Source organism: Alligator mississippiensis, chromosome 5, assembly GCF_030867095.1.
Source record: "Alligator mississippiensis isolate rAllMis1 chromosome 5, rAllMis1, whole genome shotgun sequence".
NCBI classification, from domain to species: Eukaryota; Metazoa; Chordata; order Crocodylia; family Alligatoridae; genus Alligator; species Alligator mississippiensis.
The window spans coordinates 75726183-75797696 of record NC_081828.1 but is presented as its reverse complement, the minus strand read 5'-3'; the positions used below and the strand labels follow the sequence as shown (position 1 = coordinate 75797696).

Sequence of the window (71514 nt, the reverse complement as noted above, 5' to 3'; positions counted from 1 at the left end):
CACTTGAATACACTGTTGCCACTAAACTGAGTGTCACAGCTCTTTCCATGACCACTGCCCTTAAGATTACCTGGGGCAGGGTTGTACCTCTTGGAAATATGAGGGTTGGAGGCAGTGTGTTCTCATTTTTTTGGAGCCTAAGTCATTTGTGTTTGGGAAGATGGGGTGGTCTTTTAAGGGCAAGATGAGTGAAAATAGATTCCAGTAGGGTTTGGGGTTACAAAGCAAGGAATGTTTAGCTACCTGTCACACCTTCCCATGCTCCAGGTCCTTTTCCCAGCAAAAGGAACTGACAGGGAGCTGGCCAGCCCCTTCACATCTACCTTCTACTTTCTCCATTCACACATCTGCTCCCTTGGAAGGGCACTGGACACGCCCATGAGCTGTGGAGCTGGAGGGGATCACAAGCACTGAATGTACAAATGAGAAGAATCCAAACATGGCTCATGGGTGCTCATTGGAGCAAAGCCAGTCTTTCTAGTCCAGTCTCTGGCAAGTATCGGGGCTCGGTAGTCAGTAAAATGCTGCTTCATCCTATGTCTCTTGTGTGTTCTTGCTCAGGTCTTGACCATGTGTTGAAGGTGATTTTTGTTTTTAACCAGTGATTTTTTTTTTTAATCTGTATAAAACCTTGTAGGGATTTCATGGATCAAAAGTCTGCCCTGGGCCTTAATAACCCATCAGGCTAGCATGGTTAAGACTCCAGTTTCTGTAACCAAAAGCTCACAAGGAAGGAATATGGTTGTCATCATATCCAACTGAGTTTAACTCTCCAGCTGAAATGACTGGATACTTGTTCACAGGGTGGTTGAAAGGGCCAGCCTTTAGCACAAGTCTAGTGCTGAATACTGGTATATGGTTCTGGCCAAATGCCTTCACTGCTTGTCCACCAAACCCTCAAGGACAGAGGGCAAAATTTTCATGAATGCTTATGAAACTTCTAAGTAGATCATGTTATTACAATTTACTGAATGTTCTAATCACTCCCCCCGCAATATTGTTTCATGTTAACATACAATTTTTTTTTGGTCAAATTGCAAAGGCAAAGAAAAAAATGGGATTTTGGGAATCAAACAAAATATTTTCTTTGACCTGAACTAAAAAAGCTTTTGTCTCTCTCTACCTAGAGAAATTGTGGACTCTCCATCTTTGGAAATTTTGAGCAGATTGGACATACATTAGTTAGGGATCTTGCCTTGAGCAGGGGGCTGGACTAAATGACCTCATGGGCCGCATCCAGAGGAACGTGGCTGTGTGGTATGTGGTGCCACAAACATGACTGTGGTGCCACATACCACGCATTCAGATGTTCTCCACGCTGCAAAGTGCTGCCTGTACATGTGCTGCTCCACATTTTTTTTCCATGGGTTTTTTTTTTACCCCTGGGGTCAAAAAAACCCAAGAAAAAAAAAAGCGGAGCAGTGCATACAGAAGCAGCACACGCTGCTCAAAAGCAGAGCTGGGCTGCCCAGAGCTGCGCTGTGGCTACTGGCCAGGCTCCACACAGCAGAATCACTACTGCTGCAGCCCCAGGAGGCCTCCAGGACCCCAGGTAATGCTACTAGGGCCAGCCCCGCAGTGGCACCAGCCTCCCCTACCCCACCCAGAGTAACCTGCCATGTGCCAAAGCGCGTATCGCACAGGCATCCCCGGGGAACCAACCATCCACACCACGTGTGGATGAAGCCATGAGGTCCTTTCCAGCCCTACTTCCCTATGATTCCCACCATCCCACGTTTACAATTTGATCCTTTTTTTTTTAATTAGTTAAATTTCAAAAGAATAAACTGTTTTGAATCAGAAATAGAAACATTTCATTAGAAAATGTCTGGCATGAAATGTTTTGATTTTTGATCTTTTTTTATTAAAATCTGCCAAAATCACAAGGAATTTGTGAACTATTTTAAAGGAGTTTTTTAATTACTTTTTTTTAGTTAAGCAAGATGTTAGACAAGTTTTGGGGTACAAAATGTCCTTCCTCGGGTCACTGGACCATCCCTGGACCATCCAAGCAATCTCAGCGCTACAACAGCACTTCAAGTCAATCCAAATCTTTTAATATGAAAAAAGTTTCAGCTGAAAAATGTTACCCAGCTCCATTATGTGCATATAAAAGTTGAAAATGCCACTTTAACTATTCCAACAAGAATGGAGTTTAAGGGAGATTGATATAAGGAACCATTATCATTGCTTACAGATGTGGAAAAAAAAAAGTGCTTTGCTTTCAGCTTGGTGCACCCTGTGTGGGCCGGGAGCGATCCGGGGCCCTTTTTTCGCGCCGTGGGCTGTGGCCAGCAGCCCAGACACGCTGGGTTGGAGAAAGCAGGCAACACGCTAGAATTAGGCACAGACACGTAATGGTTGATTCAAGATTGTTTACTTACACCGTAGATGGTCGCGGTGTAGGCTGGAAAGTTTCCCAGGTAAAGCTCCGCTTAAATCCCTATGTTAAGGACTCGGACAAAACTCTGACTCACACGCAGTTGTTGAGGCTCCGTGGAACTTTTGCGTGCAGGGAAAGGGTACGTCGAGGATTGCGCTCAGCGACGGGGAGAGGCTAGAGGCTGATCAGACCCCTGTTGCCTTCTTGATATTCACGCTGGGTTCAATAGGCTCCGCAGCGCTTAGAGATCTTCATGAGACGTGAAGTCTCCTCCTCCTGATGTTCATGGAGTCCTCCAACTTGGGCAGAAACCACCCAAGCCTCTTATACGGCCAGCAAGCCAATCACTAGCCACCACATGGGAATAATTTAGAAACAACCAATAGTGGGGGGTCGAATTTGAATACAAATGGTGGAAACTCCTTGCAACGTGCATTTCTATGCTGCAAAGAAGAAATGCACCCTGCAAAGAAAGCTTCAAACTGCAGGAAAATAATTCAGTAGTGCCAAAGCGCGCACAAACAAAAATCACACCCTTGGGTTGTGACACACCCCTGTGCTGAGCACAGGGCATACATAAGAACTTCCTCCCAGCCTCCTCACTTTTTGGGTTGTTTGTTCCCCTCTTCTCTCTCTGCCCACGTGTCTATCAATTGGTTGCTACACAACCACCTGGTTGCCTAAGGGATCCCCTAGGGTGGGGGGATTCCCCTCTCCCTGTGGCCAGGTCTATTGTTAAACTTCCAGCCTTTGGCCTGGGAGTGTGGTCAGTGGTCCTTCTTCAACATGAGAGCTGATGTTACTGAAACCCACTGGTCAGCATCAGTGATGTTGAGAAAATACCTGATGTTGGTTGAGTCCAGGTGGTGAGGTCAAGAGGGCTATTTAAGAGGATCCCTCCAGAAAGAAGGCAAGCAAACATTTTTAAGACACACACGCAAAAGCATGGACCTCTGCAGCTCTCTCATCCGGATGCAGAAGTGAGTAACTTACCAGAAACCTCACTAGGAACTTAGTTTTATGTATTCTAGTTACGTATCAAAAGACTACCAAGCCACTTTTGTTTGCTCAGGGTTAGTCTTTTGCTAATTCTCTGACTTGTACCCCTCCCCATGCCTACCCTCTCTACCCAATAAAGCTGTCTGTTATAGCCAGCCTTGTTGTACATGCTTGAGAGGAGTTGGGAAGGCCTTCTTGCTCCCTTTACTTAGCTGACTAAGGGAGGCTACTTTCTATGCTTCAGGCTATAAGAAGCACCCAGATATATCCTTCTAAGCAACCCCTAAGTCTACAGGATCTGTGTATCCCAGGCAGCACAGGGCCCAGACAAAGACCTGAGTCTGGATGGTGGCAGCGGTATCCCAGGCCTGCAGGCATGCTCCAGGAAGGGGATCGGCCAGAAATAGGCACCCCAAGGGAGGCACTCGAGCTTGGTTTTTGGTGGGGTGCAGCAAGGTAAGTGATTCAACACAGGAGCACCGCCTACTGGCCCTTCACAGTGCATGCCCAGAAGAGGCAACCCATCAGTTTGACCTTGCTCGTCCACAGACTATATAGCTCACATGCTTCAGTGGGATTTTTTGGTGCTTTTACCAAATAGCTGATTGAATCAGCGTTTGACAAAAGCACCAAAACGCCCCACTAAAGGGTGAAAGTTGTACAGACACTAGGGAGCTAGGTCACTAGGTCAACCTGATACAATTCCTCTTCTGAGAAAGTGCTGGGGGGGGGTGGGGGGGTTCTCCACATCTGTCAGCATCCTATATAAATAACACTGGATCCGTGCGATGGCTGGAACTGGTATTGCTATTTCAGTGAAAAAAACACATCTGTAGGAGGGGTGTATGAAACGGGCCCTATTCGATTCAGGTTCAGATTCGGCCTGAATCAGGGACAGTAATTCAATTAATTGATTTGGATCACTGCCCAATTCAATTCAGCCAAATCCAAATCTGAAGATTTGATGCTGATTTGGAGAATCAGCAATTCAGACATAGACACAGCTTTAAAAGTTTTTTCTACATACCTTGAGGTAGCATGTGCAGCTCATGATTGCTGTGATGCTGGGGTGGATGGAGTGTCCCACAAGAGTGCGGGGGACCCCTCCATGTGCTCGGCAGTGAACCTGGAAGTAGACCAGCAGTAGTTCTGGTCCATTTCTGGGTCTGCCAGGAAGCGTGCTGGGGGGGGGGCCCCCATGCCTCTCCACCTTGGCGATCAGCTGCAGGGGGACCCTGGGTGCCCCCCAGACCCAGGAGGCACCAATTGCTGAACCGGAGAGGTGCAGGGGGTGCCCCCAGTGTGCTCCCCAGCGGACCCAGAAGTGACCAGAAGTACTTCTGGTCTACTTCCAGGTTCACTGCCGAGCACATGGAGGGCTCCCCCGCACTCTTGTGGGACACTCCATCCACCCCAGCATCGCAGCAATCATGAGCCGCACATGCTACCTCAAGGTATGTAGAAAAAACTTTTAAAGTTGTGTCTATGTCTGAATTGCTGATTCTCCAAATCAGCATCAAATCTTCAGGGTCTGCTGCCAAGCAGGCTGGAGAACTCCCTGTGCTTCTATGGGACGCTCCATGCGCCCCAGCATCGCAGCATTCATGAGCCACCTGCTACCTAGAGGTATGTAGAAAAAACATTTAAAGCTGTGTCTATGTCCAAATCTCCAAATCTTTCCGAATCTCTCTAAACCAATTTGGAGGGTTTCGATTTGATTCAGAGAGATTAAAGGGTCCTCTTATTTGATTCAGATTCAGAGATTCAGCCACCAAATCGGGCCGAATCTCCACCAAATTGAATCGGACTGAAGCTTCACACAGCCCTAGTCCCTAGCTGACCTAGTCACAATAATGATACAAAATGGGCCCAGAGAATAGGCCCAACCCACATAAACATGTGAAAATATTGTTCCTTAGTGGCTATTGAAAACTCAAATTTAGAATTTTGACAACACAATGAAACTATCCTGCACAAGTGGAACAAACTGTCACAGTAAAAGCTCCATGTTATCAGTGTTACTGGGCACTTCTACATGTTTTAATGTGCCATGGTTACGGTGCATTAAATTTAGTACCAAATTGCAGCAAGAGGGGTTTAGGTTAGACATTAGGAAAAACTCTCACTAGGAGGGCAGTAAAACACTACAGCAGGTTACCCATAGAGTTGTCCCCAGGATTCCTTTTACCAGAGACCCCCAAGGATTGACATGGCCCCTTATCCAATTTGGTATCAAGTGAACTTTATTAGTAACCCCTAGGCTTATTACAAGACAATTATCCTTGCAATATGACCTGGTAAGCGGTTTCTTCAGGCATTACAGCAGAAACCTTGAGTGGTACCAGCCTCAGATCCTCTGCTGGGTGTGTAGGATGTTAGTTTCTGGATTCCTCATTGTTCAAACAAGAATTTCAAGGTTGCTCCTGTCTCCCCAGGGTGGCAACACAAACCCACACTGTCTCTTTGTCCACTACTTTGGTAACTTTCTCATCTCAAACTGTCCAATCCTCAAGTTTCTTACCTCATCTTTTTAGATAAAGTACTCCAATCCTATTCCATTTTTGGTTTCCTTTCCTTTTAGGGAAACTACTGTACCTGGTTAGCCCACCATACCAATCACGGCACTCATTCTTCCCAATGCCTTATAAGGCACACCGTACAGTTTAATTGCTTAGTTCTGGGGAGGCCTAAAGTTATGCTAAGAGCTTGAGCATAACTCAGTTTGCCCGCTACAAGAGGTTGTGGAATCTCCATCCTTGGAGGTTTTTAAGACCCAGCTAGACAAAGCCTTGGCTGGGATGATATAGTTGGGGGCAGGGAGTTGGACTAGATGACCTCCTAACGTCCCTTTCAACCTTAATTTTCTATAATTCTATGAGTTGGAGTTTAGACTGCACCACACTAGACTGAAATCCTTTTAAAGATTTGTAACTGGTATTCAGTATGGATCCTGAATGAGCTAAGTGAAGCTGATCTGAAAACATACTCTTTTGCCTATGCACAAAGGGGTCTGTTCCTTTCAGTCCCTTAGCAGATAAAAGTCTTGACAGGCCGCTGAATCTGAGAGTATAGTGTCATGTTTGAAAAAGGGAGGACTGAGACTCAAGTTTCCTGGCTTCTCCCTCGAGCATGCCAAGCTGCAGCCCCTCTACTGCCCCCTCAAGAACCATTTATTGAGGTTATGGCTGCACTTTTCCCCATACTATTTATTTTATGCACACCCCATAAGCAGCCCCACTAAGTCCCAGGACCTTCTAGTGAACCACTTCCTGATCTTGGCCAAGCTGTCCATCTATCAGACCAAGAAGAAGGAGCTGGCCAGGGGGAACCCAGGGGACTGTGGAGCTGTCTTCCTCTCACTCACCTGTGCATGTTTCCAGGCAACATTTCAGTTCCTTAGATGCCAAACATTAGAGGGTCAGTGGGCACTAGCCAGTGTTTTCTGTTCAGTGTCCCCCCCCTCCTTGGAATCCTAGAAATTAATCTTTGACCTGCAATCCTGTTCCTGTTTTTTCTATGATTTGTGCCAAGGATTTAGTTGTTAGGTAGTTAATGGCCTCCCTCTAACCACTGAGTGGGGCTTGTAGTTTGCTGGTGGTCCTAGGCCCACTATTATTCTAATATAATAAAAGCCTTAGTCTGTCTGTCTGGCCATAACACTTTATTTGCACTCTGATTCATTGTCTCAGCAGCCAATCACAATGCTGACTGAAACAATCAATCAGAGTGCTCCAAGAGCGTTCCAGACAGGAGTTGGTGGTGGCGGAGTGCCGCCAGGACGGAGGGGACGGAGGGAATGGAGGGGACAGAGCGGTGGGGTGAGGCCAGCAGCAATGGCCTCGCACACACACCCCCAGCCCTGCTCCCTGGAGGCGCATGCTGCCCAAGGGGGATGGAGGAGATGGCAGGGCAAGCTTCCCCCAGCTTCCCTGCCCCTGCTCCTGGGAAGCAACGGGTGGCACAGGGTGGTGGGTGGCAACCAAGGTAAGCAATAAGCAGGTAAGCAATAAGGGGCCCTTTGGGAATCGGAGCTGGGGGGCAAAAAAGGCACCAGTCACAGGGCTCAAGTGCCTATATACTAATGCTAGGAGCATGGGGAACAAGCAGGATAAACTAGCACTTCTGCTTGCAGAAAACACCTACGACTTAGTAGGGCTATCTGAAACCTGGTGGGATTCTTCCCACAACTGGGCGGTACACATTGAGGGTTATAGGCTGTACAAAAAGGACAGGGTGGGGAAGAAAGGGGGAGGGGTTGCGCTCTATGTCAATGAGCAATATACATCGACCCTTATCAAGACAGAATCGAAGGAGGAGAAAGTAGAAGGATTGTGGGTTAGGTTACATGGGGGGCAAGGAGAAAGGGATTTGGTGGTAGGGGTCTGCTATAGACCCCCACACCAAGGGGAAGAACTAGACTCGGGGCTCCTGAGGCAGCTTTCAGAGACCATAAAAACTAAGAAGGCGGTAGTCATGGGGGACCTAAACTACCCAGACATCTGCTGGGAGACACAGACAGCAAAGTCCCACCGTTCACGCACGTTCCTATCCTGCATACAGGACCTCCACCTGACGCAGGAGGTACATGGTCCCACTAGGGGGAATGCCTTACTGGACCTGGTATTGGCAACGTGGGATGATATGGTAGGGGACCTACAGATTGGTAGTCACCTGGGGGACAGTGATCACCAAATAATAGAATTCACCATAAGACGTCGAGTGGGTAAGGTAACTAGTAGGGTGAAAGTGCTAGACTTTAGGAAAGCTGATTTCAATGAATTCAGGCGATTAGTCAAGGACGCACTGCAGAGTAGGAGTTTTGAAGAGATGGGAGCCCAGGAAGGGTGGCTGTGCCTTAAGGAAATGATCCTTTGGGCACAGAGGGAGACAATCCCGATGCGAGGAAAAAGAGGGAAAGGGGCCAAGAGGCTTCCTTGGCTGACCAGAGAAATCCAGGGCAGCCTGCGGACTAAAAGGGGAGCATATAAAAAGTGGAAATGGGGAGAGATTACCAAAGAGGAGTATACCTCCTCTGCTCGCACTTGTAGGGAGGCAGTTAGACGGGCCAAAGCTACCATGGAGCTGAGGATGGCATCCCAAGTAAAAGATAACAAAAAATTGTTTTTTTAGATATATAGGGAGTAAAAGGAAGGCCCAGGGTGGAATAGGACCCCTACTAAATGGGCAGAAGCAATTGATGACGGATGGGGGGACAAGGCTGAACTCCTCAATGAGTTCTTTGCCTCAGTGTTCCTAAGTGAGGGGCAAGACAAGTCTCTCACTGGGATTGTAGAGAGGCAGCAGCATGGCGCCAGACTACCATGTGTAGACCCTGAGATGGTGCAGAGTCACTTGGAGGAACTGGATGCCTTTAAGTCGGCAGGCCCGGATGAGCTCCATCCGAGGGTACTGAAGGCACCAGCTGATGTCATTGCACAGCCACTGGCGGGAATATTTGAATGCTCGTGGTGCACAGGCCAGGTCCCGGAGGACTGGAAAAGGGCCAATGTGGTCCCCATTTTCAAGAAGGGGAGGAAGGAGGACCCGGGCAACTATAGGCCAGTCAGTCTCACCTCCATCCTAGGCAAAGTCTTCAAAAAAATTATCAAGGCTCACATTTGTGAGAGCCCGGCAGGACAAATTATTCTGAGGGGAAACCAGCATGGGTTCGTAGCAGGTAGACCATGCCTGACTAATCTAGTCTCTTTTTATGACCAGGTTACAAAACTCCTGGATGCAGGAGTAGGGGTTGACGTCATTTACTTAGACTTCAGGAAGACCTTCGATACGGTATCCCACACCATACTGGTAAACAAGTTAAGAGGCTGTGACTTGAATGACTACACAGTCCGGTGGGTGGCGAATTGGCTAGAGGGTCGCACCCAGAGAGTCATAGTGGATGGGTCGGTATCGACCTGGAAGGGTGTGGGCAGTGGGGTCCCGCAGGGCTCGGTCCTTGGACCTATACTCTTCAGTGTCTTCATCAGCGACTTGGACAAGGGAGTGAAGTGTACTCTGTCCAAGTTTGCGGATGACACAAAACTGTGGGGAGAAGTGGACACACCAGAGGGCAGGGAACAACTACAAGCAGACCTGGACAGGTTGGACATATGGGCGGAAAACAACAGAATGCAGTTCAACAAGCAGAAATGCAAAGTGTTGCACCTAGGGAGGAAAAATGTCCAGCACACCTACTGCCTAGGGAATGACCTGCTTGGTGGAACGGAAGCAGAAAGGGTGGGCTCCAAGATGAACATGAGTCGGCAGTGTGACGAAGCCATCAGAAAAGCTAATGGCACTTTGTCGTGCATCAGCAGATGCATGACGAACATAACCAAGGAGGTGATACTTCCCCTCTATCGGGCACTGGTCAGACCACAGTTGGAATACTGTGTGCAGTTTTGGGTGCCACACTTCAAGAGGGATGTGGATAACCTGGAGAGGGTCCAGAGAAGGGCCACTCGTATGGTTAAGGGCTTGCATGCTAAGCCCTATGAGGAGAGACTGGGGCACCTGGACCTCTTCAGCCTCCGCAAGAGAAGGTTGAGAGGCGACCTTGTGGCTGCCTATAAGTTCATCACGGGGGCACAGAAGGGAATTGGTGAGGTTTTATTCACCAAGGCGCCCCTGGGGGTTACAAGAAATAATGGCCACAAGCTAGCAGAGAGCAGATTTAGACTAGACATTAGGAAGAACTTCTTCACAGTTAGAGTGGCCAAGGTCTGGAACGGGCTCCCAAGGGAGGTGGTGCTCTCCCCTACCCTGGGGGTCTTCAAGAGGAGGTTAGATAGGCATCTAGCTGGGGTCATCTAAACCCAGCACTCTTTCCTGCCTATGCAGGGGGTCGGACTCGATGATCTATTGAGGTCCCTTCTGACCCTAACATCTATGAATCTATGAACACTCTGTCCCTGCGTCGTCATTCCTGATGGGCAATTGGCTAGTGTCTGCATAATAAGCAGACCTGTTTCAGGACAGGAGTGCAACCTAGTGCTTAGAGCAGGTGGGCTGGAAGTTCGGGATCCTGGATTTTGTTTCTTTCTCTACCATTAACTAGTGGTAGGATCTTTGAAACACTGAAGCCCTATAAACAGCAGTCAGGGTGATTCACTACTGTACCAAACTCCCCATGGATGTGGCAGATTCTCTATCTCTTGGAGTCTTCAAGTCTAGGTTAAATGCCTTTTCTGGAAAAGATGTTTCAATCAAACAAAAGTTCTTGCAAGTTCAGTACAAGGGGAGATGAGTGAAATTCTCTAGTCCATGTGACACAAGTGGTCAGATTTGATTTTGTGGCCTTCAAATCCAAGAATCCTGGTGTTCCCTGCACTCAGGTTCTGGCCTTTGAGCATTTGCTTCTGTGAAATATGCTGCACATATTTCAATAAATGATGTGCAGCTGGGCTGCCACAAGCCAAATTACTGTTTATTAATTTTATACCCATAATGCCTAGCAGACCCAGTCAGGAATCAGAGCTCTGCTGTACTATGTGCTATAGCAAAATGACAGCCCTTGCCCAATGGAACTCACCATCCATGGGACAGGAGTACAGAACAGGGTAAGCTGAGAGGATAAAGTAATGAAATGGATGGATCAGAAAACCCCATCTCTCTTGCTTACTCTTTGCCCACTTAATAGGAGTGGGTACTTGACGGCAGCAGGATTTGCACACAAAGCAAATGTTGCAGAGCTTTCAGGGACAGTAAATATTGATTTCATAATTATGTACAACCCACCAAGGATGGTGGGTTGCACCTGCTTTATCAGGGATAACCTTCACTCTCAGTCAGACTGCTAGCATGCTGATCTGGAAATGCTCCAAGCTGGGGAACTCCAAACTGAGTTATTACCAGCAACAGCCACTAATTCCAAATCTAGGGGAGAAAACCCAGCACATGTTTGTGGACAACTGGCAAGCAGAAGAGGCAGCACTTTATTCACTGTATTCCCTGCTGCCAATCCTTTGTTTGACTCTTTTCTTGGGTGGGCTGGAGAACACCTCATCCCTGAAAGCCCCATGCTGAAGCAGATTTTAGCAAATTTGAGAACCAGACCAATATAACTTAGAAGTAAGGTACATGGAGGCTTGGCTAGGATTTTTCAGCTTATAGAAAAGACAACTATGGAATGATACAAATAAATCTAAGGAGAACACCAGGACTTAGGGGAACAATTGTTCAGAAAAGCACCCCCTGGGAAGACAAGGCCCAATGGACACAAGCTAGTCGAGGAAAAGTTTCGGCTAGACATAAGGAAAAATTTATTTTCTTTACGGGTAACTAGAATCTGGAACACACTTCCAGCAGAGGTGGTGCAGTCGCCTTCCTTGGCAGTTTTCCCTGGCTGCCAGACTCTTCCTTGGTGTTCGGGCCCCCAGATCTGCATGCAGGATGACAGCAGACTGCCACTGCCGGCAAGTGATATGAGTTTTGTTTTCAACTATTTGAGGTGCAGTTTCACAAAAACCTCTGCACCTATCTCCTTGAAACTTGGTAAGCTTTGTGCCCTCAGAAGGGCCTACCATCTCTGTAATTTTTGTCCAAATCAGGCAAGAAACAACAAAGTTATAGGTATTTGCATGATTCCCCATTATAGCCTATGGGCAAAACATCAAAACGCAAAACAATTTCGACAAAATGAAACGGAACAGCGCTTTGAAACAGAACAAAATGATGAAATGAAACACTGTCCCTTTGAAACAGCGAAATGGAAGTCGAAATGAAATGCTGCTGTTTCACACAGCCCTAGTTAACACTACCACCATTCATCTGCCCCGAAATTTCCAGAGCAGTGGGGAGGGAGCCCTGCAGGTCAGATGACATGGCCCCATGCACCAGATTGTGCAGGCGCATGGGGTCACTCCATGGACAGAACCAGCACACTGGGTTGCACTGTGGCCAGATCCAGTGTACAGGGCCAGGACAGCATGCCAGACCATACCTGCAGACTGACCCCACACAATGATCCCATGCTGGATCCAGCCCATAGACCAGCCCCGCATCACTCATCCAGCCCACAGGGCCGGAAAGTTAAGCACCACTGAATTAAACAAATTCACACAAGATAGGTCCATCAGTAGGTATTAAACACAATGGTAGGATTGCAACCTTCAAATTAGGACATCTTAGCCTCTAAATGCTGGAAGCTGTGAGGGAAGAGAAACAGGGGTAAATATTTTTCCCCTCATCATCCACAGTGCCACACAGCTAGCCACATCTGTACCTTCCACTCTGAGATACAGAATACTGGGCTAGATGGGCCTGCGGTCTGACCCAGAACGGAAGCTCTTATGTTCTTCTTTTAAACAGCAAGGATTAAACTTTCTTAAAGATGTGGTGGATTTTCTAAATCTGCATGCATGTTCAATTGAGGGTTAACTGGCTAAAATGTTCAGACCTGTCTTATGCAGGAGGTCACAAACTAGGTGATCTAATGGCCTAGTCTAGCCTTAAAAAGATCAGGGAATCAGAAAATAGGGCAAGAAGGGACTTTACCAGATCTAACCCCTCTGCTCTCTGACTCAGTGAATCTTTTGCATGCATGTTCCTCAGTCCAAAATTGACATACAACCTCTAGTCATTTAGATTGGAAAACAATTTTGGACTCAGTTTGCCCAAGACAAAATATAGTAACAAGGAATTGGCCCCATGGCATCCAATAACTATGAAAACACCCTCCTGGCTCCAAGGACCATTCTAATTGTCCCTCCACAGTGCAGCTGCAATTTAAGACTGGAAACTTTTAATGGCCCCAGCATAACTACTTTGCAAGTGGCTTTCCTGAGGCTTCCCTAAGCACTCATTCTTCCCCTTCTCCCCCAGAGCTTATTATGCCCTCTACCATGAAGCACCTGGAGATGACTCACTTTGTAATTAACCCCAGAGCAAGTTGCTTTAATTATTAACAGTTACTCCTGTCTCACTGGTGAGTGATTCTCCTGTGGGGGAACACATCTGCACAGATGGAGGCATGCCAAAGAAACGACATTTATCTGAATACTCACCATTCCCAGCACGTGCTCTCAGAGCCCAGTGCAATGATTAGGACCACAGTGGATTCAGATATGCTAATGCAAATCAAAGGGGTTTCCTAAAGGACTGTGTGAGACCTGGTAGAAAGGGAAGGACTTAGTGGTAACAGTACAGACTTGGTAAGCCTGTCTTCAGTTGATGTAAATTGATATTGCTGCATTGGTTTCAGTGGGGCAGTGCACATCCTGGCCCAATTACTCCAATGAAGTACTGCTGATTTACACCAACTGGGAATCTAGCCCATAAACTCTGACAGAGCATAGCCAGTTTACCTCAACTGGGGGCCTGGCTCCCTGATGCCAGCAAAGTTGGGCTGAGTTGTACCAGCTGGGAATCTGCCCCTTAATGTTTACAGTAAAGAGCACATTTGGGTCACATAATCAGAGAAGGAACCATGTCACACTACAGCCAGAATATGCCCTGCAGCGCTGTGACCCCCATGAGTGGGACTCACCGTGACCCCCAACAGTGCCCCACTCCATCATGGCAACATCCCTTTCCCTGATGGTGAGGAAGCTGAGCTGAGGTTACTCTCACATTTATCAGAAACCAGATGAGTTTGCCTTTCTGGATGGGTCCAAGCATCTGGCTGTTGGAGCCCTTCAGGCTCATGAATGCCTTTATCCTTGCCACTGCGCCTTAGCAAAGTGTTATCCCTGTTTACAGATGATGGAACTGAGGCACACAGAGAGGGAGCAACATGCCCAAGGTCACACAGAATGGTTGTTTAAAAGCTGGAACTTGAACCATCATCTCTAACTGAAGTGTACTCTGTCCAAGTTTGCGGATGATACAAAACTGTGGGGAGAAGTGAACACACTGGAGGGCAGGGAACAACTACAGGCAGACCTGGACAGGTTGGACAAATGGGCAGAAAACAATAGAATGCAATTTAACAAGGAGAAATGCAAAGTGCTGCACCTAGGGAGGAAAAATGTCCAGCACACCTACTGCCTAGGGAATGACCTGCTTGGTAGCACGGAAGCGGAAAGGGATCTCGGAGTCCTAGTGGAGTCATCAGTGTAATGAAGTCATCAGGAAAGCTAACTGCACTTTATCGTGCATCAGCAGATGCATGACAAACAGAACCAAGGAGGTGATACTTCCCCTCTATCGGGCTCTGGTCAGACCACAGTTGGAATACTGCATGCAGTTTTGGGTGCCACACTTCAAGAGGGATGTGGATAACCTGGAGAGGGTCCAGAGAAGGGCCACTCGTATGGTTAAGGGCTTGCACGCTAAGCCCTATGAGGAGAGACTGGGACACCTGGACCTCTTCAGCCTCCGCAAGAGAAGGTTGAGAGGCGACCTTGTGGCTGCCTATAAGTTCATCACGGGGGCACAGAAGGGAATTGGTGAGGTTTTATTCACCAAGGCGCCCCCGGGGGTTACAAGAAATAATGGCCACAAGCTAGCAGAGAGCAGATTTAGACTAGACATTAGGAAGAACTTCTTCACAGTTCGAGTGGCCAAGGTCTGGAATGGACTCCCAAGGGAGGTGGTGCTCTCCCCTACCCTGGGGGTCTTCAAGAGGAGGTTAGATAGGCATTTCGCTGGGGTCATCTAAACCCAGCACTCTTTCCTGCCTATGCAGGGGGTCGGACTCGATGATCTATTGAGGTCTCTTCCGACCCTAACATCTATGAATCTATGAACTATAGTGCCTAAACCAGAAAGCTGCCTCTGGGGTGAGTCACACAGAAGGATCTTCATGCTGCTCACACTCCATGCAGTATCTTCCCCAGCCTGCATTACACTAAGAAGGTTTTCAGTAGAGCTGTACAGAGAGGGGAGTTTTCATTGTATGGGAAAATGCAAAATTTCAAGTACTTCTTTTTCCCCATTTGTTATAAAAAAAACAAAGCCGCAAGTTTAAAATTAAGCTGTGCTGGATTGATCTGCTGGACTTTTGCTCATAAATGATCTAACAGTCAACAAATTTCCAAATAACATCACCTGCCACCATCACAGAACTAGAATTCTGAATAATTTTAATCAGGAAACATTTTTAATTTTGATTTATATTAAAATAATAAATGTAATACATTAAAAATATATTCAAATGTAAAAATGTTACAAATACTTTCATATAAAAGTAAAAAAAAAAACTATTTCTACTTTACTGAAGAATCTCCATGTTACTGAAAAAAAACAAGAAAGTAAAAGATGTGGAAGATGACATGCTTCCATGAAATGTTCTAATTTCAGTTAAATACTTCTTTTTGATGGAAAACCATTACACTGAAGAATACATAGCCACTCTTTTTCCTAAAATTATCTCCCATTTCTACAATACTCTGTCCTTACAAACAGTAGTCCTATAAGGCTCATTTTCTGAGGAGCAAAAGCAACAGCTACATGTTCAGCCATACAGTAGGGCAGGGTCAGAAATCTCAGTCAAGGACATGCAGTTAAATAAATCCCTGAATTTTCAAGAAAGGTTGTTTAATCTCCATGCTGAGCAATTGGGACCTGTCAACTTGAAGTCTCACCCAGTGTACTTCCAAAAAAGCCTCTCCTTTTCATGGTTTCTGTGGGCCAGGCTGTCTAAACAGATGAAGGGAGGCCTTCTTGCACTGCTCCATGTGATCCCCTCTACAGGTTTCCTGCGCTTTATACGGGTTCCATTTGTGCAAATTCGCTCTTATGCGAGGCCCCTTTTTATACCAAAAATTTGTTACATGCAAGGCAAATTCACTCTTATGCAATCGGTGTGGTGGAAGCCTGCAGTCATCTGCTTTGTGCGGTGCATTGTGGGAGTGATGCGTGCACCAAAATGTAGTCTCCTGTGTGGAGACTGTGCTCCTCGCTTGTTGTCTGCGACACGCTTCTGTAGTTGCCATCCCCTTTATGGCAACATTCACCACCACCTTGTGCTCGTGTGTACTGTCTGCTGTCAGTGAGTACCAAAACTGTCTTGTAAAAATGGGTCTGGTGGTCAGTACAGTCAAGGTCTTGGAACGTATCCCTATTTGTTACATTATAAAGTGGGTTCCCTTTATGCAAATTCGAGTTATGCACAGTTTTCCAGGAACGCATGTACAGCATAAAGCATGGGAAACCTGTACTCCATTGCCTAGGCAGCCAAGCCCAGCCTGCTATCCAGCTTTTTAAGCATAGATGGGTTTCGAGAATTTTTTTGGAAAAACAGAACACCTTTGGTGCATCTGTGGATTCTATTAATTAAATATACTGACCTCTAGCATTGCCACCCGGTACTGCCTCTAATTCTGAATTGACTGGTGACACCATCTAAGCCACTCGTCATTTCATCACTGCTTTGACACTTTCCCATTTCTGTATGTTTCACACCCGTTTAGAATTCAGATCTGATCCCCTCCAGTTATGGGACCATGGAAGGAGCATGTTTGTACTGCTCCAGCCTTGCAGATGATAACAGAGGATTCTGTCCTGTTTTTAGCATGATCTAGGCCAGAGGTGCTTACCCCCTGGCCTGCAGACCAGATGTGGCCCATCCGGCCATATCATCTAACCCGTGGGGCTCTCCAAGGGTCCAGAAACTGGGGAAGCAGTAGCAGTGTTAATTGCTGCTTCCCTGTTGCCAAATGTCCAGATCCATGGGGGGGGTCCCATGAGCCAGGTAACATGGCACTGCATGCCAGACTGTGCCAACCAGTTCCTGTAGGTGGGTGCTGTGGGACCAAATTGGGGAAGGGAGCAACACATGGCTGGATCAGGGGGGCATGGAGCTGGATTAGGGTGGTGGGTAGTGCATGGATAGATTGGGACAGCATGTGGCCAGACTGGGGCAGCAAATGCCGCAAGATCAGGCCCCATGGACTGACCTCCCCTTTGTGAACCAGCTTACTGCCTGACCCCACACCACTCACCCAGCCTGCAGGGCCAGAAGATTGGGCACTGTTGTAGGCAGTGAACTGTAACATTCAGCTCTGCAACACATTATAATGAAGTAGGTTCTTGCTTTCAACACACCTAGGTCCCTAGAAAGGAGTAATGAACACCCTAAGCCTGAGAGGGTGAATCTTCTCTACTTTCTGCCCTGCCAGGAGCTATCTGCCCCTTGCTCACACCCCCTACCTCCTACCACGCACAAGTATGGGCCCCTTTTATCTCCCCACCATCCAGGATTTCTCTGTCTCTCTCCTTTTTTTTTTCCATACCACCCTCCAAAGGACCTTTCTCTGCTGGAATTAGAAGAGACAGGTAGGTTGGCCATGCTCTCTCTCCCCTACTCCATGATGTGCAAAATGTAGGGAGAAGCCTGTTAGAAAGGAGACAAGTTGAAGCCTCTTCCCACTCTTCTTTCTCTCCTTTCCAATGAGGAGATTACAGTGCAGGCCTGAGAACACCCCTAGAAAGTCCTGCCTTGGACCCCCTGGCTGCAGCTCTGCTAAAGTGTGGCCTGGAAAATACGCCAGCCAAACCTAAACCTAAAGATACTGTGAAACAGAGTAGGCACTAGCCAACCAACCGATGTCCTTCTGGCCTCAGTGAATCAAGGGATAGCAAATCCACAGCGGCCCATAGGATATCACCTTTGCGGCCTCATAATCAACTTCAGCTTCCAGCCATTCAAACACAGATTAAATGCCTCAATCCAGACTAGGCCCCTACTGTGCCAGGCACTGCACAAACACTCAGACCCTTCACAGAAGAGCTCAAAGTTTCAGTAGGTGGGATAGGCTCAGGAAGGGATAAAAGAAGGTGGTTTTCCATTCCAAGCTCCTTGGAGTCAAGTTTCTTTCTGGAGCTTATGCAGCACCAGGCACATTGGTAACCCTGTAATAAACCACTGCTGAGTCAGCCCTGCAGGGACCTGTGGTCCCGGGAAGCCCAGACACTTCAAAGTTACTTGTGCTAACTACAGTGGGTAGCATGCTGCTGTGATGTGAACAGCAGGCCTGGGAGGCTGAGAGGCCCCAGTTCCATCTCTTCAGGGTGATTAGCATACTCTCGTTGTACCACTGTTTCCAAGGCCACCCACTTTCCTGCACATTATCTTCCATAGGCTGGGCTCTCTGCTCTGATTACATTTCCCCTAGCACTCCATGGCCTAACCTCTCAATACAGCAGGGGTGGGCAAAAAACCAGCATGCCAAATGATTCTATCTGGCCCACAATTGCGCTTCTGAAGGAGAACTGTATCCAGCCCACAGCTGCCCTGACTTTCTGCATCTCTAGCCCTTCTCTCTTCCCTGCGCTGTAGCTGGCTGCAGCAGCAGCTCTGGCTTCAGTGGCCAGGCAGCCACTCCCCTCCCCGGCCTGGCCCACCCTTCCTAGGGTTACCATATTTCCAGTTTCAAAAAACAGAACACCTGTTGTGGGGGTATATATAATTGTGGGGAGCAGTGATATAACAGTGCCCTGCCCCTCACTCCCAAGCCACAGCCCCCACCAGCCCTGCTGCTGTCCCTCACTCCTGACCCACAGTACCCTGCCCCCCCATCTTTGTTGGTGCCCCACACTCCTGAACCATAGCCCCCAGCACTGCAAGTGCCCTGCGCTCCCAACCCGCAGTCCCCCACCACCCTGGTGCCTCTCACTCCCAAGCCACAGCCCACCAGCCCTGCCAGTGCCCCCCCATAGATTCATAGATGTTAGGGTCGGAAGGGACCTCAATAGATCATCGAGTCTGACCCCCTGCATAGGCAGGAAAGAGTGCTGGGTTTAGATGACCCCAGCGAAATGCCTATCTAACCTCCTCTTGAAGACCCCCAGGGTAGGGGAGAGCACCACCTCCCTTGGGAGCCCATTCCAGACCTTGGCCACTCTAACTGTGAAGAAGTTCTTCCTAATGTCTAGTCTAAATCTGCTCTCTGCTAGCTTGTGGCCATTATTTCTTGTAAAATTTCATGTGCCCCACAACCCCCCGGACAGTCCACAAGCCCTGGCCCTCCAACCCCCACTTCCCATAGACTTACCTGTATCCAGCTGCTGGGGCTGCTCATACCAACCAGCCTGGCTGCATATTGGTCATGTGCGAGTGCATGCCCAGATGCATGTGGTTACCTCCTGACTCCAATCACCCTCCCCCCACTCCTCCCAGCCCCAAGCAGCTCCTTGGTAGAGGAAGCCAAGAAGTGCTGGGAAAAACTTTGCAACTGAGCAGAGCAAAATCCTGGATATTTGTTCAAAAAAAACAACACCTGGACAGAGATCAGAAGACCCAAAAAGAGGACATGTGCAGGAAAACCCAGACATATGGTAACCCTAACCCTGCCCCGCCCTTCAGCACCGGTGTAGGCTCCAAAGCAGGGGCACTGAGCTTCTGGCCAGGCTTCTCCCTGGTAAGGCTATCTGCATGCAACTCCGACCTTGTGGCCTTTCGCAGACTACACAGTCTAGCCCACGGCGAGAGTCCAAGCGTAGGTATGGTTTTCCCTGCTGGTGGGAGATGGGGTGCAGGGAGAAGAGGACCAGGAGGTACAAATTATCTGAGGCCAGGTAGGGGCCTGGCCTGCTGTGGCATGGGCACTGCTAACGCGATGCCGCACAGTGTTCCCACATACCACCTTGGGCCTTGCCATGTGGGCACAGCTGGAGCAGCTCCTCCGCAACCCCGAATCCCTGCATGTGGCCGAATCAGGCAGGAGCCATTCCAGCCACTCCAGCTGCACCCACATGGCCCAAAGTGGTGTGCGGGAACACCCCTGACCCAGCCACATAGCTGGGACTCGGAGTAAAGGGGGTGCAGGAAGAAGGGAGGAACACAGTGCAGCACTAGCCTGGCTGGGTCTGCATTACCCTTGGTGCCAGGCCCCCTTCTCCCTGCACCCCCTTTCTCACCCCAAATCCCCGGCCCATGGCCAGGCTGGGCTGATGCCACGCTGTGTTCCTTCATGTCACTTCACACCACATGGCCACAGCTGGCGCAGCTCCTGCCCAACCTGGCTGCATGCTGGGAACTCGACACGGGGGAGAGGGTGCAGGGAGAAGAGCTTGTGTGTGTGTCTGTGCATGCATGTGTAGGTCTGTGTCTGCACATGCATGTGTATGTGAGTGTATCTGCATGTGCATGCAGCCTTCAGCAACTCACCAGAACTCATTAAGTGGCCCTTCTGCCCAAATATTTGCCCACCTCTATGATAAAGGGAAAGCCTTGGCCATGATGCATCATGGAAAATGGGGTCCAGCTGGGAAGCATGAGACCTGAACCACAACTCCTGTGAAGCACCACAGTGAAATCCTAAGGTAAACTCATCTTGTGTTTTGGGAAATGGGTTTTGTTGTTGTTGTTTTGCTTTGTTTTGTTTTTTTGATGAAAGCAAACATTTGATAAAAGTTGTGTTTGATTAAACAAAAAAATCCCACAAAAAACAAATTTCCACAGAATATTCTGTGAGTTGAATGTGCTCCCCTTGTCATCGTGGCACAGGGCTCAAGGTTTGTTCCAAGCTGGATCCTACCATGTGGTAAGTGTGTTGACTCACTTGGTCCTCAGGGCACTTTTCCCAGCTCTTTCGCTGGCCTGCAAAATCTGTTTCCTCTTCCGCTCCTTGCCTGGTTAGACCTGAGGAACAAGGGCTATTTTTTGCATTGTGTGCACCTAGCCCACATGTGCAAGCATTACCACCCACTCCTGGATGCCTTGCACCCACTCCTGGATGCTTTCCACCCACTCAGCCATCCTTGCATGGATGGCTGAGTGGGTGGAAAGCAGCTAGGAGCTGGAGCCCTGCACACGGGCAGGAGCCACCTAAGTAAAGCTTCTTCCCTGCTGGGAGTGGTGCAGTAGCGGCAGGAGAAGCCACCGCTGGAGGCAAGGGAAACTAGGCAGCACTCAGGCGGCTACAGCCACACCAGGAGCAGCCCCATGGGAAGTTGTGCACACTGGCCCGGACTGGTGTTGGTGGCCCCAGGCTGGAGCACAGCACGGGCTGCCCCAGGCAGGTCTCAGGCCTATGTAGAATGCCACAAGGACAGCCATGAACCAGATCCAATCAATTGGCAGGCGCCCTCCCAACCCGCTATGGGATGGATCCAGCTGTATTTTGTCCAGCCCTGGGTTAGCAGAACCAGCAGCTTTAACTGGGTCTGTCACTGCTGCTAGTCAAAGAACTGGATGATAGTGCTGTTTTGTTGGACAGTTACTATGCCCAGTTGAGCTCTACTCAATTCCTTCTGGAATTTGGCAGGGTAGCATCCTGAGTGACTGATCAGACAGAGGGGGCAGATATACATAGGCCTCACTGGAATGTGGATGAATTGACCATGGTTAGTGCATATGCAAATCACACAAAGACCCTGCTGTGGTACCCAGAACCAGAGGGGTTACTATCATGAGCAATAAATATATACTCTTGGAGGCATTCAGACAATTGTCTAAGCAGTTAAGATTAGCTAATGCAAAGCTTGCAAGTTTGTAACCTGCAAGTGGAATTTGTCTGTCACAATTTAACCAAAGTGTTGAATCTAATTGTTTGCACTGATCATGGGACCACTGAGCCCCAAAAAACAAGCAGAGCTACAAGATTAGCTGATCTAACAGGTTTCTTAAAGGTCAAGCTGTAACAAGATCTGACCATCTAATATAATTAGCACATTCCAAGGAATCTAAGAAATAAAAAACCAAGAGTTAAGCTTGGGTGGAGTAATGCTAATTTCAAACCTCAAAGTAATGTGGTGTAATTCGTTTATTGAGTGAACCCAAGTTTGGGCAGTAACCTTTCATGATAACTTCTAACACCTTTTGATCCCATAGGGTGACAGCTATAGGGCAAGATTGTGAAAGGCTCTAAAGCCAAGAGATTAGCATAAGATAAGGCATAAAGGAACGTGCATGTCAAGTGACCAGTTAGAAGGACGGGACAGAAGGACCATTGTTGTACCAAGCCTGGACCCCAGCCTCTCAATGCGATTGAGGACCAGACCCTGATCAAGGGACCTTCCCAGTGACCCCTCGGACAGCGTTGATCGGGGACGCCTGACTTCGCTGGAACAACTTGGTGCGCACCTGGCATAGAGGGACTGCCGATAAGTTGCCAACCCATGTGGGAACTCTTTGTCATTCTGTCCATCTGTTGTTATCATTTGCTATTAGCTCTTTATTACTGTACTATCTGTTTGTCACATTAACCTTTCTGTTAACTGTTGTATGCTAAGCTATAAGTAAATTTGCCTTTACTCACTCCCAACTCACCTCCTTGATCCCGAACCCAGCAGCTTAACAGCTGATACACTCACAGCACCTAGCTGCCTGTGACATCCTGCTAATATCATTGACCAAAGTAGGACTCCATAAACATGGAACTAGGCATATCACATATTGCTTGCATAGAAGTGCTGGGAAAGTAACTTGATATTCCTTATAAGTACCTCACAAGGTCAAAAGATAGAGGGTGAATTTATAAGAACAGTACAGGACACAAAAATAGAGATCAGAGTAACCTAGCAAACAGGTTTCCTTATCTGGTAGGAAGGTCATGCTGATTGGTGAAAATTGGGATGTGGATGGTGTCACCTAACAATGTTTTGGTGAGACCGGGATGTGTCTGCTGTAACGTAGAGGTGTTTTGATCAGTGTTTAAAAAGGGGCCTTAATACTTCATACTGGGGTTATACATTTCATATTCATACCATGCCTGCAAATAACCTGGCTAGCACTACGGACCAGCTGGTCATGGATGCTAATGTCTAGGCTTGCTTATAGACAATAAAGGTGGCCAAGCTTTTTGTCATTAACAGAAGTCTGCAGTCTTTCTTATAACAATGAGACTGTTAGGGGCACATCACAGATGATAACCCGATAGCACACATACACAGACCATGAGGAACCTCAGGAAGCTTGTTTTGATCATTAACACCTAAGCCCCTAACATCACTAATAGGGTCAGATCCATCCACTCAGCCATCCAAGGCAGGTGGGCAGAGAGGGTGCAAGGCAGCCAGGAGTGGGTAGTAATGCTTGCACATGGGGCTAACATTGCTAACAGGGTCAGATATAGACAGATTATAGTATTGTATTATGTGTAGGACTCTGGGGAGTCACCATTTAATCTAGATCAATTTAGCTACTCTGAATAAAAGTGAAACAGCTACATAATGTACAGCCTTAAACAAGTATAAAGCACTCCACTTCAGGGTAAGTTTCCCCTTGGATATTGAGGAATAACAACACATCTACTCCCCTAGTTGCAGTAATTTATTCTTGGAAAAATTTTTGGCTCCCCTGCCCCTTAGTGGTCAATTGCTGCAATAGCACCTATGGCTGGCAGCTAGCTTGGGAGAACTAGTTATGTGTCTCTGCTTATCACTTGAAGACTGCCATACTTGTATTGAGGAACTCCTGTGTAGCCCAGGTAACTCGGGTATATACTCTCCTTCTCCAATTGGAGGAGATTGTTAGCTGGCAGGTGTGCTGTGGGGGAATTGCAGACCGCGCAGTTTCCCTCCGTCCCTATAGAACCAGGCTAGGACAGTCAGAGGACTTAACTATATAGACATTTATTTACATTAATGTATCACAAGAAAAAGAAACATGGATATAAACATATGTATTTTATATATATATCTAAACAAATAAATGAACAATACCGTCTGGGTAAATGCCATAAAACCTTATACCAATGCTCCAGATACAGGTAAGTCACAGGTAAGTATCTGATCTGAAACAGATAAACCCCAAAATAAACATAGATAGCCAACATATAAACTATAGATAAGTATGGGTGAACAATAAATAAGCCACAAATAAATACAAATAAACAACAGGTGAAATAATAGCAACAGGGGGTCCCAGCAGAGCCCTAGGACTCTACTCATCTACTAATTTACAAACATGAGAGTTCACAAAATATAAGGCACGACATCACACCATTTATGGCACAAGAACCCCAAAGATAAACTCAATCCCGAGGGGAAACCCCAATGCTCTTGGGCTTTCCCCAAGCCCTACAAGGAAGCTGGTAACTTTAGCGGGGACCCTCCCAGTGGGCCCTCCCCTTTCGGGAGCCCTTAACTAACCGGGGGGGGAGGAGGGGGGGACGACTCCCCCTCCCCTGTGGGAATCCTCTTTTCCCTGCAACTCATGGCTCCCAGGCCTGGAGGGTGGCCCTCGTCCTCTGCACCAGGCTGCTCTCTCACCTGCAGTGGACTTCAGGGGGGTCATTGTTCCCTGGAACAGGGCTCCTCTATGCAGGGCTTCTGGGGCCTCTGGCTCAGCCCGGTTTACTGGCTCAGTAGCCCGAGCACTGTCTGGCTTCCTGGACTCAACCTTTTGGTATGGGTTAGGTGCCTGGGCTGCCTTGTGCAGCACCAGGCTTGGTCCATTCCTGGACCCTCCGTGCAGCGCCTCTTGCACCGAGCTCCCAGCCTCGTTCTGGTGGTTGAGGACCTGAGCCGCCCAAGCGCTCCAAAGGTCCTACTCCATGCACTGTCCTGTGCACCATGTCTCTGGCCGTACACCAGAGGTTGCAGGCCCAACCCGCCTCATGCAGCTCCCAGGGCCTGGATGCCGTGTGTTATGCTGCGCACTAAGAACCTAGCTGCTGAAGCCGTCCGCCGTTCCCCTCATGGAAGTCTTCAGGGATGGTTCTGGGCTACTGCTTCACCCTGCTGAGCAGCTCTCCTCAGCTCTTCTAAGCCCCGCTCTTCTCTCTTCCGGATGTGTTTCCCTCATGCTCTGGGGGGCAAGCTGAAGGAGACAGGGGCACAGGTGGTCTTCTCATCTGTCCTTCCAGTGAGCGGACGTGGACGATGCCATGAGACCTGCATCAGAGAGGTCAACTTGCACCTTCAGAAATGTTGTCTCGAGGCGGGCTTCAGCTTCTTGGACCATGACCCATACTTCAAGACAAGAGACATGCTCGGGTGGGATGGGCTTCACCTCTCCCCCAAAGGTAAGCGTGTGTTCTCTTTCAGGTTGGCTGATCTCCTCCAGCGGGCTTTAAACTAGGCTCATTGGGGGAAGGGGAGGATGAGGTCGGAGGGAGCCTCAGAACACCAAACCAAGTGTCACCCACAAGAACAGCCCAGCCAAGACTGACGATGAGCACAAGAAATACCCAGGTAAGAGACCCGAATAGTCCTGGGATTAGGGGGGCAGTGCATACACCTTCAGGAGGCCTTAAATGCCTATACACTAATGTTCAAAGTATGGGGAACAAGCAGGAGGAATTTGCCCTCCTTCTAGCTAACACCAACCCAGACATAGCGGGGCTCACCGAAACATGGTGGGATCCAACACACGACTGGGCAGTGAACATCAAGGGCTATAGGCTGTACAGGAGGGATAGAACAGGAAGTAAAGGCCAGGGGTGTGGTGCTCTATGTCAAAGAACAATTCACATCCTCAGTGAGCAGCACTGGGTCAGAGGAGGGGCAGACTGAAGTGCTCTGGGTCAGAATACAAGGGAGTCGGGGGGAAAGGGACTTAACAGTGGGGGTCTACTACAGACCACCCAACCAAGGGGAAGAGCTAGACCAGGAATTCTCAGGTCAGCTCACGGAGGCAGTTAAGTCAAAGGATGTGGTCATCATGGGGGACCTAAACTATCCGGACATTTGCTGGGAAGAGCAGTCAGCCAGGTCTAACCGCAAACGTAGGTTCCTAGCTATGTTACAGGACCTCCATCTAACCCAGGAGGTGCACAGCCCCACCAAGGGAAATGCCTCATTAGACCTGGTCCTGGCCACAAGCAACGACCTGGTGAGGGGACTACGGGTGCTCAATCACCTGGGCGATTAGCAATCATTGCCTACTGGAATTCACCAGCCAGCGCAGGGTGGCAAAGGCCTGCAGCAAGACAGCAGCCCTGGATTTCAGGAGGGCGGATTTCATTGAACTAAAGAGACTAGTCAGGGAGGCACTGAGGTCCTGGAGGGTTGGGGAGTTGGGAGTCCAAGAAGAGTGGTTGTTCCTGAAGGAGACGATCCTCCAAGCCCAAAGGATGGCAATCCCAACACAGATCAAAGGGCACAAGAGGGCGCAAAAGCCCCCATGGCTCACCAAAAACATACAGGAATGTCTCCTAGCTAAAAAGGAGGCATACACCTAATGGAAGGGAGGGGCCATCACCAGGGAGGACTATACCTCTGTTGCTCAGGGCTGTAGCAGGGCGGTCAGGAAGGCCAAGGCGGAGATGGAACTGGGACGAGCTACCCAGATCAAGGACAAGAAGAAGTTCTTTTTTAAATACATAGGGGGTGAAAAGAAGGTACCGGGTAACATGGGGCCTCTGCAGCACACGCTAGGAAATCTGGTGGTCTAACCAGATGACACAGCTAACCTATTTAACAATTTGTCTCCATTTTTCTGAGCAGCAACCAGGTCTTCCCCCCCACCGGGATCCATGACAGACCCAGGGGAGGGGCAGCCAGGCCCAGGGTCAGAGAGGACCTAGTCAGGGAACTTCTGGTGGGACTGGATGTGTTCAGATCAGCAGGTCCTGATGATCTCCAACCCAGAGTGCTGAGGAAATTAGCAGAGGTCACGACACAGCTTTACGAGCACTCGTGGTGCTCTGGCGATGTGCCAGAGGACTGGAAAAGGGCCAATGTGGTCCCCGTTTTCAAAAAAGGGAGGAAGGAGAACGCAGGAAATTATAGGCCCGTTAGTCTTACCTCAATCCTGGGGAACCTCTTTGTAAAAATTGTCCAGGTGCACATCTGCGAGGGGCAAGCAGGGGAGTGTATGCTTAGGGGCAACCAACATGGGTTCATTAGAGGCAGGTCCTGTCAGACCAACCTGGTGGCCTTCTATGACCAGGTCACAAAATCCTTGGATGCAGGTGTCACGGTGGACGTAGTCTTTCTGGACTTTGGGAAGGCCTTCGACACTGTCTCTCACCCCATTCTCTTAAAAAAATTAGGAGATCATGGTGCCAATGCCTACACAATTAGATGAGTCGCCAATTGGCTGGAGGGCCGCACCCAGAGAGTGGTGGTGGACGGGTCCTATTCAACCTGGAGGGATGTGAGCAGTGGGGTCCCCCAGGACTCTATCCTTGGGCCCGCACTGTTCAACATCTCCATCAGCAACTTGGACGAGGGGGTGAAAAGCACCTTGCTGAAATTCACAGATGACACTAAGATGTGGGGAGAAGTGGGGACGCTAGAAGGGAGGGACAGGCTGCAATTGGATCTGGACAGGTTACAGGGGTGGGCAGATGAGAATAAGATGGGTTTCATAACTGACAAGTGCAGGATGCTACACCTTGGGAGAAAGAACCAGCAGCATACCTACAGGCTGGGGAACTTCCGTTTCATCAGCAGAGGCAGAAAAGGATCTTGGAGTCATTATTGATTCCAAGATGAACATGGGCCGCCAATGTGGAGTTGCAGTCAGGAAGGCTAACCACACCTTGTCATGAATCCACAGATGCATCACGAGCAGGTCCAAGGAGGTGATCCTCCCCTGCTATATGACATTATTGGTCAGGCCGCAGATGGAGTAATGCATCCAGTTCTCGGCGCTGCACTTCAGGAAGGATGTGGACAACATCAAGAAGGTCCAGAGAAGGACCACCCGCATGATCGGGGGCAGCAGGGCGGGATCTACGAGGAGAGGCTATGAGACCTAAACCTGTTCAGCCTCCACAAGAGAAGGCTGAGAGGGGACCTGGTGGCCATCTATAAACTGGCCAAGGGAGACCAGCAGGCAATGGGAGAGTCCCTGTTCCCCCGAGCACTACTGGGAGTAACAAGGAATAACAGCCATAAATTGAATGAGAGTAGATTCAAGCTAGATATCAGGAGTCGCTACTTCACTGTCAGGGCGGCTAGGATCTGGAACCAACTTTCAAGGGAAGTGATGCTCGCTCCTACCCTCAGGGTCTTCAAAAGGAGGCTGGATAGACACCTAGCCGGGGTCATCTGACCCCAGCATTCTTTCCTGTCTATGGCAGGGGGTCGGACTTGACGATCTGCTCAGGTCCCTTCCGACCCTACCCTACCAACTATGCTGGGCATGTAGCTCCTTTTATACAGTCCTGAGCTCCGCCCCTGAAGTTTTCCAGACCTGAGTGTTGCAGTCTTCAATCAGGTCAGGGAGGGGGAGGGGGGAAGAACTCCTCTCCCCCTCCCCTCAGGAAAGGGGCGTGACTTAACTCCTCTGCTGCCTCCTGATTGGTGGATGAACTGAAAAGATATCACAAAGAATCACTGCTTCTCATAGAGATTTTCCTAATTTCGGCAAGAAGAAAACCAGGTCCAATTGAGTTACTCCTGTACAAGTATAACCAGTGTGAAAAGGAAGCTGGTGATAACAGTATGGACACAGAGTATGGTTATCGTAGTGATTTATCCTGAATTTAACTCTACAGTAAGGACTGAACACACAAACAGAATAGAATGGGCAGTATCTGTGGGATGATCCCTCGGCTATGACTTGTCCTACTCTTTTGACATGGTAAAGGGCTTTTGTAAAAGTTCCATCTCCTGTCTACTTGGAAATTGTGACCAAACACCACTGGTTTTTCACCTCCTATTCCACAGCCCCAATCACAGCCTGAAAACAGAGTTTTCAGTCTGGAAAGCTTCTAACATCAGATAGATATTATGGGTCTGATCAAACTCTGGAGAACAACAGCCATGCAAGTGCTCCATCGGTGCAGCTCAGAAACCTGCAGAGACATTAAAGATGTTTAGATGCCTGACTCACTGAAAGCCAGGAGGTCAAGCATTTCACTCCTTGAAACTCCATCTGCCCAAAGGATATTCAAACAGCTGGACACAGCCTGATGACTCTGAAACTCATGCTAAGCTTGGGCCTACTCACAAAAGTTAAAATACAGAATAATAATACTAACTGCAAGAGGATGTGAGTTCATGGCTAGGCCATCTAAGAAGGAATAATGAAGTATCTCTTCCAGCTTATCTTGCTATATTCAGAATGATTTCAGGCAGACTCATAGTTGTCTGGTGTATAACCATATGAAATGTCTATCCTTGATTAATTAGTATGGTAAATATTTCTTTTGCGACTAACTCATGTTTATGTGCAGGAAGAGACATTCTCCATAGGTAATAGATGTCTCCTCCTGATTTAGAATGTTTTTCCTGGCTGTTAATCAGTTTCTTGATATGTTCAAACTGGATAACCTCTTGTTACTGAAGAAGGTAACTCATTCAAATTAGAAATTTCTGATAACCAGTAATGAGCAGGTTTTTCCTGTCAATTACTGTTTGGGACTCTCTCTTAATTTACACAACTAAAAGAATGCTTTGAAGATGCTAAATTAAGGGTATAAAAAGGCAGTAAAACAGCAAACAGCGCACGTGCTTCAAGAGTGAGAAATCTCTCTGACAACAGTTGCTGATGCGCCCGACTTACTCAAGAAGTTGAAAAGAAGCAGACCGCCTCTTCGTCGCCTGTTTGGTGAGAAATCATCACCTTATAGCTAATTACTGGACTTTGATTTGGTTTGGGCTCACTTGACTTAATTTTAAATACTTGCAGTAAATAAAGCCTTTCTGTCCCTCATGGAACGAGGTGTCATGTCAATCCCTGGACTAGTCCAGAATCCTAGGTTTTTATTTGCGAACAGGCCTGGCAAAATAGAAAGAGGGAGAGAGACAGACAGAGGAAAACTAAGAGGAGATTGGATTGTCTTCTCTGAGAACATGGGGGAAGATGGTACGGGAGAGAGAAAAATGGTTTAAGCTGAAGAACAACATTAGCACAAGGACAAATGGCCACATCTAAAATTAGGATAGCAACTGGAAGGTTCCTAGCATCAGATGACTTATTCTTGATCAGCTTCCCTACAGGAAAGCAAACAGCCTAACAATGCTTAAGTCAGAACTTGACTTATTTATGGAGAGGACTCATAACCACAGTGCCCAAGAGAGGAAAGTCCTGAACTTTGCAGCCCAGGAGGCCTCTTTCAGTCCTAACTCCTCCTAAAAGGATTTTTACCTTTTGTTTTCATTAAAAAAACAACAAACTGTATGTATAAGTAGAGTTCCCAGGGAGATGCAAAAGAAAAACAATTAACAGGCAGCTATTGCATACAGCCTCCAACTGCAACCTGAACCAAAGACCTGAAGTGGAAACTCAGGGGTTCAGGGATGCTGTTGGCAGGGCAAAGGTAGAGGGAAACATGACATCCCAGATCCAGGGGCACAAGCAACACTGGCTATGTGGGCTGACAGAGAAGCTTTCCTTTGCCATCTGAATCCAATGGTTCTAAGATACTATACTCCTGCTGCACAGTCCAGGCAGCAAGAGGTCTTTAACAGAGGTCCTCTGGACTCACTGGTAGAATCACAGGAAGGTAAATGTTGAACTGGTAACCCAGCCTCAGGGTAGTGGCACTACAGGGCTTGCCTCAGGCCAACAATGAAAAGAAGAGCTTCTCGAGTAGATTTGTTTTTACAAGACACAGCACACTCCATTAACTGCACAGCACCATCCTCATCACGGCGATGGCAAAACGTAGGAAACCCAAGCTAGAGGTGACAGCACTAAAGGAATGCTGGGCCAAATTGTTTTTATCATGCCTTGGAGTTTCTGGATTTATAACTGAAGATGAAAAGGCACCATCTGAGACGTCTCAGGTATTAAGACTACAAAGGGTCTTTTTAGGTCATCCAGCCTGACTACTTGTAGAGCCCAAAATATTTTGCTGCATTACCTCTCAAATGAAAACAGTCATGCTGTACTGAATGCACTTCATCTTGTTTAAAGTGGGGAAGCTAAGCAGCCCTAGTTGTGGATTCTACAGGGATGGGAGACTGTCTTGGAATCCGAGGCACTTCGATACAACCAAATGCTTGGTAAATAATAAACCAGCAAGGATCAACCTGTTTTTGGCAGGCATGCCCCAAATTAGCCCCACACCCTTCCCCAAGTGGCACTAAGATCCCTTTCCCTTGCTCAGTGTCTGCTCAGCTTTCTCTTCCCTTATCAAGCTGCTGCTCTTTTTTCTGGTTCCTGCCCTATGTTCCCTGCCTGATCTAATGCTCTGCTTTCAACTCCCTGCCCTATCTGCCACTGTGCTGCCTGTACCCTCCCCAATCTGACATGGGCCAAACAGAGGCTGCCCATGCCACTTGTGGCACCCATGTTGCAGATTGGCTACCTTGTACTCAGCCATGGCTACCTTGTACTAAAACATCAACCAAGAATGAGTGCTAAGGCTTCTTTTAACCCCAGTTGTTACTGGTGACCTAACAGATGGAAATAAAACAGAAATTTCAGCTCAAGCTGTGTGTTTGGCTAATCATCTGCCAGAAAAGCACCTATGTCACAATTTAGAGAGAATCTACCAGTGCTGTCCTTTGGCATTTGTTCCAGTGGTTAGCCACTGAACAAAAAAAGTCTAATTTCCAATTCAGATTTGTCTGGATTCAACCTTCTAGCCATGAATCTTTGTTCTGCCTTTCATTACTGGATTTAAAAACTCTTTAGGAGGCTGGTATTTCTCCTTGTGAAGATACTTATACACAGTCATGAAGTCAGAGTTACATTAAATATATCCATAAGGAAGATTGCGTGACTCCAATAACATATAGGCAATTCCCAGTAGCCACCTTACAGAGATCAATATAAGCATCCAATTTAAACAGAGCCCAAGCAAGAAAGAATGCTGTGTTGGGAAGCAGATGAATGCACAAAATACAGTTCACTGTAATACATCTATCATTATTCTCAAGTCACATCCAGAGATCCCTCCAAAGAGACAAACTGACATGGGGTGGGGAGAATGGTCTTTAACTCAAGTTCACTCAAAAGAACTAACAACCCAAGGTTAAATCACAGCAAACTAGCCTTGGCAAACTCAGGTTAAGAACACATTCTTTTATTTTTCAATTCATTCATACAAGTTCTTCATAATTTTATTAGCTACCATGATTCATATTAGCCAACTCGTTAAAGCGTTTTCCTTTTTTAAAAGAAAAGACAACTTTTGTGACTCAGGGCTTCAGAGAAAAGAAAGATAGGAGTGATGCTCACAACAACCATAGGTATATATTTGAATTGAGTGAATGAGCTGGAATTTAAACTAGAAGGAAGCCTTTGAACTGCAAAGTCTAGAGAGAAAATGGAAGGTCCTAAAAGTTGATTCCCAAGCAATTTTTCCATAGAAGCACTGTACCACATGTCCTTTTTATCCAGCCTAAAGACTTGTTAGCAATATCTTGGGAAATAAACCAGGGGCCATAGGAGAGAAAAGTACTGGGGAGCAGAGGCCCACTCTGGACTAACAACCAGTTTCATCTTTCTAGGCAAAGGAAGTACCATTTTATACCACCTCCCTGCAGTTGGATTTTAAAATCACAATTTAATTATTATTATTTGAGATCAGGCATGATCATTCAGTCTTTCACCTTCCTCCCACCCCACCACCATCCAGTCCACTTCCATCCCCACCCCAAAAACAGAAATATTAGCTAGGGATATTTACATTCTGCACTATAAACCCTGTATTGTACCTGGCCAGTACATCATTCCCCTTAAAGGACCACGTGCTCAGGTACAGCTCTTAAGAGGTGCACTGATATATCGGCTGCCTATCAGATCCCCACCAATAAAAGGGGAAATTATATTATCAGCTATCAGCTTTTTTTGACCACTGTAACCTATAATGTTGACTGATAATTATGCCTTCTGGCCAATGCTCTGGATACCTGGGTTCCCTCTCCCCCACAGGGTCAGGCACCCCCCAGGAGCCTGGGTTCCTTCGGGAAACAGTGGGTTTCTTCTTGCAGGCAGGCAGCATTCTAGCCTGCAAGGGGTCCTGCTTGGGGCTGCCAGGAGCGAGATGCGGGGGACGCTACATGCACGTGCACAACTTCACACATGCATGTGGCCAGAAATACAGTCGGGCAGTGTGGAGATCAGCTCCCTGCAGATAAGTCTATGGCAGGGAAGGGGCAGACTGAGGCCCCCATGGTGAGGGAGGGAATGGGGCAGACAGGGGCTGGGGGTGCTGCCCACCCAAGGCAGTGCATGGGACACAGGACCTGGGCAGGGAGTTGGACAGAGCCATGAATGGCTTGTCCAGGGGGCATAGGGAAGGAAGGTGGGTCCCACCCCACTGCATGCACCCCCCAGGGAAGGCATGGGGGGGGAGAGGGCATGTGCCCCCCCCAGGTTTATGTGTGGGTTAGATGCAGGATGCTTGCTGTGGGCTCAGGACTCTTCACTCTGCTGCCTTTCCCTTGGGAGCCATGTGCCCCCGGCACTCCCAGCAACAGTCTGCCTCCACCGCTACCCCAGCGAGTTGTGCCCCCCACCAGCGAGGGGCTCCCAGGGCAAAGGAAGCAGAGCAGAGAGCCCTGAGCTCACAGTGGGCAGCCCGCATCTGCCCTCACCTCGCTCAGCTCAGCTCTCCTCCATTTAAAGGCATCTCCGCACTTATAAATGGTGGTGGCAGCACTTGAACTGAAGCTAATTCAACAAGCTTTAGTGTAAGCACCACCCCCACCATTTTTAAGTGCAGGGATGCTGATACATGTGATGCAGGACAGGTTTATGTTAGTATTTTAAAATGCCTTGAATTTTAAAGAAAATCGATTATCGGATCAGCATTGGCCAATATGGTTGGTTAGTAATCAACTAAAAGTATCAGTCAAGAAAATCTTTATTGGTGCACCCCTAATAGCCCTTATTAAATAAACATTGAAACAGGAAGAATGAAACTGAATGAGAAGTAACTCCAAATTTTGGGCAAAGAATTACAGCTGCCAGTCACTTGCTGCAACCTCATCAATTTTAGAGAGGGCTGAGAATAATAGGGGCCCCAGGAAAGACTATTAGCTCCATGGAAGGCAGCAACAAACCACTCACTCCCAATTCTACAGCTGTGTCAAAGCCGTAGCTGCTTTTACTACAGCTTCAAGCCTCCTGCAGAAGATGCAGCTCTGAAGACAGAAGCTTGTAAGACACCTCATTTCTGCTGGCAGAGCAAAGTTCACCCTGGGAAGGTTCTGCCAGTATAGCTGTCAGCAACAGGGTGCAATCTTTCCATGTCACTAGCTGACACAGCTATGCCAAACCTATGTAGACAAGGACTCAGGGAGTGATCCATTGCTGTTACTCATGAAAGATGGGGTCTCCTTCAGAGCCTAACTTCACCATTGTGTTTTTAGCAAGCCCTACATGCATTCAGGCCCATACCTATTTGGCCATGGTTTCCATCTATACTCCATTGTGCAGCCACCATCAGTCAGTACCTTAGGTGTAGAATGTCTCCTTGTTCTTTAGCCTCCCAATGGATCCACTGAGTTCCTTCATTTCTTGTCCAGTTCATGAAACTCAATGGCTGTGGGGGGAGTGGGGTAAGGAGAGAAAGGAGAAAAACGTCTGTCTTCTGCTGGACCTTTCTTCTGCTATAGGTGGTAACATGCATGCAAGCCTTTGATCCCACAAAACAGTCCCTTCAGCAAGAGGTGGTTGGCAGTACTGGCAGCAATATGCAAAATACACCAAGGAGAAGAAACGCAAGCCCAAGACAAAATACATCCACAACATTAGACCTACCTACACCCTTACACTAAGGCTCCAGTTGAGCCTTGGTCGCATGTTGGCCCATTCTGCAAAGGTAGCATTTCTCCCACAGCCTCCAGCACCACTTCTGCCCCAAACTGCAATGCCAGACTTGGGTGCAGAAGTTCAGAGTAAATCCTCATGTGCCTCCAGCTGGGTGAAGAACTCATTTCCTGAGTAAGTGCTTTTCTCTGGTTTACTATTCCATCCAGGAAGAGCACAGACCAACTGCAGACACTTCCTCAGCCTGACAAAGGGTATTTGTACCCAGAAGCTTACAAAGAAAATTTTTTCCAACTATTTGAGTTAGCCTAATAAAAAAAATATCAGATTTATCCAAAGAACTTTGTCTGCCTATATCTTAGACCAACACAGCTACAACCTATACCCCTTCCTCTGGCTTAGTGATTTCACTCCCCATCCCCCAGCTCTCCCCAGCAGTCCCTGCCATTTATAACACCTCCTCCCAGCGTATGCAAACACACAAAACACAGGCTTTTCTCCCATGGTTTTCACTGTGTAGGTATCTAAGGTATTAACAGGTGCAATTCATACGCAGATTAAGCCCCGTTCTGCTGGCAGGGCTTTTTCTTCATTGAGGACCTGCAGTAAACTGAGAAATCACAATAAAGTTTATTCCACGTGGATAAACTTAGTCTCTTCTCCTCCCAACTGTGGATTCTCTCAATTCTCTGGAAGCCATTTGCCATCTGTTCATGCTCATTGATAAGTGTAGATTCTCCAGCAAGTAATAAGCACTGAGTTGACAAAGCACGCATTGGTCACCATCCTGCATGGATTCTCTGACAAGTATTAAGTGTTGGTTCAAATAGAAGCCATTCATCCCCAGGGCCAAAGTCACATATGGATTCTTTGATGTATAATAAATACTGAGCTAAGTCACAATATGACTGTGGATCCTCCAAAACATAAGCAGCATTGAATGCACACAGAACTACTTGCTATCTGTCTGTGGTCACTATTATGCGTTGATTATTCAAAGGCAGTAAGCACCAAACTCGCATGAAAGTCATTCTTCAAGGTATCCAGTAAGTGTTATATATAGATTCTCTAATGTGCATTTATTACATGTGGCTGAAGTCACCATCCCACTTGAATTCACTCATGTATAATAAGTGCTTCACTTGCCCAGAATGAGCTTATCCCCATGTCTCCAATTACTTCTATGCATGGATTATCTGATGTGTATTGAATTCCTGTGGAAAGATGATAACCACATGACCAGGTGGACTCTCCAAAACACAGTAAAGGCTATACTGGAATAAGAGCGAGTCAAACACACAACCATGGTCACCACCACATGGAAATTATCTGATGGATAACAGAAGCCAGGCAACCTTCTCTGAAAAGCATTTGCTCATGCATCCATGTGGCTTTCCCCAACATGTATTCAGGTCTGAGCTGCACTCAAAGCCCCTCCCTTTGACCAGGCACATTTTCACCATCACTGCCCCTCCCTGGAGGGGCTCCCCAGCACTTAGTGAGGCACAGGCATGATTCCCAGGTCCCCCCTGACCCCAACCCTGTAACAGAGGCTGCCCACTCATATCATCTTGCCTGCATGGGTCCCATGGTGTATGAGGAGGGCAGAGCTCTGACTGAAGGCCTTGCCACACTGGGCACACTGGTAGGGACGCTCGCCGGTGTGAATGCGTTGGTGGCGGATGAGGTGGGAGCTGCGGCTGAAGCTCTTGACACACTGTGGGCAGCGGTAGGGCTTCTCCCCAGTGTGGGTACGCTGGTGCTCCAGGAGGCGGGAGCTCTCGCAGAAGCGCTTACCACACTGGGCACACTGAAAGGGCTTCTGGCCAGTGTGCAGGCGCTGGTGTTGAATGAGGTTGGAGCTCCAGCTGAAGCGCTTGCCACACTGTAGGCAGTGGTAGGGCTTCTCACCTGTATGCATGCGCTGGTGCTGCAGCAGGTTGGAGTTCTGGGTAAAGCTCTTAGCACAGGCTGCGCACTTGTATGGCTTCTCACCTGTGTGTGTGCCCAAGTGACGCATCAGATGGGAGCTCTGGCTGAAGCCCTTCCCACATTCTGTACACTTGTAGGGCTTCCCCTGGCAAGGGCGGGGTGTGGAGCCTCCAGCATAGGACAGGGCTTGGTCAGGGGAGTCCCCCTGCTCACTGTCCTTCGCCCAGGACAGCTCATGGGCAGGGCTCCAGCCCAGCCTCTCCTCCACAGTATTGCCCTGAGCACCCCCAACCTCAGCCTTGCTTCTCCAGGAGAGGTCCAGGTCTGGGTCCTGAGGTTTATCCACTTCTGGTCCTCCTAACAACATCCTGTGGGGCTCCACCAACTGCTCCTGGGGACACAGCTCCTCATGCTCCTGTCTGCTTCTAGCACCTGTGGGAGGCAAAGAAACAAGTCACTCCTTCAGCACGTCACTTCTGAGGCTTAGGGAGCGGCACGAGATGCACAGGTGAAAGCCTGTCGCACCCCCACACCCCAAAGCCCCCCAGTGACCCCCAACTGCTGCGGAGACCACCGCTGACCCCCAGCAGCAGCCAGAGGTAAGCAGGGCCCGTGGTGGGAGGGGACTAGCCCAGCTCAGCTGCAGGAGGCAGCTGAGTAGGAACTGGGGAGGGTCTCACCCCAACCTGGCCCCTACTTTGCCCAGCCCCCCCAGGGAGCCACGCAACCAGAGCCGTGCGAACAGGCTGCACAAACAGGCACTCTTGTCTGCCCGGCGCGTGAGTTAGCGCGGAGTTCATGCAGGAGGGGGAGCAAGAGGGCCCGCAGCCCTGCTTGTGGGCCCCCCAGGGAAGCCAGTCCCAGCCATAGCCAGCCCACCAGCGGCATGACACAGATGGACACAGGCTGCACCCCGAGGGTCCCCTCAGGGTCTGTGGCCCCCCTCCTCTAGCACCTGAGAGACCTCCACCCAGACAGAGCCCATGGTTCCAGGCTCCACACAGATGGAGCCCCTGGCTCTTGGCTGCGGGGGCTGCCTGTCGCTTTTTCAGGCTCTGGGGCCCAGGAGCATGGCCACCTCTCCTTGTGGGGTCTGCTCCCTACTGGGGTCTCTGGCACACCAGCTGGAGGAGCTCCAGGCCACAGTCCAGAGACTGCGTGCCATCAGGGACTGCAAGCAGGAGACAGACTCCTACTGCCAGGCCCTTCTCCCCAAGAAGACAGAGGGTAGACTACAGTCTCCCTCCAGGACAAGGGAGGACCCAGAGACCTCCCATTCTGTCCAGCCATGGGGTTGGACCAAGGTGGTCAAGGGCCCCAAGGCCCGCCGCACCAAGGCCCCTGCCCCGCTGGAGCTTTGCAACAGGTACAAACCCCAGCAGCCTGCTAAGTTGCCAGCTCCCGCAGGCAACACAGGCTCAACTGTAGTTACCGCCCCCACAATCCCCAAGACAAAACGCAAAGTGTTTGTCATGGAAGACTCTATCCTGAGGGGGACAGAGGGAGCAATCTGCCACCCCGACCCCTCAGCTCAGGAAGTTTGCTGCTTCCCGGGAGCCTATATCCGAGACATTGCAGAGAAGATCCCTAAACTCCTCCAGCCTACTGACCACTACCCTATGCTCCTCATCCATGCGGGCACCAATGACATAGCTCGGAACCCTCCCAGCCGGGTCATGAGGTGCTACAGGGATTTGGGAGTGGGGCTTAAGGGGTTGGGGGCGCAGGTGGCGTTTTCCTCGATCCTTCCAGATTCAGGCTATGGGCTGAGGAGGGAGAGCAGGATCCAGGTAGTGAACCAAAGGCTGCGGTTCTGGTGTCACTGGGAAGGCTTCGGCTTCCATGACCACAGTCCGCTTTTTGGTGAGAGGGGCAGTGAGCTGCTGGGAAGGGACAGCCTCCACCTCTCTCCACTGGGGAGGAGGCTCTTCTCAGCCAGACTGGCTGACCTGCTCCACCAGGCTTTAAACTAAGCCTGGCGGGGGATGGAAGGGGCACTACTGCCACTGTTGGTCTGCTGAGCAACCCTTGCAAAGCCAGCAGGCCAAGGCACTTAAGGGAGCTTACCCCTGCCCCAGCTGTAAAGCAAGCTGCGGGCAAGGCAAGGGCCCCCAAGGGGACACCTGCATGCCTGTACACCAATGCCAGGAGCTTGGGGAATAAACAGGAGGAACTTGTCCTCCTCCTCAACACAAACAACTACGATGTCATAGGGATAACGGAGACCTGGTAGGACTCCACCCATGACTGGACCACGGGTATAGATGGCTATACCCTGTACAGGAGGGATCAAGTGGACAAAAGGGGTGGAGGTGTAGCTCTCTATGTCAAGGACAGCTACACGTCCCTACGAGCCGACATCAGCACCCAGGGTGGACGACTAGAGACCCTCTGGGTTAAAATCTGTGGGGAACACGGCACAGGAGATACAATGGTGGGAGTCTACTAGAGACCTCCCTCCCAGAATCAAGAGATTGACCAGGAGTTCGCCAGGGAATTGGCTGAGGCCGCATGCTCCCGGTCCATGGTTGTCACGGGAGACTTGAACTACCTGGACATATCATGGGAAGAGCGCTTGGCCAAATCCGAACAGTCACAAAGCTTCCTCAAGTGCATGGATGAGCTCTATCTGACTCAAGAAGTCTACGGGCCAACAAGAGGCAAAGCACTGCTTGACCTGGTACTGGCAACCGGGGACGACCTAATCAGCGACCTAACGATCGAAGGGAAGCTGGGTGACAGCGACCACGAGCTGATCACCTTTCACCATCCGCCGAAAAGATGTCAAGTCAGTCAGCAGTACAGAGGTCCTCGACTTCAGGATGGCTGACTTTGACAAGCTCAGGAGACTTGTCAGTGAGGCCCAAAGGGACCACGATCCCAAAGGGAGGGGAGTCCAGGAAGAGTGACTGCTCCTCAAGGGAGCGATTCTAGATGCACAAGCTAAGGCTATTCCCTCTCGGAGGACAGGCAGCAGGAGGGTACAGCAGCCCCCTTGGCTCTCCAGGGAACTAGCGGTCCTCCTGCTTCTAAAAAGACAGACCTACAAAGGATGGAGGATAAGATCCACCAGCAAGGAGGAATACTCTGCACTGGTCCGGACCTGCAGGGAGCAAACCAGGAAAGCCAAGGCTGTCATGGAACTCCAACTGGCTACAAGTATCAAGGACAATAAAAAGTCTTTTTTTTAGATATGTGGGGAGCCGGAGGAAAAGCAAGGGCAACACTGGACTCCGCTAAACCAAAACGGAGAACTGATGACCAATGCCCAGAAAAAAGCCAACTTGCTAAATGGGTACTTTGCATCAGTCTTTCACAAGTCCCATGTTACGAGACAGGGACGCCTAAGTGAGGGTGGTTCCTTGCCCTCCATCAATGTTGACCTTGTGAAGGAACAGCTTGAGAGGCTAGACACCTTCAAGTCAGCCGGTCCTGACAATTTACACCCCAGAGTACTCAAGGAGCTGGCTAGCATCATAGCTCGGCCCCTGGCATGGATCTTTGAGAGCTCCTGGCGGTCTGGAGAAGTGCCCAGTGATTGGAAGAAGGCCAATGTGGTGCCTATATTCAAGAAAGGGAGAAAAGTGGATCCAGCAAACTACACGCCCATAAGCCTGACCTCTATCCTGGGGAAGGTCTTAGAAAAGATTATTAAAAAGGCCATTCTTAACGGACTGGCTGATGGCAACACCCTGAGGGACAGCCAGCATGGGTTTGTTGTGGGTAGATCTGGCTTGACCAATCTCATTTCCTTATACGACATCAATTTCTTCTCCCTTGTCCAGGTGATGGGTCACCTGGTCGTAAATCTCAACTTTAAAAAAGCCGTAGAATTGGTATCCCATGATCACCTTTTGGCAAAACTGGCCAACTGCAGCCTCGGGTCCACCACGATCCGCTGGCTGGGGAATTGGCTCCGTGGTCAGACCCAGAGGGTGGTGGTTGACGGAAGTCAATTGTCATGGTGCCCTGTGACCAGTGGGGTCCCTCAAGGCTCTGTCCTTAGACCTATTTTATTCAACCTCTTCATTAATGATGTGGACATTGCAGTCAGAAGCGGACTGGCCAAGTTTGCCGATCATACCAAACTTTGGGGTAAAGCATCCACACCTGGGAACAGGAGGGTGATCCAGGCTGACCTTGACAGGCTCAGGAAATGGGCAGATGAGAACCTGATGGTGTTTAACACTGAAAAATGCAAGGTTCTCCACCTTGGGAGGAAAAACCTGCAGCATGTCTATAGGCTTGGCGGTGCTGTGCTGACTAACACTACGGACAAGAGGGACTCGGGGGTCAGGATTGACCACAAGATGAACATGAGCCTGCAATGTGATGCTGCAGCCAGTAAAGCAAGCAAAATGCTGGCTTGCATCCATAGATGCTTCTCAACCAAATCCCAGGACATCATTCTCCCGTTGTACTCGGCCTTGGTGAGGCCACAGCTGGAGTACTGCATCCAGTTTTGGGCTCCACAATTCAAAAAGGATGTGGAGAAGCTTGAGAGAGTCCAGAGGAGAGCCACGCACATGATCAGAGATCAGGAAAACAGACCTTATGATGATAGGCTAAGAGCCATGGGGCTTTTCAGCCTGGAAAAGAGCGGGCTCAGGGGTGACCTGATGGCCACCTATAAGTTTATAAGGGGTGTTCAACAGGACCTGGGGGAACGTTTATTCACCAGAGCGCCCCAAGGGATTACAAGGTCGAATGGTTATAAACTCCTGCAAGACCGTTTCAGGCTGGACATAAGGAAGAACTTCTTTACTGTCCAAGCCCCCAAGGTCTGGAATGGCCTGCCGCCAGATGTGGTTTAAGCACCTACTTTGAACGCCTTCAAGAGAAACCTGGATGTTTTTCTTGCTGGGATCCTATGACCCCAGCCAACTTCCTGCCCCTGGGGCAGGGGGCTGGACTTGATGATCTTCTGAGGCCCCTTCCAGCCCTAAGATCTATGAAATCTATGAAATTCAACTGGGGAAGAATGGGCTGTTAGTGGAGATGGATGGGAATGGCTGAGGTGGCTGGGAAGAAGATATAAGTTTGGTTCTTATACCCATTATCTCCTAGAAGTCATGGTTGTTCAGATAAGAAAAACAAGCACAGGTGAGACCAAGCCAAGTTCCCTTCAGTGAAGCCAGCTCCATCCCTAGGCAGACTCAGTCTTGTCAAACCCAAGCATTCAATCTTCATGCTCTAGTTTCCCCATCAACTGCTCTGGAGCTATTTCCAACTTGGCCACCAGCCTGCTAGGTGATGTTTAGAGTCTTCACTTACCTGGCTCTGAGCCTGTTCTGCCCCCACTCAGTAAAACGGGGATGATGACACCAACCTCCTCGGCAAAGTGCTTTGAGATCTACAGTAGTACTTTCTTGTAAGTGTTGTTACTATCATGGATCAGGTCCCAAGAGACCAAGAGATTGGGTCAGAAATCATAAAATAGTTTTTACATATTGATTTAGGGGTTAAACATGTGGGATTTTTTCCAGGCTTTAGGAATTATATTTTCAACCTGTCCTCCCCAGCAACCACAACTGCAAGAAACTGACATTTTTTTAAAAAAATGAACACACTAATAAAAGAAAATTATGATTATGTGAGATAACACATGACCTGAAGACCTCGAAGCTTTGAGGAGGGGGAAAAAAACAAAAACAAACAGGAAAAACATTTTGAAAACACACACACAAAATATTTTTCATTTCAAAACAATATTCTATTCTAAAATGGAAGTCTGTCTGTCTCTCTCTCTCTCACACACACACTCTTAAACTTAAAATAGAAAGCCCGGTTAAATTCTAAAGGAAAACTGTCAAATTCTTTAAAATGAAGTGCTTGGCCAAGTCAGAGTTGCATTTCCCAAAAAGAAACCAGAATTTTGGCATTCCATCCCAATTTGGGATTAAATTACATTCTCTTTTCTGACCAGATTTTTTTTTTTTTTGCCACCTTCTCTTCTGACAGGGTTTCCCATGCAATTTTAGTAATAAATTAAACAAGAATGTGTTTGGGATGGCCTGAATAGAGATGATACTGCCTCAAGCAGGTTGGACTAGATGACCTCTGGAGGTCCCTTCCATCCCTACTTCCGTACGATTCCACCACAGGTTTCTGTATGGATTAAGTGTGTCCCTCACCTGTGCACATGGCTCCCTGGATCACCCTCTCCTTGGAGTCTAAGAAACCCACAGGATGAGGCTCCTCCCCTTGCTTCATCCGGAACTGCACTTTGTCAAGTCCAAGCACTGGAAATGCTGCTGCAGGGGGAAAGGAAAAGAGATGAGCTCACAACCAAAGGACTGGGAAAAGCAAAACATCCCATAGGCTTGCAACTGCCTCTTCCCTGTACCACAGGCTGGGTACCTTGCTAGTATATGCCTCCTGACATGGAAAAAAACAACATATCCCTGGAAAGATACTGGACCCTTCAATGCAAGTGTGTTTGATCCTTTGTGTATGAGTATCCTTGTTCCAACACCTGCATGCTGTACCAACATCAGTGTGCTGACAACACCTGGCTGAGCACTCCTCCTTGGGTGCTTACCACACTGCTGTCAAGGGTTGCAAAAGCTGTACCCCCAGCTGCTTTTAAGCCTCTAGCATCTGAGCAGTGTCTAGGTCCTGCCTTCTTGGGACTTCTCTGCCTGCCATCATTCCCGTAGCCTCCCATAAAAAGAAGCTTGCTACCCATTCAGTCCATGACCAGGGTCCAGTACAACCCCTCAGATTCCCATCAAATCTTAAATTCCCCCCTTCCCAAAGCCTCAAGAACGTGAGCTTTCTGGTTCACAGATATCCTAACTTAGCACCTGATTTTTTAAGTAAAAGCAATGAAGCACAAGAGGCTACAGATCATGAGAGATCATGAGTTCTCTCTTCCTTCTGGGAGTCTCAGAGCATTCACATGAGGTTCAAAAGACAGGCCAGCGGCAGGTCATCTGCTCTGACTCTGAACAGCCACCATCTCTTCTCTAATTACCAAACTCAGCTCTCACTCCCCCGCCAGCCTGAAGCTTCCTGTGTTTCTCCCCACAGACATCCCTTGTAAACCCTTTTGATGCCCTTCTTTGCCACTTCCCTCTTGTGACTGGTAATTTGCTACTCTATCTCCCTTCAAACAAGAGGAAGAAGTGGCTTCTCCCAGCTCAAGTAAACCCATCATCCAGAAGCTTGTGCACCCCGTTGTTGACTATTAATGACCCTCCATTGTCCCTGGTCTGGCCTGGACTTTGTTCAGCCCTGCCAAGCCCACGTTTGATATGCAAAGAGGATGCAGAAGTACAGCAATTTTCATTGTACCAAGTCGGTTAACATCAGCCAGAACTGGTAGATAGTGCAAAATACTCCCAATTCATTTCACAGCAACACCTCTTTGACATGTGACATAAGAGACAGGCCCTTGCATATCAGCTTCCTATAACAGGAGAAATCAGCAGAGGCAGAGCCTGTGTAGTTTTTAGTGCAAGTTGCTCACTTACACCCATCTATGTGCAAGTACCCCAGTCCTTGAACAGAGGTGATCAAAGGGCACACAGCAGGAGCTCTGCCTTCAGGAATCATTGCCCAGCACTTTCCCCAGGTTTGTCTATACAGGGAAAATAAACAGGGTAGCTCCCTGTGCAGACATGCTATTCCAGGATACAGCTTAGCTGCATTTAGCAACCATTATTGTGCTCCCCATGTGAAGCCTATGCTACAGAGTTGAATCGCTTCCACAAGAAGAGAAGAGAGCCGCTTTACAGCATGGGCACTGCTCTCCCCCAGGTATGTTCTGTGGGATCCCTAGGCAAAGCCCTGCACCTGCCTCCAGCTCATGGGCTCGGCTCCATTTCAGGAACCGCAGAGAACGGCCTCCCGCTGCTGGCCCAGTTCCTCCTCGCAGCACTTGGTATTAACCTCTGACCCTCACCCCTGCCCCTGTCGCTGCTGCCCCAGGAGCCCTGCAGACAGAGCGGAACAGCCCGCAGGCGGCTCGTGCCCACCCACCTCTGCCAGCCAGACAGGTCGCCGCTGGCCCCGGCCCTTCCTCAAGGCCCCGGGCCAGGCCACACCGGGGCTGCCGCTGGCTCGCACCCGACAGCGGCGACTCGGTCCCCAGGGCTGGGCTGGGGGCGAGAAGCCGCGCACCGGCCCTGCGCCCCCCAGCTGCCCACGCCGATGCCAGCCCAGCTGGAGGACACCGCGCCCCCGGCCCCCGCCAGGCGCAACCGAAGCTGCCCGTCCTGCCGCGCAGGGAGGGAAACTGAGGCAGGGCCGGGAGCCCCGCCTCGCCTCGCGCCGCCTCACCGCGGAGAAGGGGTGCCCCGCGCCGCCCCCACCTGCGCCGCCGCCGGGCCGGCTCCGCGCGGGGAGATGCGCCGGGGAGCGCAGGAAGGTCCCGTGCCCCCCAGCGGTCCTCCAGGGCCGCTCTGCACCGGAGCCAGCGCCCGGCTCGCTGGTGTTAACCCTCCCCGCCCCGGGCCCGCCCGCGCCCCGAGCCGGGCTGCGGCTGCCCCAGAGACCAATGGGCGGCCCCGCGGCTCCCACCCACGCACCGCCAGCTCAGACGTGCCCCCTGGGCGCGCGGGAGCAGGAGCCGGCCGCGCAGTCCTCAGCCCGGGGGTGGCACTGAGGCAGGAAGAAGCCGAGTCACAGGTGCCCCCCCTCCATGTCATGCATCGCTCTCGGCCCGGACTAAAGGGCGCTCCCGGCCCGCCCAGACCCAAGTGGGCGCCTGGGGAGCGAAGCCAGATGTGCCAGTCACATCGCACCGGCTGTGCCACCAGCGACAGTGGGCCGGCCAGCTCCAGGGACAGTGGGCCGGGCGGCCGGCCGGGGGGGAGGGCAAACGTGTTTCATTTTGCAGTGACAATTTTCTCCCCCTGCCCCTGGCAGAGGCTAACAGTAACGGTGCGAAGGGATCTAAGGCCTGCCAGGCCGCAGAAGCGAGCAGTCCCTCTGCCCAGGGAGGCAGCTCCAGCCAGGAGGACCTCCAGGACTGCAGGGGTCCCCGGCCCTTGTCCATTCACACTGGGCAGCATCCACTGGTTCCTTGGACTTGTTTCAGGGCCAGCGGGGACTGTCCAGCATGCTCTGCTTGGTGTCCCCACTTGGCGCATGGAGCAGGTTGTTACCCAGCTTTTATATTGCGCTTGCTTGGGCAGCCCTGCCCCACAGGGCACAGCTTCAGTAAGGAACACACAAGCATACAGCCAGCAAAGGGTTAACCCACAGCCCCAGTCCTTTCTCAGACCCAGAGGTGCTGGATGCTGCCATCTTTGCACCACCCTCTTTTCTCCCTGCAGCTCCCCTCTCTTGGAGGATCAACTTCTAGGCCAGGCACTAATATAATAGGCAGCTGGTGTCCATCCCTCCATGATGTCTGTCTGTCCCTCCCTCTCCCCCAGCAGGCAGGTTATCACTTTTAAGGGCCTGAAGCTGTGGTCTGGTCCCTGAGCCTTGCATCCAGTTACAGTGCATTTGTTTTGAACCTGTGACCATTACTCCTTTACCTGGTTTTCTATTTGTCCAAAAAAATTAATTTGGCACATACTCAATCGCCCCATCTATTAGCAGTGGGGGCTAACCCTTGTTCTGTGGGCAGAAGGCCATTACTGATATGTGTCAAATGGGCCTGCCATGCCACAGATGCATGGTTAGGAGCCCACATCAGATCCCATCATACCATACTACCTGATCCCTGGCTCCCCCTGCACCAGAAAGTAGCAAGCTTGGCTCCCTGTGCTCCTCTGGATATGCCCCAGTTGGATGATCGTAGCTTCCAGCCAGAGGAGCCTATTCATCCTGGCTGCGGGCTCCATTACGTGACCAGGGCTCCCAGCCATGGGAGCGCATGATGCAGTCCCTGGCTGGGAGTCTCCATCAACTGAGGGGCCCTCCCAGCCCCTGAAGCACACAAGAGTCTTGAAAGGTTTCAGTGTGCTCCAGAGGCTGGGCATTATTCAATTAAAGGCATAATAGGAACCAGCCACAAAGTTACTACACATATTTAGTATAATATTGTTGTGGCTTATTCCTTGTCTTATCACACTGCATGTGGCCAGGTCACTACTTAAAATAGGATTAACCAGTTAATCATGTCTTAAGTGTAACATCTGTCAGGGGCCTATTTTTCCCCCACAGATCTTAAATGCTTTGCAAAGAGAGTCAGAATGACACTCTTTTTTATTGATAGGGGAAACTGTGGCCGAAACAAGGATATGATTTGACCAACATTAATTTGCCCAAAGCTGGGCAGGGCTGTGGTAGAGCTAGAAGTGAAACTAAACTGTCCTAGGTCCCAGCCCACTACCTGCTTTGGCCACTATGTTCAGTTCTCACTTTTCCCCACCCTGTCTAGTCTATTTAGGCTGTAAGATTGTCCAAGCAGGCCCCACAGAATGCTCTTTCTCTGTGTGATATCAAGCATATTGGGGCCTTTTGGAACAGCTGTAAAAAACGTGACTAATAATAATAAAAGACGGATTTTATAACTCTTTCTCCACTCCCCCAATCTCCCACATCTGACAGCTACAGAATTTAATATCCAATGAGGAATGGTAGGATCTTAGGAATGTGTTACGGACACTGAATGATATTGCTGTCTCTCATGATTTTTTTACAAGTCTTGAGATCTTTACTTCACTGTGATTTGGGGATACTTCCAGGTTTCATGCTTTTTTTAAACAAGTGAATTTCTAATCTTTATAGCAGAGAAATGGTGGAAGACAGGACCAGACTGTGCTCTTTTAGCATCTTTATATAAAGGCAAACATGAAGAAATCCCAATGAATTAATTCATTTAAATTTTCATTATTTTTAAGCCAAAGTCATGATTTTGGAAGGGACTGATGCATTATTTTGGAACACTTGGAGTCAGTGATATTAAGTAAGCTTAAAATATGTATGATCGTAATAAATTTAAGGAAGATACTTCTGGGGAAAAGAAATACATCTTACAGAGATTACATACTGTACAGGGAAAAGAGCTGATACAAAATCATACTGAAAGGTTTTCCATCTAAAAATCCCATTTCACTGCAATCAAAATGTTTCTCAGGAATGGACTGATCTGCAAAAATTAGGTTTGGTTAAAAAACTAATGAAGCATTTCAATCATCATTTTCCAGTTCAGCACTTTAAATGGAACACTGATTTTTCATTTTGAATCAGCCTCATTTCAAAATCTATTATTAAAATATATATATATATATATATATATATATATATATATATATATAAAAACAAAGATTGGAAAGAAAACTTTTACTTTATTGATACAGAATGTTCCAATTCACCTGAAATTATTTTATTTTCCAGAAATTATATTTTGCAAAACATTTTAACTTTCATTTTGCTCTAATTCAGAATGAAGGCAAATTTTGAAATGTCAGATTTTCCCACCACAAGGGAATTCCAGTTTTCAACTATACCTAATTGGGAATAAATATGAGGCATTTTCACGTGCAGTCACTGGGAGTGATAATTTTGTATCACCATACTGTTTCCCAAGTGCTTGACCCTGAGGATATCAGAGTTACTGTAGCAGTCCAGGGCTACAAGCTGTCTCTTAGTGCAAACCTAGCCTGCCTTGTGGTGAAAGCAGTACTATACACAGGACTGGATACATGACCTTGGTTGTATTTTCCAGCACTCACTCCCATTTAATGTTTTTCATATATTTCATAGTTTTAATTCTCCTGGAAGCAACACAGGGACACAGCCAGGCGTGGTAGGAATGGTGGTACAATGTGTAGCACCTCTGATGGAGGTATCTGTCAGACTTCTGGCAAAAATTGTAATCAAATGCTCCGGGAAGAGCACACACCAACTGCTGAAGCTTCCTGAGCCTGACGAAGGGTTTTTGAACCCGAAAGCTTGCTTAATAACTATTCTCCAACCATTTGGGTTGGTCTAATAAAAGATATCAAATTCACCCAAGGAAACTTGTCTGCCAGTTTCACATCGGCACCCTCACCTGGAGTGTAACACAGGAGAAGTGGGCTGGCAGGTGCTACTTGATCCAGTCCCTGACAGCTGCAGGCAACCATGTAATAGACATTAAGTCCCAAAGTGACCACAGGAACATCCTCTCTAGTAACATTCCAGGCATAGTTACAGAGACTGATATTTTACATCCAACTGTAGCAACTAATCTTTATATTCAAATTGATTCCCCACTATCAATCAAGATAGTGGTATTTCCATTCTGGCATTAGAACCTAACAGAACTCCCTTTAACCACCCAGAAAACTCAATGAAAACAGAAAACCAACAAAAGAAGGTTATATAGATATCTTCCATGGATACTTTTGGGTCCAAAGGCCCAAATCTAAACATTTTCAAGCAAAACAAAATCTTTTTAGTTTCCAACCAAAAAACTTTGGCATTCAGCTTAACATTTTTGGTTTCGGACCAAAAGGTTTAAAAAAACCATAAAATTTTCCAGAGAAAGCTTATTGTTTCAGAGGGGAAAAATCCATGTTATCAGTTCATTTTATCAAGACCCCAATTTTTGGTTTTAAAGGATCTTACAACAATAGGAAACTGGATGCAAGACTAAAAATAATGATGCAGACAACGTAGTAAGACTGGGACACTCCTGTGAAAGGAAAGCAAGCCTCCTGGTAAGCACTAGGAAAATATGGACCAGTTCTGTGCATCACAAGTTGTAGTGTGTTGAAAGGTGCAGGTTCAGTACTTAGAGTTTAAAGCCAAAAAAGACCATTTGATCATACACCTAGTCCAGTGGTTTCTAAATGGTACTGCATGGGCTACTGTGAGACTGTGGTAAGTACCTGGCTTTCATAGGATCTTAATTTAAAAGTTTGCTTAGGTTGTATGGAGGTCCAGTAGATAATCTGAGGGTCAAAATTGGTCTGTTGCCCCCAAAATCCATGAACTATTGACCTAGTATAACTTCTTATATATAAAACTCCTTGCAAATTACTCAATTTCATGTCCACTGAGCCCAGTAACTTGTGTTTGGGTAAATTCCTAACTCTCTCAAAGCGTAAGGGTGACTAAACAACTCCTGGTGTGTTTGTAGCCTGTGTAACAAAACAACAACAGTAATACTCCAATTGCCTGGAATGGACTGGGTGCTGTGTAATGGATGGAAGATGTGTGCATCCTGAAGAACATCCTTTATAGGCAAACTGCAGGTAGGGAGAGAAGAGTAGGGCACCCTAAATTATGCTTGAAAGACATATGCAAACAGGATATGAAGGCTTTTGGAAATGACCCAAACCTTTGTGAGGCCTTAGCTGGAGACAGGACAAAGTGGTGCTCCCTTCTCGATCATGGAGTCCAACATCAATGAGGAATGGTCACTCAGATTACAACTAAAACATAACTAAAAGAAACAGCCTGTCAGAAATGAGACCAAAGGAAATGCCATATACACCTGTGACCACTGTGACCCTGCAAGTCTAAACATTGGTCTTTACAGCCACAAGAGAAAATGCACTACTGGTCAGTAGAATAGCTGCAATATCCACCATCACTCACTGATGAACAGATGCCAAATAGATGTAATTCGGGGATGAAAAGAGGTTGCAATCTAAATAAGACAGTAAGACACACATGAATGAAGAGTCACTTCACGTTTTATTGCAAAGTGTTTTCATGTTACTGCTTTGTCTGTCTGGGCAGAATAAATGTCCGAAAAAAGCTTTATAATGGATTTTCTATAATGCAAGCTGGCTGAAGCTGCTCTACCCCAAATGGCTTCCAGTCTCTGTCCACAGCAAGGTCACTTCCAAGCTCATGGTTCTACTTCTGGCCTGAGCCCAATTTCTATAACTGAATTTCTGTGGGCCTTGTCAGCCCATTCACTCTATGCTGTAGCACCCCTGCTTTGGGAACCACTGTTGTACAAATAACTGTGGAAAAGAATTAAAGAACTTGTTAGTGAAAGAGCCATGCCACGGTTTCAAGAATAACTTGGGCCTGTCCAGCACATAGCTCTTCCACCTTTACCCCTAGCTAATAAACTGCATTAAAAGAAACAAAAAAAATGATGTCATTCAATACTGTTCTCCTGGTACCTTAAGAAGATGGCTGCTCTCACTGTTGCAGGGACCTGATGCAACTGTCACAAGCAGAAGAAGCAATCCACAAATGTGTCTATTAAAATGTGGTTCATGACATGAAAATTGTTCCATATGAAAGAATATCTTTGTCTATCTTAAAAAAAAAAATAGAAAATTCCATCCAAGGATGCTACATTGAAAGAGTACAAAGGACATGGGACGTGTTCTCCAGAGAAAATAGCATGTGGTTGTGGACTATGGCAATCCATATATACACAGGGGTAGAGTTAAGGTTACATGGGAAGCCATAAAAAGCATTTCCTGACTTGACAGGCCACCAAGATATGGGGGAACTGGCCAGTCACATTTTACGGCCCTGAGCTGTAATTTTGGCAGTGCTCAACTTGAAAGGCCACAGGAAGTAAGGTGAACTGGCATTTCTGGTCAGCCATGTGCAAGACATATCTATGTAGGGCTGATCATAAAATAGGAGTGTTTATTATGGAAAATGTACCCTAAAAGGAAAAATCCTTTGTCAAAATGTTCTATTGCACAGCACAGGATCTCGGTAAAAATAAAGTAATATACAATTTATTTTGCCTGGTAACTGGAATATTTTAAACAAACCCTAAAATATTTCAGTTCCAAAATACTAGAGCGTGCTGCCTGGAAAGTGTAATTTAGGTACCTCATCCCCAGTCTCCTTGATGGCTGGCTTACATCCCTCATTATCAGTCTGTGCAGCTAAGGATCAGCAAGAGGGGAAGCCTTGGTGCACCATAGGAAACCCAGTCCAAGCACAGAGCTCAAGCTGTGGAGGAGGAGTGTAAAGCAATCACACTGCCACTCGCCTGAGGCACTGCACTAACTGTTGGCTGACATGGCACTTCTGTTCTGCCATTACCTTTTCACCTTACAGAAATTTTGCAAGAATGTGCATTCACACCCAACCCACAGCTGACTTTGAAAAGAAGGCTGGCATCACTGCCCCCACTTCGTGCAGAGGGGACCTGAGGGACATGGAGGCAAGGCAGCTCACCTGCAGCCACCCTAATGAACCCACGTCCTTCCAAGCCCCAGCCCAGTGTCCCATCTGTGAATGCCTGGCCCCTATTTGTAAGGCCGTGCTACCGTGTGGCTCCTCTGGTGGGTGATGAGCCCAGAACGCTGGCGGAAACTCTTGCCGCACTGGGGGCAGCGGTACGGCTTCTCCCCCGTGTGGATGCGCTGGTGGATGGTGAGGTGGGAGCTGACAGCAAAGCCGCGGCCACACTCACTGCAGCGGTAGGGACGCTCCCCAGTGTGGGTGCGCTGGTGAAGGCCCAGTGTGGAGCTCTGGCTGAAGCGCTTCCCGCAGTGCTGGCACTGGAAGGGCTTCTCACCTGTGTGGACGCGCTGGTGCTTGGTGAGGTGGGAGCTGACAGCAAAGCCCTTTCCACAGTCCATGCACTTGTAGGGCTTCTCCCCTGTGTGGACACGCCGGTGCAGCACCAGCGTTGAGCTCTGGCTGAAGCTCTTCCCGCACTCTCCGCACTGGTATGGCTTCTCGCCCGTGTGAACACGCCGGTGGATGGTGAGGTGGGAGCTGACAGCAAAGCGCTTGCCGCAGTCAGGGCACTGATAGAGTCTTTCTGCTGCAGGGATCCGTGGTAGTGCTGGTGGCTGCGGCTGTGGCTGGGGCTGCAGCTGTGGGGCCTGGGCAGGGCGTGCAACCTGAATAAAGCTCCCCCCACACTGGGCACACACGTTCTGCCCTTCCCCTGCTCCCATCCCCCGTGCCAGGACCTGCATTCTCTGCGAGGCAGCACTGCCTTCCTTGAACTTCTTCAGGGCTTCCCCACCAGGAGGCAGTTTACCCCATCTTTTACCCTGCTGCCCCTCTGGTCTGGTAATGGCATGGCCCAGGGCCTGGTAAATATTCACCTCAGACCGTAACCCGGGTAAGGTCCCATGTGGCTGGGCTGTTTCAAGGCATCCCTGTTGGGGATTTGCATTTGTCATCCCGCCATCTGCTGAGACAAAGAGAAAACCCAGGTAATGAGACTTCAGGCTCAGACCAGGCCAAGCAGCCCCCTCACTCTCTAGAATCTCAGCTTCCTTTTATATTTATCTATAAAAATAAGTTTCTAACTGCTTTGGCTGTGGAAAAAACCCTTGAGAAGGCAACCTGAATGCCTACTAACTAAATGATACCTGCACAAGTGTGCAGAGAGTTTGAAAAAATTGCTCAGATTGTTGAGACTCTGCCACAAGAGTAATGAGTGCAGTAATGCCTGCCTGAATTTGGAGAGCCTGAAAAACTGATCCATGTTAAACTGGAATTGCCCTAGGCATAAACTAGCACTGGATCCTCCAGCTCTGTTTGCAAATAACCTGAGACAATTGCTTCAAGGGGAGGGAGAACTGCCCTGAGTTAAACCAGTACAGAACCAGTACAGTTCCACCTTGGTTTTCAGAAAGCTTAAGAAAATTGAGAGTATGGCAGAGGACTGTCCTGAGTGGAACTGACACTACCTAAATTTGCTAAGTACCTGGAACAAGCACTCTGTGAGATTTAAACTGATCAAATGATGGCTGTGAGCTGTGTGGGCAGAGCTTATTTTATGAGGAAAAGGGAGGAGGGCTTGCAAAAGCATTTCTAACTATATCCTGGCTCAGATGCAGCTCATGAGGGCATGCAACTAGCTTCTGAGTTGCTCTAACTTAATTCTCATCCACATCAGTTCCCCTTATGAACATCCAAGCCCTTTCAGTCCTGGAGAACTAGATCATGGCTGTCCAGCTGGCAGTCCACAGGTTGCATGCAACCCCCTGCATGGTTAGCATGCAGCCTGCAGGCTCCTGGCATGGTCACCATTGCCCTTACCACAACAGCTGAGTTCTTCAGGCTCCCCTACCCACTTCCAGCTTCTACTTCCTGCTCCCAGTCCTGAGCAGCACAGCAGGAGAGCACTGCAATTCCTGATCTGTGCATACAGCAGGAGAGGGCTGTGCTGGGCTGCTTGCAGTCTGTGAAAGAAAGGCAGGAACTAGGCTGCCCATGCTGTAAGTGGACTTATAGCTGGGAGGGAGGGGATGCTACATGTGTGGTAGAGGGAGCTAGGCTGCCTGTGCGGGAGTGGGGCAGGGGATGTAGAGGGTGCCAGGGCTGCCCATACAACATAATAGGAGGAGAGGGGATGACAGAGCTGGACTGCTGGGAGGGGAAGTGGAGCCAGGAAGGTTGTGTGCATGGTGGCAGGGAACACACTAGACTGCCCACAGGGCAAGAGAGCAGAGGAGGGGTAGTCCATACAGCCAGCAGCCCTCAGTCTCTGGTCTGAGCCTCATGCATGCAGCCCCCTCCTGCCTGGAAGTTGGACAACCCTGCCCAAGAGCAAAGAGACCATTGCCTTACAGATCTTGGAAGAGCACCTCTGTATTTCTCTAGAGAAGGGCAGTCAAAGCCCAACAGTTCCATCTTTTAAACCCAGTCCCTTTTAAAAACGAATTATTGATCCTTTCTGAAATAGATTATGCAAAGATTAAAAAACAGTATCCAGTTCTCAAAAGTGGCATGGACTGCCTCCTCCTGCAACTCCTGGTTATGTTGACCACAGACCTGCCAACTTCCACAATGGATGAGGCAGGAGTTTTACAGACAGCAACTCCTTCACTGCATAGCCCATGTCTCTCCCCAGAAAACTTCCAAGCTGTGCACTGAATGAGACAGGGGCTCTGTGGAAAAAATTATAGTTGGTGCTCCTTTAGCTAAAGACAGGGTCATACACATCAGGGACTGAACTCTGGTGCCACAGGAAAGTTTGGTCTGGCTCCGACACAAGACACATGGGCAGATGCTCGTCATGCCCCAGTAAGCACCAGAACCCTCCCCCCCCCCCCCCCCCCCCCCCCCCCAGCAGGACACCTGGTGGACCCCAACTCTGACCTCCAGCATAGTCGGGAGGCATGTGGGGCCCGTGGTAGGTGGAAGATAGTCAGCTGCAGCTGAGAGGAGCCGAGGAGGGTCACACACCCCCCGGCTTCTACGTGGCCCAACCCCCCCAGGGAGCCATGCGACCAGAGCCTTGTGAACAGAACATGCCAACAGGTGCACGCTGGGTCCGGTGCATGAATTAGTATGAAGGTTCACGCAGGAGGGCGTGCAGGCAGGGCACAAGGCTCTAGGTGGCGAGCATGAAGAGAAGGGTTGGCACAGTAGTAGGCCGGACTGTTACCTGTACCATGGTGGTGACGTGCTACACCTTGAAGATCCCCTCCGTGGCTGCCCCCTTCCCCCCACCCGGTACCTCTGAGGCCTGCACCCAAACAGAACCCATGGGTCCGGCCTCCACTCACACAGGGCACCCAGCTCTTGGCTGTGGGGGCTGCCTGGCACATCTGTAAGCACATGAGATCAGGAGCAATGACACCTCCCCTTGTGAGGTTTGCTCCACATCGGAGTCTCTGGAGTACTGGATAAGGGAGCTCCAGACTGCTGTGCAGGGGGTGCGTGACATCAGGGATGGCAAAAAGGAGACTGACTCTTACTGCCAGGCTCTTCACCAGAAGTAAGAACAGGGAAGAGCAAGGCTTGCTGGCAGGACAAGGGTATACAAGAGGAGCTCCCATAATGTCCAGCCAGGGGTCACTTGGATGAAGGCTGTCTCCGGCCCCAAGGCACGCTACACCAGGGTCACCACCCAGCTGGATCACATGTACAAACTCCTTGCAGAACCACTAGAGCCAAAAGAACCACCAGCTCCTGCACCTGAGGAAGAAAGGCAACCAGCAACCACTCCTAAGACAAAACACAGAGTGGTCATCATGGGAGACTCCTTCTTGAGGGGGACTCAGGGAGTGATCTGCCACCCTGACCCCTTAGCCTGTGAGGTCTGCTTTCTCCCAGGGGCCCAGATCCGGGATGTAGCTGAGAGGATCCAAAAACGTATCCAACCCTCCAACCACTACCCCATGCTCCTTATCCATGTGAACATGAATGACATGGCTTGAAGCAATCCCAGCCAAGTCACGAATGACTACAGGACTCTGGGAACAGGGCTCAGAGAATTGGGGGTACAGGTGCTTTTCTCCTCAATCCTTCCAGTTACAGGTCACAGGCCTAGGAGGGAGAGAAGAATTGTAGAAGTTAACAGAAGACATGAAGGCTTTGGCCTCTATGACCACAGTCCGCACTTCAGAGAGAGAGGCAATGATTTGTTGGGAAGGAACGGCCTCCACCTCGCTTGAATAGAGAAGAAGCTCTTCTCGGCCAGAGCGGCTGACCTGCTTGACCAGGCTTTAAACTAAGTTCGCTGGAGGATGGGCGGATAACTACCAATGCAAGCCCACCAAGCGTCAACCACGAAATCAGAAGGTCGGGCTGCACAAGGGAACTCACTCCTACCTCAGCCCAGGGACGGGGCTATTCTAGGAGTGCAAGAAAGCCTAGGGCCTCTGGTGGCAAGCTGACTTGCCTATACACAAATGCCAGGAGCTTGGATAACAAACAGAACAAACATTCTGCTACACAGAATGACTATGATCTCATAGAGATAATGAAGACCTGGTAGGACTCCACCTATGACTGGACCACTGGTATAGATGGCTATTAAGCCTCTGCGAAGCAGCTAGTATTTGCTTCAGATTTGGCCAATTCTGGGGACAGTGCTTCAATTCGGCGATTCATATCACTGTCCCAAACTGATTTGGCCAAATCTGATTTGGAGATTCGACCACCACTGAATCGGCCGAATCTCCGAATCAGCCCCATCCCCCGCCTGCTCTCCCAGCCCCGTCAATGGCTGCCCTGCCTAGCCCCAGCTCTTCGAAAAAAAAGCCCTCAGTCACTGGCTGCTGCCAAGTGCGGGGCGATCCCCGCTGCCCCCCTGTCATGTGAGGGGCTCTGCCATGAGCCCCCTGACCCCCGCCCACTCTCCCAGCCCACCCCCACCCCACCATGGCTGCCCCACCCAACCCCAGCTCTTTAAAAAAAAAAAGGAAAGCCCCAACTCATTGGCTCCTGCCAGGCATGAGGGTGATCCCCGCTGCCCCACGCTGCATGGGGGGCTCTGCCACAAGCCCCCAGAAGCCCTGAGGCCACTGTAGCAGCTGGTGAGTCTGGGGCTTTTTTTGTTCATTTGTTTTTTTAAAAAGCCAGGAGCTGGGGCGGGCGGGACAGCCATGAGAGGGCAGGGGGCCAGGGGTCTTCTGGCATGAGCCCGCCACTCAATGTGAGGCAGCAGGGATCACTGCCCCCCCTGCCTGGCAACAGCCAGTGAGTAGGGGCTTTTTTTTTCTTTTTTTTTTAAAGAGCCAGGAGCTGGAGCTGAGCAGGGCAGCCATGTGGGGGCTGGGAGAGCGGGCAGGGGGTCAAGGGGTGCTCAGGGAGGCTGGGGGAGCAGGCAGAGGATGGTCTCCTCCACCCTCCTCCAGCCCCCCCTCCCCTGCCCCTACTTACCAGCACAGAGTCCGGGTCCAGCTCCCTGCGGCAGCAAGCGGGGACTGCCCAAATCTCTGAAGCTCTCCGAATCTTTCCCAAATCGATTTGGAAAGCTCTGAATTGATTCAGGCCTTTTAATTTGTCTCCTGATTTGATTCAGAGATTCAGCCACCAAATTGGGCCAAATCTCCTCCAAATTGAATCAGCACTCAAAGTTTCTCACAGCCCTAATAGCTATACCTTGTACAGGAGAGACCGTGTTGCAAGAAAGGGCAGGGGTGTAGCTCTCTATGTGAAGGAGCAGTACACTTCTCTACAGGCAGAGATTGTCAACCAAGGAGGGCGACTTGAGACCCTCTGGGTAAGAATACAGGGGAAACGTGCTGAAGGGGATATAATGGTAGGAGTCTACTACGGACCTCCTAATCAGCAGCAAGAACTTGACCATGAATTCACTATGGAACTGGCTGAGGCTGCATGGTCTCGGTGCATGGTTATTATGACGACTTCAGCTACCCTGACATCTCATGGGAAGACCACTCAGCCAAATCCAATTGCTCGCAACACTTCCTCATCTGCATTGATAAGCTCTATTTGTCTCAAGAAGTCTATGGGTCGACAAGGGGCAAGGCGCTGCTGGACCTGGTACTGGCCAAAGGAGACTATCTAGTGAGCGACCTGAGGATCGAAGGGAAACTTGCCTCCTGAACCTGGCTGATTCGAGAACTCGTGGCACTTGAGCAAGGTACCTAAAGATTGGAAGAAGGCCAATGTGGTGCCTATACTTAAGAAAGGGAGGAAGGAAGATCTGGGGAACTACAGGCCAATCAGTTTGACCTCAAGCCCTGGAAAGACCTTGGAAAAAATCTTCAAGGAAACCATTAACAGGCTAACAGAAGGCAACATAGATTGTTGTGGGTAGGTCTTGCCTGACCAATCTCATTTCCTTCTGTGACCAGGTGATGTCACAGGAGAAGCGGTTGATATCATATATTTGGACTTCAAGAAAGCCTTTGACCTGATGCCCCATGATGTCCCCATGGTAAAATTGGGGAACTGCAGCCTCAACAACCTTATGGTCTGATGGCTGGGAAGCTGGCTCCATGGTCAGACCCAGAGAGTGATAGTCAATGGAACCAAATCAACACAGCGCATGATGACCAGTGGTGTCCCCCAAGGCTTTGTTCTTGGACCTGTACTCTTCAAAGTATTTATAAATTATCTGGATTGTGGTGTCAGAAGTGGACTAAGTTCACTGATGACACCAAACTATGGGGAAGTCACCCTAGAGGATAGGCTGGCAATCCAGGTCAACCTTGACAGGCTTGCAAGGTAGGTGGATCAAAACCTGATGGAGTTCAACACGGAGATATGCAAGGTGCTCCACCTCAGGAGAAAAAACCCACAATTATAGGCTTGGCCACGGGTGACTGGTGCCTCCTGAGTTGGGGGGGGTCCCCCGCAACCAACTACGCTGACCCGGAAGCATGAGCAGTGCTCCCAGTAGTGCCAGCGGCACTTCTCCTGGCACCCCTACTCTCTGGCCAGTGCTTGCAGGGGGGGCACCAGTGCTCCTACCTGCCCCGCCTGCCCATTGCTTAAGAGGGAAGTGTTGGCTGTCAGGGGGTGCACCAGCGCTCTCAGGGGATGCACGTGTACCCCCATGCACCCCCTATGCCTCACCATTGGGCTCAGCAGTGTTATGCTCGCTAGTACCACAACTGAAAGAAACTTGGGGGTCATGATTGATCACAAGATGAACATAAGCCACCAATGCAACAACGCAGCCAGCAAAGCAAACAAAACTCTGGCTTGCATCTACCAATGCATCTCAAGCAAGACCCAGGAAGTCATCTTCCCACTTTACTGAGCCGTAGTGAGGCTGCAGCTGGAATACTATATCCAATTCTGGGCTCCACAATTCAGAAAGGATGTGGAAAAGCTTGAGAGGATCCAGAGGAGAGCCACACGCATGATTAGAGGACAAGGGAGTAGGCCTTTTGAGGAGAGGCTAAGGATGGGACTCTTCAGCCTGGAAAAGCGTAGGCTCAGGTATGACTTGGTGACAGCCTATAAGTATATAATGGGTGTGCATCAGGAACTGGGACAACATCTATTCACCAGAGCACCCCAAGGAAAGACAAGTTCCAATGGTCACAAACTCCTGAAAGACCGTTTTAGGCTGGACATAAGGAAAAACGTCTTTACCTTCCAAGTCCCTAGGGCCTGGAAGAGACACCCCCCCCCCACCCCAGAGGTGGTGCAAGCACCTACTCTGGACACTTTCAAGAAACACCTGGATGCCTATCTTGCTAGGATCATTTGACCCGAGCTTACTTCCTGCCCCTTTTGACAGGGGGCTGGACCCGATGATCTTGCAAGGACCCTTCTAGCCCTAATATCTATGAAATCTATGGAAGATTAACTCTAGAGCAGAGGAGTTGGGGTGCAGGTTAGCACCATAACCATTAGTAAATACAGGGGGAAATACAATTTAGGGGAGAAATTAATCTATTAATTAATTCAGGTCAAACTTCCTGAATAGCTTCAGTCATAAAAAAATAGGGAAATTTTTCTAAAACACTGAAACAGTTTCAAGATTTTGACTTTTCATTTTGAAATGGTATATTCATTTTGAATTTCTTTGACTTGAATTTTAAAAAAGGACGGGAGGGGAAGGGCCAATAACCTGAAAATGAAGCAAAACATTCTTGTTTGAGATCTAAGAAAGCATCTCAAGTTGACCTGAAATGAAATTTTTTAGAGGTTTGTTTTCTGTTTTACTTTTATTTTAACTGAAAAAAATAGTTCAAACACTCCTACTTGATTCTGGCATTTCCTAACATTTGAGTGCTTCACTTTGCAACCTTAATGTTTGTCTTCCATCTGTTATATTGTGTGTGTTTGGTATTATGAATATGAAGCCTATGATCACAAAGGGAAATATACGCATTAAATATAAAAAGCTGTCCTTAACAAGACTTTTTTGCAACAAATTATACAATAGCCAGGTGATATTCCAGGGGGTTGTGATACTGGTTGAGTCCTGAGTTCAGTTCCTGCCTCTGCTACCCAAGCTGGTGCGCTTTTCACTAGACCTGGCTCTGCTACCCATATTGAATGACCCCAGGGAAGTTACTCTCTGTGTCTCTCATCTGTAAAACCAGGCTTTTTTTCTTTTTCATTTGCAGTCTTAGCCAAAGCCTGGAACTCAAAGGTGTTACAGTAATGCTAATAAATAGTAATAATTGCCCCTGATTAACTTGCAGGAAAACTGAGGCACAGGAGATGGAGGAGGAGTGACTTAAAAGTCATCACCCAGGAAGCCAGTGGCAGAATAGGAACTAGTATCCCAGTCTTGTGATCCCCAAGCTGGTGTGCTTTTCACTGACCAACCTCCTAAGTAATATTTCCTGTCTCTCACCCATGTGCCTCATTGTTGAGACAGTACACTCTTTAGGGCAGACTGTCTCACAGGACTCACATGCACAGCTCCTGGCACCAAAGGGTCCTGGACTCAGTTAGAGCCCAGAGAGAATAAAACATTTTTTTCCTCAAACCAGACATTCAATAGGCAGATAGATAACACTGGGAAGGCAGTCCAGGTCGCAGACAGATCAGATTCTAGTCTCACCTTTGTCATTGGTGACCTTGATGACACCACTTACTTTTTCTGTGCCCCACTTTCATTCCTTCAAGTCCTATTCAACAGGAATGAAAGGGCTGAAAGAAGTCTCCCCATTCACTCATTTGACCCCAACTCCATGGCTTTTTTCCTACAACACCTAGGATTCCAAGCCTGTCTCTCCTCCAAACACCATTCAAGCTCTAGACCTGCTTAGGTAACAAGCTCAACTGCATTCAGGCCCCAGTTACCCCCAGTAGTGAAACAGCAGCAGTGACACTGGTCTCCTCTTCAAGTGCCTTGAGACAAAACAATGGTGAGTGCAAAAGCCACAGTCTCTCATACATTCAGGGGAGAGTAGGGCCAAAGCCCCACAAATCTTTGGGTCTAAAGAAGATTCCACAGGATAAGACTATCCCAGCACATCTGAGACTGCAAGCCTCTAGCAGCAAAGGGGAACTATTTCTTACCCAGAGAGACCAGGGTCCCATAGCCATCAGGTACCACATCCCTGTAGACAGGCCTCTGACCAGGGTCCAGCAGAGCCCACTGGATCTCAGCAAAATACATCCGCCTTCCTCCAATGGCCCAGCCTCTGCAACAATAAGGTCCAGGCTCAGTGTCACCTGGTGCCCAGCCACAGAGTCCTACCCTCACAGGCTAAATGGACCCCTTCTGCCTTAGATTGGAGTCCAAGGCCACACTGAGCTGGCCTCACATCTCTCAGCTCAGCCCAGAGCCCCTGTCTCCAGCCCCACTCCCCAGCTCAGCCCAGAGCCTCTGTCTCCAGCCCCACTCCCCAGCTCGGCCACATCCCTCATTCCAATCCTACATCCCGCAGATCAGTCCCATTCCACCGTAACCGGCCCTGCCTCCTTACAGTAAGGAGGATTTTGTTCCCCATCTACAAGGAACAAAATCCAAAATACCAGGAACACCCTGTAAAAGACTGTGGTAAAATCCGGGGAAATGAGAGCACTGTCACCCTTGCTACTGCAATGACAAGAAAGTAGTTGGTTAACTCTGGTATGGGACATCTGGGTGCTGGGTATGAAAGGAAGCAGGCAGAGCATAGTGGTAGGAGGTTGTGTGTCAGCAACAGGGGCTGGGTATTAGAGGAGGGTCGGGTACAGCAAAGTACTCTTGGGCCGCAGGAAATCGATATGGCAGAAGGTGGAGATCTGCAGCTGTGGAGAGTCATGATGACCGTACTCCAGCTTCACGGTCCTTACGCTCTCCAGATCACACCTGAAACAGAGGCACTGAGAGCACCCCTGATCAGACACCTGCCAAAAAGTGACCACAAGGGCACACCGCTGGAGTGGGGTTGGAGGCCTGCTCTTTGGTGATGTCCACCAAACACCGGGCCTAGAAGGGCCCTGGGGGGCCGCCTGGTCCGGGATGTGCGGGTCCTAAGGCATCCCAGCCAGGAGCCCACCGCACGGCCGTGTCTATCCCAGTCCCCCTGGCCTTCTCCCAGCAGAGCAGCCACCCCTCGGACCCGCCCCCCGCGGCTCGTAGCCAGGAGCGCCGGCAGGGAGCCGGGCTCCATCGCGGGGAGGCGGCAGGGGCCCGGCTCAAGCCTTCGCCAGGAGCGGGGGCACCACGAGCACCGGCCCGGGCCGCCTGCTCCCGCCGCGGGGAGCCCGACCGCAGGGGCCGCTCCCGCCTCACCTGGGCCCCGCCGTCCCGGAGCTGCCGACCGCGCGGGGCCCAGCCCGGCCCAGCCCGGCTGGGGGCCGTCGGGGCGCTGCAGCCGGGGCCGCCGCGCAGGCGAGAGGAGCTGCTCAGCGCGGGGTCGCTCCGACAGCCGCCGCCTCCGCCTGACCTGGGAAGTTCAGCCCCCGACATGGTGCGCGTCGACAGCAGGGGCCGGGAGCCGCCAGCCCCGCGGCCGCGAGAGCCGGAGCCCCCTAGCGGCATCGCTCCGCGCTCCGCCGCCCCAGCCCGCGGCCCGGCCGGACCTGGCCAGACGGATTTGCTCGCGTAGTAACGCAGGTGCGCGGGGGCAGCCGATGCACCTTGCCCGGGCACAGCCAAGCGGGTACGGGGTCGCGTACTCCTCTTCTCCACAATCATATCTGTCAAAGGACCTTTTTTTTTGGTGGCCTAAGCTGCCTCCAAGCGGGTCACTGCTGGCATGGCCAGGGCGTTTCAGTGCCAGCAGTGCTAGGTGGTGCAGAGAAGGGTGAGCGCGGTTGGGCTTGTTCTGTGGCTCAGGGCCCTGAGCGCTGGACTAGTACAGGACCTGGAAAGCTGCAAGTTGAAGGCTGCAGCAGTGGTCACCAACCAGTGGATCTCAATCCACCAGTAGATCTCAGAGCCCCATGGGCAACCAGTGCCTCCTGAGTTGCGGGGGGGCACTTGCCCCCACAGCGGCCAGTCAGCAACGGGCGGAGGCCTGCAGCTGATCACAGGGAAGGGGACAGATGATCACACCAACCTGGAAGTGCCAGTGGGCATGCTTCTCCTGGTGCCCCCACTACTCAGCCAGTGCTGTCAGGGAGGGCATCAGCGCTCTTGCCTGCCCCCCCCCCCAGGAATGCTGGCTGTCAGGGGGTGCACCAGTGCTCTCGGGGTGCACATGCACCCCTGTGCACCCCCTACACGTTGCCACTGCTCTTGCAGTAGATCTCAGAGCCTCTTGGAGTCAATCAGAGGCTGGGGTGGGGCACCAAGTGCCCACATGCATGCATGCCCACGCTCCAGCCCAGCAGGTCAGTCCATGGGGGAGGGGAGGGGAGGGATGGGGCAGGGGCTAGATCGAGGCCCCCATAGTGAGGGACAGTGTTGCAGAGGCAGGAGCAGGGATACATTGAGTGGGGCCCTGGCTGGGTGTGACTTACCTGCTGGGGAGGTACGCCTCAAAATAATTTTTTCTTCCTCTGCTTCAATCTGTCCCCATCCCTTTCTGCCCCACAGACTTACCTGCTGGGCAGGGGTGGCAGGTGGTAGCAGCACACGGTAGATCTTGGGTTGTTTTTAAATGTCAAAGGTGATCTCCTACTTAAAAAGGTTGGAGACCACTGCTCTACAGGTAGGTAAAGAAGCCCTTATGGACCCAAGTTTTTCCCAGGGGAGAACAATAAAGATGGTAAGAGAACTGCAGAACATGATTTTGGAGGAGAGGCTGAAGGAACTGGGATTATTTAGTTTGGAGGAGAGAAGACGAGAGGGGATTTAATATCAGCTTTCAACTGCCTGAAGGGTGGCTCCAAAGAGTTTGGAGCTAGACTGTTCTCAGTGGCGGCAGATAACAACAAGGAGTAATGGTCTCAAGTTGCAGCAAGGGAAGTTGAGGTTAGAAATGAAGAAAAAGTTTCTCACCATGAGAGCAGTAAACCACTGGAACGAGTTGTGAAATCTCCATCCTTGCAAGTTTTTGAAATAGACAGTCTTGGCTGGGATGATGTAGTAGTGGATGGTCCTGCTTTGAGCAGGGGTTGGACTAGTTCAGAGGTTCCCAACCCCCAGGTCGCAGCCCGGTACCAGGCTGTGAAGGGTTGGCTGCCAGACTGGAAGTGACTGGCATACTGCAGACGGGTAGCCAACCCTTTTTTATACTCGGTATATAAAAGGGTAGGCTTTTATACTGAGTGTAAAAAAGGGTTGGCTGCCAGTCCACATTTTGCCAGTCTGCAGTTTGTCGGTCCAGTCACTTCTGGTCCGTGGTTTGCCGGTCCGCGATCAAAAATGTTGGGAACCCCTGGACTAGTTGACCTTCTGAGGTCCCTTCCAACACTAGTTTTCTATGATTTTATGACAGAGAGTGGGTGCTGTCTAAAACCAAGTGTTTTGCCCATTAGCGGAGGAGGTGTTCTGCTGCTGCAGTGCTGATATGTGTTACTCAGGAACAGCGTGTTTCTTGCACAACCCTCTGCAATAAAGCTGATTTGTTTTCCCAGGACTCTGTAAACTCCAGGAGCCACAATCCTGGACCAGAACCCCCAGCGCTACATGCTGCCCAACAGACCTGGACACAGGCATGGGCAATCCGGATGGCTGCCCATGGCCCAGACAGAAAGGGGGTCCCAAAAATGAAAAAGAAATTACCATTGCAAAACGAGTTTTAATATTGTGCATATCCAGGACTGGCAATGTTATCAATTGAGAACAAACTCTTTAAAGACATGGGTACCACAGATGTGATAAAGACTTTTGCAACAAAAACATCATTATCTCCGGTGAAGGGGGGGCCTGATACTAAAAGTTTGCCCAGGGCCACCAGGAGTCTAGGTATGGCACTGCTGCCAAAACACAGACCAAAAGGCAGTCACCCCAAAGTACTCACACTCTCCATAAAAATTAGAGACACTTGAATGCAGACAAAAGAAAGTACACAGGAAGGCAGTCTGGGTAAGGGAAACAACCCAGGGCCCTAGAGCTGACTCACCAATGTCACTAGAGGTTCCCTATTGGATTATCCATAATCTGACCTTCACATTAGGGATTGCTACCTCAACCCCAGGTTCCCAGAGTAGTCTGACCAGAATCTGTACCTGGGAGCTCCTGACTGTTTTCAGAAAGCACTGGAGATATAGGGCTGCAGCTTGTGATTAACTGCAGAGTTGTGTCTCAGCCTGGGCTATAGCTTGTAGGCTGGCTGTGAAGGATTGTAAGAAGGGGCTCTGCTACTTTGTTCTCCTTCCATCTCTTGTTTCCCCAGGGTGCAATCTACCCTTATCCTCTTCCCCCAGAAACATCTTTGCAGCAGGTGAATTGAAGGGGTCCCTCTGGCTGAGTGCATCTACCCTTGTGTTGAGGGTACAAGAGGGGCAGTTCTTTCTGTGCAAAAGCAGGTCTGGCCTGTCCTCTTGAATCAGCTTGCTGGTGTTTTGGGAGCATGCCCTGCAGTGGTCCAGGTAGTCAGATGCTGGGAGGTGACAAGGAGCATGGAGGTAGGGGAGACAATGGAAGATGTAACAGCAATCAGCAACAGGAACCAAATGTGTTTGGCTGGAAAGATCTGTGCCTTAGGCAAGGGTGGATTAATGAACAGGCCCTCACTGCTGTGACATCATCAGATTTTTTTCTCCATCTTTAAAACTTGAAGGAACCCAGTCATTTGAATAATAATAAATGCATCATGGTCTTATATGTGTGTCTTTTTCATATTTGGCTGCATTGTTAATAATGGCAACTTTCTATCATGGTTAGTGGTACATAAGAGGGCAAGACAACCATCTTTGGGCTGTGGGCCCCAAGAATCCTTTATCCACCCCTAGCCTCTGTGCACTGGCAACGCGTAGGGGGCGCACATGCACCCCCTGAGTGTGACAGTGTACCCCCTGTAAAAAGGCACCGTTGACACTGTTGGTGATGCCTGCAGGCAGTTGCCACTCGCCACACATCCCATCGCCGCCGACACTGCCAGCAGCATCTATGGGCAGTCCGCTATAGCCACTGGCCACCACCAATGCTGCCAGTGGCGTCTGCGGGTAGTCGCCAACCACTGGTCAGCACTTGCCACCCCCACCCGCTGTCGACAGCACCGCGGCCACCTGCGGGAGCTCCCTGCTTACCGCTGCCATGCTCCCACCACCAGCAGCGCTGCCGCCACCTGCAGGAACTCACTGTGCCCCCCCCCCAGCCTCTGGGGCCACGTTCATGCCTCAGTGCAGACACCCACTGCTGGCAGCCACTGATGGCAGCTATGCCCCATTTCCAGGATTCCTCTATCAGGAAAAGGTAGCTCTCCAGCTATAGGTCATGTACCACTAGGACTGGTTCCAAAGGGAGGGCAGCTCTTCTTCTCCCCCAAGGTCTCTTTGACGTGCTCAGGAATGAGATTGGGATGGACCTCCTCCAAAATGATTGTGGAGGAACTTCAGTTGTGGAGTTCCCATGAAAAAGCAAGAGGGGCACCAAGACTGTAGTGGATTGTGTGAAGCAGCAGTTCCCCTCCCCCATTTCCTTTCCTCCTGCCCTACAGCCCCCTCCTCCCAACAGTGCCTGAGCTCCTGCTGCTCTGCGCATAGTCACATGCTGCTGCTGCCAGCCCAGGCGGCCTATTTAAAATTTACCCTCTGCGGTGTGCTGAGGAAGGTGCTGGGGTGCACGCAGTCTGCCTGCTGTAGTGTGTTAGGGTGAGTACTGATGTCTCCCCAGATGGGGCAGGGGGTGCCCATGTGTCCTTGGGTTGCATGCTGGCTAACAGTGCATGTCTTTGTGCACTGTTTGGCAGCAGCTCCCTGCATGTTCTGGGAGCTACCCATTGTTTGCCTTGTCCAGCAATGCGTTGGGATCTCCCAAGAGTGTCTTTCTGAGGAATGTGGTTGTTTGCAGGGACTGATAATGCCACCAGACCCCATGCAAGCTGCCTGACCTGCAGGGAGCTGCTCTCTGAATTGCCTGGTCACTAATGGATTTCAAACGGTGTCCCGCAGAACCCTAGAGGTCTGTGATAGGTCATTAGGGGGTCCATAAAGAGATCAGAGATAATGGTAGAGTGGGCCGGGAGGCAGTGTACCGCCATTGCCAAGCTGGGTTGCCTTGCTCCTGTCAGTTTTCAGAATTAAGGGCAGAGGTTCTGTGGCAGAAGTAATAGAAATGGGTTTCATGACTTTAGAAAGTTTGAAAGCCACTGGCCTAGTGGAAGCACACCACTATTCTCCTGTGTGGGAGAGGCTGAGGTGAAATAGGACGCATCTCCAGAGACTTCCAAATCCTGCCCTATTCCTAGAATAGGGCACCTATGCACCTAGTGGAGAAAAACATCAATCCCTAGACCAGGAATCAGCAACATTTTTCAGCAAAATGCCAAAAACACTTGCAACTTCGACTTATAAAATGTTGGCATGCAAGGGGTGCTGCAAGGGGCCCAATCTTTGTTGTGGCAGTGCAGCCCCAGCCCCAGCCCCTTCCCCACCATCCGCCCAGAGGTGTGCTGCCAGCAATGAGCCAGGCCGGGGCTCCATGAACCCCAGTGCAGCCACTTGCAGCCGATCAGCTGCCTGCCACAGCTAGCTCAGCCTCTGAGCAGGCCCTTGCCATGCACCATAGAGCCCAGGCTGCTCAAAGCAGGCAGCAAGGAGGCTACAAGCAGCTGCACTGGGGTCCATGGAGCCCTGGCCCAGCTTGTTGCCAGCGGCAAGTATGTATATGCCTTGAGGCAGACGGTGGGGAAGGGGCTGGGTTGCACTGCCACAAGGATCGGGCCTCTTGCAGCTTCCCCACCATCCACCCCAAGGCACACATGCCAAGCAACATGCCTTCACATGCTATGCTCTGGCACAAGTGTCAGGAGGTGCCTACCCCTACCCTAGACCCTTGTCACATAAGTCAGAGGTGGCTGCCAATTATACTTTAATCTCCCAGTAGGTAAAACAGAACCCAGCCGGGGGCAGGGGGGGGAGCGGGATGGAGCCACAAGTGGCTTGTCCAGGCGGAGTGGGAGGTGGCTCCCACTGCTGCACAGACCCCAGGTGTGCTCCCAGATCTGCACGTGGGGCGAGGGTGGGCTACCACTGCAGGCTGGTGCCAGGGGCAGTGCCAGACTTTTCCCAGTAGGGGGGCTGGGCCAAGGCTACACTCGGGGCAGGTGGTGGTGGTGCTGGGAGGGGAGTTACGGTGAATTTTGGGGTGGCTGCAAGCTTCTCCCAGCACCGCCACTGCCCGCCCAGAGGGCAGACCAGCCCAGCCCCCGCTGGGAAGAACTCAGTGCCACCCCAGCCCACAGTGGCCGCCCACCCTTGTCGTGAGCGCAGATCCAGGGGCACCAGCCCCCCCATGCCTTCCTGGGGGGCACGCAGCGGCAAAAGCCACCCTCACCCCCAAACAAGCTGTTCATGGCTCCATCCCATGCTCCGCCCCGGCTGTGCAGCACCTGTCTCTGCCCTAGCCCCACTCCCTCACTCACTGCAGGGGCCTCAATCTGTTTCCCCCTCGTGCCTCTTCCCTCCCCCCTTGCCCCTTCCCCCACCACAGACTGACCAGCCCACGTTGCTCTCCAAGCCACCCGGCTGCATATCAGGAATTGTATTGGTATCGGTCAATATGGCTCATTAAAAATCGGCTATTGGTATCAGCCCAAAAAATCTCTTATCAGTGCACCCCTAGTTTCCACCTTGGATTTGTAATTTGCATTACCATATCCCCATTTCCATTTTATTCCCTACCATTATTCTCATTAATACCATCATCTTTACTGGAGACAGAGGCGAAGTGGCTATTCAGTACTTGGGCAGTATTCAGTATCTAGATTATCCTCAATATCCATCCCATTTTCAATGGACATAGAGGTTCCAATTCTTCCTTCCTGGTTCTCTTTTTGTTTATATCAGGGGTTTTCAACCAGGGGTATACTTACCCCTGGGGGTACTTTGAAAGGCCCCAGGAGGTACGCAGCAGCAGTGCGGAGAAGCCGGTGGCACTTCTGGTTTTGCCAGTAGCACTTCTGGATTCGCTGCTGCATCCTCCTCATCCCTGCTTGTCAACTGGCCTCTGGGGGACTGGCTACCAGAGACTCCCCACCCCTTGCTCCTTGATTGGCTGCCGGGGGACTCCCCACTCGTCCACTGGCCACACCTGGACCAAAAAAGGTTGAAAGCCCCTGGTTTATATGACTGAAAACATGTTTGCTGTCCATTTTGATTCTCTTTATAGGGTCCAACTCTTCACTTAATGGCCTCTGACTTTAGTGGTCAATCCTTTTCTCTATTCCTTGTAGATTCTCTGCTATTCTATTTAAAGTACTTGTTCATCTAAGGAGATCTGTAGCCCTTCCCCACATTTTTTTCATCTTGCCTGATGCAAGCTCCTCATAGCAGTGAGCTGTGTACTTTTGACGTAAAATAATTCCACACTTCTTTAACATTTAAATCCTTGAGGTCTTGAATCCAGTTTGACCTCCAAAACTAATTTATTTCATGTTTCAAGTTTTAATTTTTTGAAGTTCAAAAACCTAACTGTAGACCTGCTCTTGCCTAGCCCTCAATTTCTGCTGAACTAAATCAGTTTATGACCACTTGATCCAATATTATTTTCAACAGCCAGCTCTCTCAGAAGATCTTGAGCAGTTATTAAAATCAAATCTAAAATAGCCTTACTTCTCACTGGCTCAGTGACCCGCAGATAGGGAAACCATGTGGCTACCACAACCAAGACTGTATGTACCATACTGTTATTGTTAGTATTTTTATCCACTGCATATCAGTTGAAGTCCCATAATCTCACAATTTCCTTTAGCATTAAACTTTCCCATTACTTTCTAGAGCTCCTTATCCATGTCCAAGTGAGAGCCTGAGAGGCTATAATAAATGCCCTGCACAATCCCTAGGGGACCCTTCTTATTATCCCATATTGGTGTGGTTTTCACTCAAATATCTTCTGTTTGTCTATGTCATCACATTTAAATTAATTTTAATCTACCCTTCACTGATATTCAGTGCTCCCCCTGCCCCTTTACATTTCTGTCTTTCCTAACCAGTTTATGCTCTTCAATGCCTGTGTTCTGCTTGTTACTATCAGTCCATCATGTTTCTGTTATTTCTGCACTATCCAGTGCTAGGTCCCACAAACAGAGTTCTCATTCCTCCATTTTCTTGCCCAAACTCCTTGCACTTCCGCACAAAGGTATTAATTGTTTCTCTCTGGCTTTCCCTGAGTTCCCACTAGGTTTTGATGCAGTCACTTTACCATGTGAAATACTTGCCTGGTTTCCATAGTCACTGATGTTATTGCTGGCCATTTAATTTCATTCCCCGGTGCTCCCTTTTCCTTGACAACCTCTTCATTTACCTTACTTCCTTTCTGTTTTATGTTTATTCCCAGCATGGAAATTTGTTTTGTCTAATGGGAGAAATAGGATCAATCCCCAAACCTTGATCATGTAAGCCAGGGGCAGCTGTTGACTATCTGAAGAAGAGTATTTTGTGCTCACATGCTTATCTAAAATCTCTTCCAACTATCTGGTTAGGTCAATAAAAATATCACCCCTCAAAATATCCTTGACTATGCTTTAGTCACCCAGTAGGTGAAATAGGATTTAGCCCTAGGTCCCCTGCATTGTGTTGTTTGAAAATTCAGTTATTCTGTTGTAGAAGGATACTAGACTAGTCTGATATGATTTCCCTGATTTCCTAGTTTAAAGTTATCCTGATCAGTTTGCTAACCTTGATCCTAGGAGGCTTCCTCCCCAAGGGGAGCCAGTCCTTTGAGAAAAGCTGTTGGTCTGTGAATGTCTGCCAGTGGTCAAACACTGTGATGCCAGTCCCTAAGTTTCCAGTGATCATCCTTCCATATCTTGTCCTGCCTCTGTCCTTCTTTTCTTGGGACAAGAAGAATCCCAATAAAAATCACTTGAGCACCTACCTCTTTAAGCATCTTCCCCAGCCTGGCCCAGTCTTCCTTGGTTCTAGTCAGTGGCTGAATCTACATGAGATGCTGACTGCACAGTTGTTACTGCGCAGTCATTTAGTACTTGTATATACTGTGTTAACTGGCATGAGTGGGGAATGCGGTGTGCCAGTTAGATAAAAATCCTGGTTACCTGAGGCAGGGGTTTTCAGCTGGACACGCCAGAGGGGGACGGGGGGGTGGATGGGGGTGGCAGCCCAGATGCGGTGGCTGCCATTCTGCAAGCTTCCCCCTTCCTCCTGGCGTCTGGCCAAAAACGCCAGTTAATAGACATGCTGGTTACTAAAATGCCAGTTAACACAGGTTTTACTGTACTAAATGACTGTACAGTAATCCCAGTTA

At 49.5% G+C, this 71514-nt stretch overlaps 2 protein-coding genes across 2 annotated transcripts in view; one reads left to right on the top strand and one right to left on the bottom strand.

Moving 5' to 3' along the window:
- ZBTB45 (zinc finger and BTB domain containing 45) overlaps positions 1 to 537 on the top strand; it is a 13994-nt gene extending 13457 nt beyond the window's left edge. Inside the window, exon 3 of the mRNA XM_014610004.3 lies at positions 1 to 537. This exon is cut by the window's left edge and continues 2812 nt beyond it. The gene's annotated coding sequence lies outside the window, so the exon portion shown is untranslated.
- A 31578-nt stretch (positions 538 to 32115) lies between these two features.
- On the bottom strand, positions 32116 to 62713 carry LOC102563743 (zinc finger protein 436-like). The gene is made up of 5 exons (XM_059728495.1): positions 62491 to 62713; positions 61287 to 61411; positions 51902 to 52782; positions 36405 to 36906; positions 32116 to 36043 (listed from the first exon to the last, which is right to left on the bottom strand). The coding sequence occupies exons 2-5, from the start codon at positions 61384 to 61386 to the stop codon at positions 35946 to 35948; spliced, it is 1581 nt and encodes a 526-aa protein (XP_059584478.1). The 5' UTR covers positions 61387 to 61411; positions 62491 to 62713; the 3' UTR covers positions 32116 to 35945.
- Between the last annotated feature and the right edge of the window lie 8801 nt (positions 62714 to 71514).

Bases quoted from the DNA above. Each gene is read 5' to 3' on its own strand.
- LOC102563743 (XM_059728495.1), bottom strand. From the start codon at position 61,386: ATGTATTTTGCTGAGATCCAGTGGGCTCTGCTGGACCCTGGTCAGAGG. The intron at 52,783-61,286 runs GTAAGAAATAGT...TCTTTGTCTCAG, and splicing joins TGGGACCCTGGTCTCTCTGG to CAGATGGCGGGATGACAAAT. The intron at 36,907-51,901 runs GTAGCACGGCCT...CGCCCTTGCCAG, and splicing joins CCCACCAGAGGAGCCACACG to GGGAAGCCCTACAAGTGTAC.